This window comes from Salvia splendens, chromosome 1 (assembly GCF_004379255.2).
Source record: "Salvia splendens isolate huo1 chromosome 1, SspV2, whole genome shotgun sequence".
Lineage (NCBI taxonomy): Eukaryota > Viridiplantae > Streptophyta > Magnoliopsida > Lamiales > Lamiaceae > Salvia > Salvia splendens.
This window is the reverse complement of record NC_056032.1, coordinates 39937108-39998055: the sequence shown is the minus strand read 5'-3', so window position 1 is coordinate 39998055 and position 60948 is coordinate 39937108. Positions and strand designations below refer to the sequence as shown.

General features: G+C 39.1%; 6 protein-coding genes and 1 pseudogene across 7 annotated transcripts; 5 read left to right on the top strand and 2 right to left on the bottom strand.

Annotated features, from left to right (window-relative positions):
• Positions 1-5134: 5134 nt before the first annotated feature.
• Positions 5135-14107, top strand: LOC121751264 (G-type lectin S-receptor-like serine/threonine-protein kinase SD2-2). Its single transcript, XM_042145983.1, has 7 exons — positions 5135-8015; positions 8259-8525; positions 9252-9359; positions 9459-9527; positions 12706-13236; positions 13326-13460; positions 13541-14107. Exon 1 carries the CDS (start codon positions 5205-5207, stop codon positions 7749-7751), a length of 2547 nt encoding a protein of 848 aa, XP_042001917.1. The 5' UTR covers positions 5135-5204; the 3' UTR covers positions 7752-8015; positions 8259-8525; positions 9252-9359; positions 9459-9527; positions 12706-13236; positions 13326-13460; positions 13541-14107.
• On the top strand, positions 12949-13923 carry LOC121788619. The gene is made up of 3 exons (XM_042187285.1): positions 12949-13220; positions 13381-13460; positions 13541-13923. Exons 1-3 carry the CDS (start codon positions 12949-12951, stop codon positions 13921-13923), a joined length of 735 nt encoding a protein of 244 aa, XP_042043219.1.
• A 205-nt stretch (positions 14108-14312) lies between the features above and the next one.
• LOC121751256 lies at positions 14313-15814 on the bottom strand. Its single transcript, XM_042145973.1, has 3 exons — positions 15730-15814; positions 15285-15637; positions 14313-15139 (listed from the first exon to the last, which is right to left on the bottom strand). The coding sequence occupies exons 2-3, from the start codon at positions 15465-15467 to the stop codon at positions 14534-14536; spliced, it is 789 nt and encodes a 262-aa protein (XP_042001907.1). The 5' UTR covers positions 15468-15637; positions 15730-15814; the 3' UTR covers positions 14313-14533.
• A 3295-nt stretch (positions 15815-19109) lies between these two features.
• LOC121788524 (AT-rich interactive domain-containing protein 1-like) lies at positions 19110-27787 on the top strand. Its single transcript, XM_042187205.1, has 3 exons — positions 19110-19116; positions 24775-25757; positions 26716-27787. The coding sequence occupies exons 1-3, from the start codon at positions 19110-19112 to the stop codon at positions 27517-27519; spliced, it is 1794 nt and encodes a 597-aa protein (XP_042043139.1). The 3' UTR covers positions 27520-27787.
• Positions 27788-31608: 3821 nt separating this feature from the next.
• Positions 31609-33502, top strand: LOC121800114 (annotated as a pseudogene).
• Positions 33503-34382: 880 nt separating this feature from the next.
• On the bottom strand, positions 34383-46071 carry LOC121751240 (ATP-dependent helicase BRM-like). 2 transcript variants are annotated; one of them, XM_042145956.1, is made up of 15 exons: positions 45781-46071; positions 45383-45669; positions 43247-44551; positions 41769-43097; positions 41042-41154; positions 40689-40776; positions 40487-40573; positions 39631-39723; positions 39474-39557; positions 39188-39391; positions 38376-38612; positions 36758-38311; positions 36150-36674; positions 35579-35821; positions 34383-35143 (listed from the first exon to the last, which is right to left on the bottom strand). In XM_042145956.1, exons 2-15 carry the CDS (start codon positions 45545-45547, stop codon positions 34508-34510), a joined length of 6663 nt encoding a protein of 2220 aa, XP_042001890.1. In that variant the 5' UTR covers positions 45548-45669; positions 45781-46071; the 3' UTR covers positions 34383-34507. The 2 variants fall into 2 exon arrangements, with proteins under 2 accessions (XP_042001890.1, XP_042001896.1); XM_042145962.1 differs by having other exon boundaries at positions 41769-43094; positions 45383-46071.
• Positions 46072-55906: 9835 nt separating this feature from the next.
• LOC121800106 lies at positions 55907-57336 on the top strand. Its single transcript, XM_042199672.1, has 3 exons — positions 55907-56419; positions 56770-56898; positions 56985-57336. The coding sequence occupies exons 1-3, from the start codon at positions 56111-56113 to the stop codon at positions 57141-57143; spliced, it is 597 nt and encodes a 198-aa protein (XP_042055606.1). The 5' UTR covers positions 55907-56110; the 3' UTR covers positions 57144-57336.
• Positions 57337-60948: the final 3612 nt, after the last annotated feature.

The following is a 60948-nucleotide window of genomic DNA, read 5'->3' as shown; positions in this document are numbered from 1 at the left end:
TATAGTTAATGAACAAAAATACCCTTGGCACAAAATATTGTAGAAATGGTAAAATGGTATAGTTATAAATTAAGAGTTCTATCAATGTCGAACTAATTTTAAAGACCGAACTAGAGATTAAATTAGGGTCATTAGATCTAATTTTTTGATAAGATGTGTTGATGTATAAATTACTTCGTCTTCATTGTCATCACCCCAACCCCTCTTCAGCATATTTACTTATAATAAACAAATACAAATTTAAGTAAATAAATCATATATTAATTACATCACCGTCTAAATACCATAATTACAAAATCCATCTATATACAAATATTCTACATCAACACACATAACCATAAACATTAAATATAATTAACAGTTTCATATCCATATGCATATGCCTCTATGTTCAATTTATTATTTTGTGACAAATCAAGTCTGGTATCTGTCCGGGATTTCCATTTTATACGACCCGTAGGTCCCATTGCCTTTGTACATATTATGTATATATATGACCTGAAGGTCCATTGCCATTGTATAATATGTCCCGGATGTCTCATTGTCATTGTATACATATATATGACCCGAAGGTTCATTGCCATTGTATATGACCCGTAGGTCCATTGCCATTGATATCAGACCCAGAGCAAGACTGTCGCAAATCCTCTTTAATCAAATGATTCGTATAAATCCAATAACATATGTAAAACATATTCATTGCCACAATCATATATTTATATCATATTCCAATAAATAATTTCAATATAATGTATAAAACATATCTATTGCACTAGTTAAAAATGAAGCACACTCAAACATGAAGCACACTAATGCTCTTCAATATGAAGAGTTGTTTAGATATTGAGTATTGGTATACTTATAAGTGATTTATAACTATGTACAAAGTGATGTGTTTATATAATTATGGAGTATTGAATATAGATAAGCACATTGATGCTCTTCAATATGAAGAGCTGTTTAGATATTGAGTATTGGTATACTTATAAGTGCTTTAGAGCATCCACTACGCTGTTCCCTCACCGTTCCTTAACCGTTCCTTAAACTACTATTTGCGGACCCCACTGTACTTTTTAACTCCATTCTTTAACTAAGGAACGGAACCTGCAACCCTCCGTTCCTTATCCGTTTCTTAACCGTTCCTTAAATTACTATTCATTCAATTTCATTTTTTATTTTTATTTCCAACCCAATTCAATTAAAACAAACACACTTCATTAAAAACACACACAACATAAAAAATTACAACTTAAAATTCTAAAACGATGATGAATTAGGAGTATTTATAGAGTAAAAAAATAAAAATAATAAAAAACGGATATAAAACGGTAATATTACCGTTTACACATTTTTAATTTTTTTTTTATAAATTTGAATTAAAAAAAAGATTTATTGCTTCATAAATGACGACGCCCACTCGCGGGCCGGCGAGTGGGCGTCACGCACGACGCAGGGGCGCGCCACGTCGCCGAAGCGCGTGGCGACGCAGGCCGTGCCGCGTCTCGCGACGACGGCACACGGCACGGCATGGGCAAGGCCTGGGCACGGAACGCATGTCCGCAACGCGTCGCGCGCCCGTTTCGTTCCTGCGGCACGAAACGCGGAACGCAGGCGGCGCTCGTTGTGGATGCTCTTATAAGTATGCACAAAGTGACGTGTTTATATAATTATGGAGTATTGAATATTGATATAAGTGCTTAACTATGCACAATGCTACCAAAGCTATGGCAACTGCGAAAACATTGTATTCTCAGAACTTTAATGATAGTATTCTATTATGTAATTATGATATTATGAAAACATAAATCTGAAAGCCCAAGCATTCATCTTAGTCAAGTATTCTCTGAACTTTTTTGAAAGGCCATAAGCAGATAAATAATTTAATAAACATCATTGCGTTGAGCAAAGGTCAAAATTGTTGGGGAGGTTCGGAATCCAAGATCTCTGCATGAACAATAGTCAAGATATTCTATTATTTGGGTACCCTAAATTACTATATTAACCTCACAAATCCACGAAACAAGGGTATAGAAAAACAAGGGTACATGTGTAACTGTACCCGCTTTCACCTCTATTTTTGTTATTTTTTCCATGAGCGGCTGCTTTTCAAATAGTGGGATGTCATAGAATTTTTTTTAAAAAAATCACATATGAAAATATAGTAAACTAAAATTAAAATCACACTATTTTCTCGTGGAAATAAAAAAGCTCAAAATATAAAAAATAAAATTTAAATAAAAAATGCTCTGTTTCCATAACTTTTTTCTCTTCTTTTATATTACTATTTGGTATCTACATTAATAAAAAAAATATTAAAAACTGGAGTACAATATTATTCTAGTTTATGGTTAATTATTATTTTATTTTTATATGCACCAAAATATGCCATTTTTATTTATTTTTTATTATTATACTTTATTTTATTTTTCTTAAAGTAATCCAAATAAAAAAATCCTTATATAAAGGATATAATTATCCTATAGTATTTAGTTAATCATTTTTATTTTCAATTTATTTTCCATAGTTATACAATCTAATAGCATTAATTATTAAAAATGTTATAAAATCCAATTACATTAATAAAAAAATCTATTTATGCTTTTAAAATTAAATATATTTAATCAGTTCTAACATTAAAATGATTATCTAAGATGAGTACAATGTGATATCGAAGCAATAAACTACTCCCTCCGTCCCCGATTAATTGTCACTCTTTTCCACAATGTGATATCGAAGCAATAAACTACTCCCTCCGTCCCCGATTAATTGTCACTCATTCTGCCTAGGGGTGGGAAATTATACCGAAATACCGAAATACCGGACTTACCGTACCGGAAAAATACCGAAAATACCGATTTTTCGGTATACCGCAGTTTCCGGTACGGTATGATACCGTACCGTAGTGTTTCGGTACGGTAACGGTATCAATTTTGCTATACCGCGGTATACCGCGGTATACCGAATCCACGGTATACCGGTATACCGATAGATTATTATATATATATATATATTAATATTAAATATGTTGTAATATATATATATATATATTACATTTATATATATATATATATATATATATATATTATATTTAAAAAAAATTAATACATTGATTAATACAATAAAATTAAACATTCAAATGATAATTTATTCAAACAATTCACAATTATTTTTTATCAACTCATCCTATTAAATATAATAAACACAATTACACATAACACCGAAAGAAGATTGGAAATACGATATCGGGATTCGAGAATATGTTTCAACAAAGCACATTTGAAAGAATTTGTATTAACTCACACCATTTAGTATATGATTCTTTGTGTAATGTCATATTCCAAATATACAAAGTAATTAAAAATTGTTTTATTCTTCGTCCCATTTCATAAAATTTCAATTAAAAATATGTGCAGCTGAAAATGAATCAAATCGTTTAATTAGTGTTTAATTCATTGTATGTTATCGTATTTTATATACTACTACTTAAATTGAAGGATGAATAAACTATTGGAACAATCTATATAACCACACACAATTAAATTATATGAATAGTTTATGTACATTCCATGTATAGGAGTAGTATAAAAATATTTAATACTTGTATATTTTAATTTGTAATCATATTTTGCAATTATTTTCGATCATCTCACACGCAAATTATTGGTTTTCTCAAATATATACAATATATATGCAAAAATAATCTAGACAAATAAAAGTGTAAGAATAACTTCAGTTTTGTTAGTTGAAACTATAAATTAAAATAACAATATGAAAGATTATATACGTATAGATTAAACTAAGTATATTAATAATTATATAGTGTAGCTCTTGTTTTATTTTTTCATTGCATAGTAATTTTATGAATATTATACCCAGGTTATACATTATTAAATTATAAAAAGAATTAATAATAATAATGGTATACCGTTACCGTTACCATACCGTTATTACGGTATACCGTACCGTGTTTCGGTATACCGTTATTACGGTATACCGAAACACGGTACGGTATACCGCAATAACGGTATGGTAACGGTATAAAAAATTATCATACCGAATTGTCGGTATACCGGAATTCCGGTATACCGAAAATTCGGTATGGTATCGGTATGAAATTTTGTCATACCGTAATTTCCGGTATGGTATGCGGTATGGCACGGTCGGTACGGTATACCGTACCGACCCACCCCTATTTCTGCCTAATGATCCCCTCAAAGAAGTAATAAAGTAAGTGTGATTAAATGTTTTATTTTTAGCCAAAAAGAGAAATGACTTAAGTAACTTGGGACAACCTAAAATGGAATACGATTCAAATAATTTGGGACGGAGGGTAAAAAACAAAGTAATTGATCTAAATAGAGTTGATTTTTTGAATAATGCAACTAAAGGGCAAAAATAGGTAATTACATATTTCATACAAAATGTCTTACCTTTGTTTCGATTTAGTACAAAAAGTATTAAGTTTACATATTTCATACAAAAAGTTACATTAATATTTTAAATTAATACATTCCGTTAAATATTTTAAACACCGTTAGTTAGTTTATAATTTGTCCAATTTATCATCATAATAATAGAACACAATATAAAATAAGTCCATATTTCATCTTTACAAAATGGCTAATTTGAGCTTTGAATAGTCAATAAGTCAATGTTTAATTTTTTCAAAAAAGATTCAATATCTTTTTAGTTGTATTCTCCATTGTTACATGAGAAAGCTTCGACAATAAAATGTAATTCGCAAATTTGATGGTGAAGAGTGGTCATTTTTTTTCTACATGTTTTTCATTTTTGCAAGTAATAAAAATAACTGTGTTTGAAATAATTAATGGAAAGTTTTAATTATAAGCTTTTTGCACAAATTTGAAACATTGATGAAACTTTTTGTGTGTATGATATAATTGGAAGTAACTGTGTTAGTAGGGACTTAAAAGAATGTGAGTATTATTTTGTAACACTACAAGTAAACTTTTTGTATGAAATATGTAAACTTAATAATTTTTGTACTAAATTGAAACATAAGTGAAATATTTTGCATCAAACAAGTAATTACCTGTTTGATGCGAACGACGCCGTTTTAGTTCGCTGACAGCTGAGGATTCTTACACCTACCCGCGATTTGAAGAACAAAAAATGCGTCTCAAACTTGAAGCCTAATTCTTTTAGTTTTACTTCAGACTGATTGAAAAATATCTCCAGATAAAATGTATCTACAAGTCAAATTTATTCTAGTTTTTCTCTTATCATCCTATATTATTGCTTCAGAACTCGAATCAGTGAGAATTCACGTCGGCCTGGATGCAAATTCAGCTCAAACATTCAAGAAAGTTCAAAATTCCACCCATTCTGGCAAAAAGTTGGAATCTTTGCAGGTGATTCTGAGTGGGAACGCCACAATTTCAAGCGAAAACAAGACATTCAAAGTGGGTTTTTTCTCCTTGAATGACGAATTTTGGTATTTCGGGATTTGGTATGCTTCAATCCCGATTCCCGCGTATATCTGGGTTGCAAACCGCGAAAATCCCATCAAGAACTTACCGTTAGCAGCTGCGGAGATCACTGGCGACGGTAAGTTGGCCGTAGTAGACCAAGATTCAAGGAACATCGTGTGGGAATCGAACAATGTCGAAGAAGGAAGTGATTTGAGGCTGTTAGAGCAAGGGGATTTGCTGCTGTTGAGCAGCGACGGCCGGATTGTGTGGCGGAGCTTCGATTTTCCGACGGACACGTGGCTTCCCGGTATGAATTTGACGGCGGAGCGGCAGCTGACTGCTTGGAGGAGCTCAGTTGATCCTGCTCCGGGCAGGTATTCTCTGCGGCTGAATCCACCTTATTATGGTGAACTTGCACTTGTTTATAGTAGTAATAATAATGATATTAGTGTTGGTATGAACAATCCTTTTACGTATTGGACTACTGGAAATTGGAGTGGAAATGCATTTGCTGGTGTGCCTCAAATGACGATTCCATACATATATAAGTTTAACTTCGTAGACCCTTTTACTCCAATGGCGACATTCGGGTACACGGAGGTGCCCTTGGAGAGTGGGCTTCCGTTGACGAGGTTCGTCCTTGATCATATGGGGCAGCTGAAGCAGTTTACATGGTCCCAACAGAGTCAAGTGTGGAACACGTTTTGGTCTCAGCCTGATAATATCTGTAGAGTTTATGCATTGTGTGGGAATTTGGGGCAGTGTAATGGAAACCCTTTGAGTCCTTGTCAATGCTTTAATGGTTTTAGGCCGTTGAGTAGTGTTTCTTGGGGTAAGGATGATTTTGCGGGGGGTTGTTTGCGGGAAGATGATGCTAGTTGTAGTGGGAATGATGAGTTTAAGGAGGTTGGAGGTGTGACCTATGACAGGACAATGGTTGTGTCGTTCAGTGGGAGAAGGAGTGAGTGTGAGAGTGCGTGCTTGAAGAATTGTTCTTGCGTAGGTTTGTATCATAATTCAGATAGTAACTCGTGCAAGAATTTGTATGGTTCGCTTCTGAACTTGCGTAATTATACTTCTGATAATACAATGAAGGATAACGTGTATGTGAGGGTGGAGTTCAGAGGCGGTGGGAAGAAGAGCAAGGAGACGGCTCTTTTGATTGGAATTATATGTGGGATTCTTGTGATTTTGAGTGTGGGAACCGCACACTTGTACTTGAGAAGGAGAAAGACTATGAGAAGGAAGGGAGAAGATGACAGTGGGTTTCAAGTTTCGAATCTAAGGGTGTTCTCCTATAAAGAGCTTCATGCTGCAACTAGGGGTTTCTCGGTGAAGCTAGGTCATGGAGGGTTCGGAGCAGTTTTTCAAGGTGTGCTGTCGAATACTGCTGCCGTGGCTGTGAAGAGGTTAGAAAGGCCTGGTGGCGGTGAGAAGGAATTCAGAGCAGAAGTGTGCACTATAGGGAACATTCAGCATGTTAATTTGGTGAGGCTAAGAGGATTTTGTTCTGAAAACTCTCATCGTCTCTTGGTTTACGACTATATGCCAAACGGACCACTTAGCATGTACCTGAAACACACTAGTCAGAGTCTGAGTTGGGATGTAAGGTTTAGGATTGCTGTTGGGACAGCAAGAGGTATTGCTTATTTACATGAAGGGTGTCGAAACTGCATCATACATTGTGATATAAAGCCTGAGAACATCCTATTAGATGAAAATTTCTCAGCTAAGGTGTCGGATTTTGGGTTGGCTAAGTTGATTGGCAGAGACTTTAGCAGGGTTCTGGCAACCATGCGAGGTACATGGGGGTATGTTGCACCAGAGTGGATCTCTGGTGTTGCAATCACATCGAAAGCTGATGTGTATAGCTATGGAATGACATTATTAGAGTTGATAGGTGGCAGGCGCAACGTGGAGGGGCCACCAGGCGGAGAGAATGAGAAAGAGAAGTGGTTTTTCCCTCCCTGGGCGGCACGCCAGATTATTGAAGGAAATGTTGCAGCAGTCGTTGATAAGAGGCTTTCCCATGTGTATAGCGAGGCAGAGGCAATGCGTCTTGGCTTAGTTGCCGTTTGGTGCATACAGGATGATGAATCTACTAGACCTTCGATGGGGATGGTAGTGAAAATGCTGGAAGGTGTGGTGGAGGTGACCGTTCCACCGCCTCCAAAGCTGCTGCAAGCATTAGTATCCGGTGAGTCCTTTCAAGGCGTCCTGCCTGATTCCAGAAGAAGGGTTCCACAGCAGGATGCTGGCAGTTTTGATGCTAACACCTCGATCTCCATGGACTCGAAAGATTCCAAATCGTCCCAATAATTTCTCCTTTTTGTGTTAGCATAGGTTGAGAATCAACCTACTGATAACAATTTGAAGATGTGCTTATCAAGGTTCATTGCTTCACTAGGGCTTATCCATTTATGCTTGAAAGACTCGATTGTTCTTTCAATGGTGAAGCAGGGCCGACCCTTTACCACTGGTGTCACATAGGATGAACTACAATCTTCAAGAAGCTGGTGAGACATGCTGTGAACATGACGATGACAACGATAACTACCGGCAGATGGAGAGATGTTAGACTAGGTGATCTGCTGCAGCTTTGTTGATGTTTATATATATTACTCCTTTCTGCTATTTAGCTTCTGCTAAAGATGCTTTTATGTTCGTTCTTTTACAGTTAAAAAAATAATTAAGGCTTGTAAGAATTTCTTGATCAATGGGTAGTAAGATAATAAAAACCATATAAATTCGCAACACAGGGAAACACGTGCAAGAAATTCAAGCAGATATTTTAAAAGATTGACTCTTTTACAAATTTCTTAACAGTATTTTGACAAGAAATATCATACCGGAGTAAAAATATCAAAGATATTTGGGTTACGGAAAATGCTGGAGGAGTAGCATTGAACAGGAATGGCTCACCCTCTTCAATATCAACATCGTCATGAAAATGGACTGCAAGCTTGGTTTCAATAGAAATCAAGAGACCGTTGTCTGATTTTCTGAAACTCTCTCTTCTGCCGTCGTGCTTTGCTTGGAGATCAGGTACTTCATTCGAGGATCCTGTGCTGGCATCAGATCCCTTTCCATTTGGTAAGAACACTTCATCTCTGTTTATCAAGAATTGATTCTTTGCTTGAAATTTAGCTGAAGCTAAGTAAAGAACTTAAATTTGTGTATAAGCATGAATATGGATGGGAAGGCATGCTATTCATTGGAGTTAATGTAGCAATAAGGGATTACCAATAAAACACACTATCCCTCATCAAAAACTAATATTATTTGGCAAAACTTGTGTACATTTAGATATATATGCATCCACCCAACAATTAGGGTTCATAAATCACAGTGAGGATTAAGCTAGGTGATGCACCGGAGTGTGCCTCACTCTTTTTATGGGTTATTGCTTATTACCAACTTATGGCCTGTGTTTTGGTTCACTTTCAATGATGTCAAGACTTTTCAAAATTTGCATCAACATTTTCCCAATGCGTATAAATCCATTTTAGAAGTAAACACAAATTTTCATGCTGGACTCCGAATCCGATGAGCAAAGATGGAAAATTCGATCTGGTGAAACTTTCTTTTGGGAAGGTGTTGAAACTTGAAAGCTTTTTTCCTTTTTTTCCATTTCCATGAAGGTCGGGACATTTGTGCAACACACGCGAATTTTTTGGGTCACAGGTTGATAATAATCCCATATTTGAACTTGTCTTGCAAATCAATCAAAATCTATTTTGTTTCTTTTTTACCGCATCTGTGTGTCGTGGGCTGCTAAGTTCTCTGTCCATGTGACCATCTTCGAACCCCTCCTCGTAGGGTTGTTTTGCATAACAGGTTTCCCATCCTTTTCACCAACAGCAAGCCGATTAAGAAAGCAGTAGGCGATTTGTCCATGTTACTCAACTTCACTCAGTCAGTCATCAGGTTTTTTTGTTAAAACTGGCGATTTTGTCAAGGTTTTCTGCTAATCTATGCGACTTCAGTTGAACAAATTCTTACGACGAATTGGCTTTATTCTTGCAGGAGTTGCCATTGGAGGAGGAGGGCAAGATCTGGTTGCTTTCATTAATCTCACTTGTTACGACGTTATAGGTCCACACTTCTCTCTCTCATTGTAGCATTGATGCAGAAAATTTGGATGGGGATGATATTTGAGACTTATCTACAAATCCTAATTCTACAAATCCTTATAGGTCCATATTTGTGCTTTCATCTTGTGTTGCATGATCTCTATTTGATTTCGTGTCGGATATCATGCTAATAAGAAACACATCATTCACATTGAAGAGAATTGGAGATTAGATGATGATTGTGTGAATTACTTTTATACTTTAGAAAGAAATAAGAATTGTGAGGGTGAAATTTGCTCGAAAGTCGAAAAGGGACACGTAGTTTTTCTAAGTCGAGAGTCTTGTGTGCGAACGTTCCGCGGGTCAAGATTCTTTCATGCACCCGTCGGATATATATTTACATTAGGAATATTTAGTTTTGGTGTTTGAGTTTGTTCATATATGGCATTACGGTAGCTGCAGATTCAGGCAAATCTATAAAATTGGAAAGTAATTTAGTTGAATGCGAGCTTTAGAAAATGTAAGTTGTTAGTACAACTAGTTGTACACTACACTGCACAGCACAGCGCAATTCTTTAATTTGCTTAATGTTGTTTAAATGTGAAGAGATATTTTAGATGAATAAGCAGTTTAATATTCAGAGAATGATAATAGCAATGGACGCATGTGCCAATTTATGATAATATACCTAAAATTCAAATTAAAGTCATAAAAGGAGGTTGTGGGCTCGGCCCCACTTTTTCTGTCTGCTCTCTGGCAAGACCACAACACCCACAGCTGTGCTATTCCGCAAGGGCGAGCACAATTCAATTTAAAATTCAATTAAACAAAAATATTTCTATAATATTAAAATTCATTAAAAAAATCTAAATAATATTAAAAATGACAAATAAAATAAAAACGACATAATTAAAATCCTAAAAATTAAAAATTACATAATTAAAATACTAAAAATGAAAAAAATCACTACTCGTTGCCGAATTTCGCCCACATGTGTTTGATTAGGTCTTCTTGTAGCTCAATGTGGGTTCGGGTATCGCGCATTGTGTGTCTTGTCTCGATCCTCTGGCCCACCGTCGTATGCACACCTTGGCGTGGGGGAGACCTCGCGGTTGAGCTTCCGGCTTCATCCTCGTCGTAGAAGCTAGCCGACCTCGGTCATTCGTCGGCTATGATCATGTTGTGTAAGATAATACACGTGTACATGATGTCGGCGATATTATTCACGCACCAGAGCCGAGGCCAGCCGGGGCCTTCACAATGTTGAATCGGGCTTGAACGACCCCAAAGGCTCTTTCGACGTCTTTCCGCGCGTACTCTTGACGCTGCGCAAAAAGAACCCGTCTCGGGTCGTGCGGGTTGCTGAGCGTCTTCACGAAAGTCGACACCTTGGATAGATACCATCGGCGAGATAGTAACCCATGTGGTATGTATTTCCGTTGATGGTGAAGTCGATCGTCGGTGCTACACCATTCATCACATCATTGAAGAGTGGTGAAGAATAGAGCACGTTCAAGTCGTTGTTGGATCCGGCAACGCCGAAATATGCATGTCAAATCCATAGGCGGTAGTCGGCGACCGCCTCAAGGATAAGTGTTGGGCCGCCGCCTTTGTGACCGCTTAGGTGTTGCCCCCTCCAAGCAGTCGGGCACGGACATCACGTCACGTCAAGCAGTCGGGCCGCCCCAATCGCGTGCCGTCACGTCATCTGCTTGCTGGCACGGACGTGCTCTATGCATCGAGCAGCGCCGTGCCAGCAGCGCGAGCGCAGCAGCGGACGACCTCCTCCGTGCCGCTGGCACGGACGGACGGACGGCGTCCGTCCACCGTTGTAGATGCTCTAAGACTCTTTGCGGTCCACTAGGTCAGTTCAACGACCCGTTGAGATTATGCGGCGCAACAAATTGACATACTTTCTCTTCAAGACTTACCATGTTGGGCTTAGAATCATACCATATGGAGAAAAACGTCCATGCACGTATAAATACTCTCTCTATTCTGCGGTAGTGGAGTGGTTTCTTTTCTGCACTCAATTTAAGAAAAATTTGTATTAAATGAGCCAAGTAAAGGAAGAATAAGTAGGAAATGCAAAATGGTAGAGAGATAAAAAGAATAAAGTAAGAGAAGAAAAATGTGTTAACTTTTACTAGAAAATGAAATAACTTAACTATTATGAAACGTACCAAAATGACAAAATGACTCAAATACCGCGGAATAGAGGGAGTACTTCATAAAAAATGATCTTTTTCCTACTCTCCACATCTGACTTGAGACTTTGAGAATTTTATCATCCACCATCTTTCTGCATTCATACTTGGAGTTTGGAGCTTGGATCAAAGAAAAGATTGGAGCATACAAGATCCTTCCTTTGGATTTTATATTTGTTGTTTTTATGTTTTCTATGTTTTCCCTTTAAACTAATTATGAGTTTAGTTTGTTTGTCTTTGAATAGCTAAATTAGGATTGTAAGGATGCGTTAGTAACTCTTTTAGTTTATATAATTCCAGTTTTTTATATCCGTTTGTGACTTTTGTTCATGTTTACTTTATTCTAAATTGTTCAATAATGTTTCATGTTTGAGTGACATTCTATGATGATTCCTTGGCATGCGAAGTAACCGAAAGAGGATTTGCATGCTAGATGCGTTTAGTTAACACTACAATTAATCCTTTATAAAAAGGTATTATTAATTGAGAATGAGGGCATTTTGAGTGTCTAATCGAGTTTTTTGGAATTATTAATATAAGCCTGACAACCTTAGTACGGAGTATATAATTTACGTTGTGCTATATGGACAATACTCGTGTTATTCATTCTAGTTGAATTTAAATTGTGCTAGAATTTAATATCTTTATTTTGCTCATCCATGGAACAACTCTATATGACCAAGCAAAGTATATCTTAAGGGCTTGATTGATTGCCTAGAAAAGCTTGGATACAGAAAGTTATCTATGCTTTTATAGTTGTTTGATTGGGATGGTTGTCTACCCACAAGACCCGGGATTTTTGGATTTTGGATTTTTATCTTCCTTAGCTAGATAAGCCAACCCCACCTCCACCTCAATCTTGAGAATCAGTCTTTCTAATCCAAGCACACTTTTTGATTTCTTTTGATTTGATCAAACGACAATGTTGCTGTTTTTTATTGTATCATTTTTAGCTATTGAACTCAATAATTGTCTCTTTTGCACCATTCTCAGGTTGCACACAGACGTAAAGAACTATCGAACTTCATGCTAGTGCTTGAAGAGATAATTAAGATCCATCAATTCAATATGTTAGTTGTTCGGATGTTACTCTTCATTTTCATATCCAAGAAGAGCAAAAAAGCCAAAAGGTTTTGGAGGAATAGGTTTTCATTGCTTGAGCGCATTCCGGCCAATGTTTGCCACATCAACAGATTAGTTGGTCTAACTGATTGGTCGTGCATAGATATTCTACGCATGGATAGAAACACATTCGGTCGACTATGTCGTTTATTGAAGGACCACTGCGGTCTTGTGGCTAAAAAGTTTGTCACCGTTGAAGAACAAGTAGCGATGTTCTTAGCTGTATTGTCTCACCATCAGAAAACTCGGGTGGTTGGTTTCAGCTTCACTCGGTCATCACAGACCGTTTCTCGCTACATGCACGTTGTTTTATATGCTGTACTAAAGCTCCATGAGGTTTTGCTGGTGAAACCTGAACCCGTTGATGAAAATTGCACCGACGCACGGTGGAAGTGGTTTAAGGTTTGCTCCAAATTAGTTGTTTTAATCTAATATGCTTATCTTCATCTGTACTAATTTGCATAAATTGTTGTTTTGCTGTAATTCAAAAGGGTTGTCTTGGAGCATTGGACGGAACATACATCAACGTTCGTGTTCCGGCAACAGATCTTCCACGATATCTGCAGAGGACTCGAGAATTTTGAGAGATGCACTTAGTTGGCCACATGGTCTCAAAGTACCAAAAGGTTTGTAATTTTCTTCGATTCTATGTAACTTCATTCCACTCTACTTTTCTATGTCGAGATTGAACGTTGATCTTCTGCAGGTCAATACTATTTGTGCGACAATGGGTACGCGAATAGTGATGGCTTTATGACGCCTTACAAAGGAGTGAGATACCATTTGAAAGAATGGGGCCCCGCTTGTGAAGCCCCTCAGACACCCGCGGAATTGTTCAACATGCGCCATACCAAAGCGAGGAACATCATTGGGCGAGCCTTTGCTGTGATGAAAATGCGTTGGGGAATTCTACGCAGTGCAAGCTTTTATCCGATAGATGTGCAAACAAGCCTTATCATTGCTTGTTTTTTGCTCCACAATTTCATATGTGGGCAAATGGAGGTGGATCCTCTTGAGGTGCAGATTGATAGTCAAAGAGATGATGGGAGTCAATCTGATGCTGATGATGATGGAGTGGCTTTCATATAGAGCATTGAACCTACCACCGCATGGTCTAAGAAGAGAGACGACTTAGCAGCTGAAATGTGGCTTGATTTCAATACGTAGTTTGTTGGTAACACTGTACTTGTTTGGAGCTTGTATTATTTTGGATTATCATAAGTTGTGACTTTTTTTTTATCTAAATGTGAAACTTAATCCCATTTTCTCACTATATATACACCATGAATTTAAATTGGTCATTTAATTAGTTATTTGCTGAAAGAAATAGGTATATTATTAAACAGTTATAATAATTTAATGTTGGTTACAGTGTCTAATAATAGAAGTCAATGTGGTGTTTTTACTACACTGCTACAAAGGATCCATTCCCTGATACAATTAATCAGAAAAACTTGAATGATATTGAGGGTCAAATATGCTATGGAAAATAATCAAGCATGGGTCATATTAAATTAAACTAAGCATCTTTACAAAAATTACAAAGTCATTTAGTTCGATCCATACAAAATAATCTAGCATGAAGTTGGATACTTGGGACAATACAGAGTCATAATACCAAAAGAAGCTACTAAACAATCCAACAATTGCAGAAAGATGCCACCAAAACGGATGCAAAACCGGCAACCAAACATCTCCATCAAATAAAGCCATCACTTTCCAGCATGAACACCACAAATTCCGGGCGGTCCTCCTCCGGCATACTCCGGAAGAGATCCAACAGCTCCGACTCTTTCACAAGTTTGGCAGATATGTAAAACTTCTGCCTCAATGTTAGCCCGGAGATGTGCCCTAGTAGCTTGTACACCTCCTCCCTCTTATCACTTTGTTCAAACTCGTACCCAATCCTTTTGGATAAGGTCTCTAGCCGTTCACTAGTATTTCCAGTTATCCTATTCATGATATCAAGGACACGCTCAAGTTGGTCTACAGATTTGCGTTTTTTACCTCCGTTTTTAACTGTTTTTTTTTGTGCAGGCTTCTCCCCATGAGTATGACTTCCCTCTCCTTGCTCTAGGATGACATGTTCAGCTACTACTTCATCAGGAAATAGCTCGTCCAAGCTCACATGGTAATCGCCCTCCACATAACCATTGGTGTGCTCTTGTGAAGCCTTCATCTTAGCAACAGCTTCCCCTGCATCTTTTGCACGCACACAAACAACACAATTTTTCCCGAAGATCTCTTTCCATGAATCCCAATGAGGCCAAGATTTGTTGCGCATGTATCTCGCGTTGCTGTCCTTCTAATTAATACGAGTCCACATAAATCAGGCAAATACATAGTGAGTACACATAAGGAAATATAATAGGGCTAGGAAGGTCACTCCAAGTTCTGCATTGAACTCTGCTATTGTTATAAAATAAAGCATGAATCAATGTCGTTAGTACCTGCACAATCTGAGCCCATTGCTCGTCGTCACACTCTATTTTGTAGTCATCGTGTAGATTGAAGCCTACCCCGCTACGGTCGAGCATGGTACAAAGTGAGGAATAGTTCTTCTTCCAAGTGCTGAACTTCGAGTAAACATGGGGATGAGCCTTTATGTCGGTTTTTGGAAATTCCTTTTTCATTGATTCCTCCAGTCGTTGTAAATACCCCGCTCTAAAACCATTATCAGATTTCCACCCAATTGCAACCAATTCCTTAAGTGCAGCTAAAAACGTAGCCTCCTCTCGGTCTGACCAAGAACGCCTAGACCTATCTCCTTTTACTGCTTTACTGTGACCAAACTAACTGCTACCTGCACAATAAGCAGTTGATTCCTTCACAATCCTTCCTTCATAAGATGCACCAATAAAAACAGCTGAAGTAACTAATTTCTAGTGCACTTACCCTGACCACTTGGATCCCATTCGTAAGCATTGCTGCGTAGCTGCGAGTCTGCCATATGACCAAACTCTGTAGCCCCTAACCTGCGTTTTTCATGCCATGACAGTTATAACCAAAACCATATGAAGTTTCTTCATGAGGGAACAACAAACATAGCAAATTTAAACAATGCTCGTATATATAATACACTACAATACATTGTAAGAAATTCCCGATTGAAAAAAAGTTCACCTAAATCATTCATCCATGTTCTACAAAAACAAAACAGAAAAAAAAGAAATATTTACAAAGAATAGCCAATTAACAAACACATGGTGAGCAAAAAATAGATTGTTGCGCAGATTTTACAAACTCAAAACACGTGATAATAGGAAAAAAGAGTCCTTGTATATGACTAAGGTTTGAGATTTTAGAGAGTGTCATTCCGAGTAAGAAAGTGTAATGAAACCATGCCTGATTTTGCTCGAAATTTCTTCGATCATCTCCTGGTTTGTTGCCCAAGAAGAAAGCCAGCGAAAGCCCTCTCTCAATTGATGGATGTTTTCAGATTAAAAAGACATTGCTAAAATGAGAGGGAGAAAATTTTGGGAAATTTTGATTTCCCGCTATATGCTATTTTGAGGGTACTTTCTGGGAAAATGTATTGGTAAACCAAGTCAGCTACCATGCCAATCAAACACCCGTTTGTTAAACGTAGGATTCCAATTAAGGTAATCAAACACTAGATTGGGATTACTAACTCTATCCAAATAATCTAGAAAAACTTATACAATCATGTCTTATATTTTCCTTTCCATACAATCAATCAAGCCCTAACCCTATAACTACCTAATGTGAGCCCCACACCAATCATATAACAAGGTATAATAATACCTTCCTATTTTCCAACTCATATATCTAATATTTCAAAAAAAATCATAAAACTAATGCTTTGTCATCTCCTTTTACAACTAACAACCCTAATAAACAATCTCTCAATGAATCCATCCACACCCCCAACCAGTCCCCAAATCTCCTTCTTACCCCTACCCCCAAAATCAATGAATGAGAGTAAATAGAGCAAAGATGCTACCCCTCAAACCTTAACCCTAAAACTCTCAATATCTCTCACCCCACACCCCCCCCCCCTACCCCACCCTAGTATAAAGGTGAAGTGTTTGTGAAGCATAAGTCCAAAATTTGGAAGGCAAAGAAAAGAAAGAGAAAAAGGAGGGGGGTCAAGAATAGAAGAGTCATCCCCAAATCCCAAATACCTCGATTGAAAATTGGTTTACTGGTACGTCTCTCTGTTCCCAATGACCCCTCCATACATTTATTTCTCCATTTAATTTTTAGGGGTTTTGCTACACAACCCCCTGTTTCTGTACTAATATTCAAAACCTACCCATTCCTTTCTCTCTTTCACTGTTCTAGACAGAAAAAAAAGAGCGTGACAAAAAAAACAACTTTTCTTTTTCACAGGACCGCAAAAACAAAAATCCAAATTTCCGCACACCTTTGGTATTTTCGCTTCGTCCCGCCCAAAACCCATCTCAAAATCGGAGGTCCGGAAATTCTCTTCTTCTTTTTTTTTTTGCTTGATTTTATTTTCATTTTTTTTTGTTATTCGAAGTTTAACACACACACACACACATGCACGGTGCACCGTCGCTTTGTCTTTCTGGTTTCGATTTATTTGCGGTATTTAGTGTACGTGTTTATGTATCAGTGCGAAATGGATTTGATTTGTTTTAGGGTCTGAAAAATATAGAAAAAAATAAAAACAATGGCAGGATGGTTGGAGAGTGAGAATTGTAAAAAATCATGGATTAAATATGCCCGGTCAATGGATTTTGACCAAATAATAAATGTGACGAGACATTTAATTTTGTGAAATTAAATGACATAGCGTCGATCTACATTTTACGTAGGTAAATGTAGTATATTCACTTTCTCAAATCCGATTTCCGGTGAGTGAGAAATAGTGGATTAAAGTTGGGCATAATTAGCTTTTAATTAAAGCTTGGAGATGGAGCTTAGGGAATAATTAACTAGTGTTAATTATCCCACATTGGAGGATTAACACATCTTTAATGTGTATAAATTAAGTGACTTTATGTTACTTAATAATTATAGTGGACCAAGATGGGTGAAAGAGCCCACACGCGCGCACACGCGCGCGCCGCCGCCGCCCGCCCGCCCGAGCCCGAGCCCGTGCTCGTGCTCGTGGTCGCGGGCCGCGGGCCTCGGGCCTCGGGCCCGATCCCGATCCCGATCTCGATCTCGATCTCGATCTCGATCTCGGACTTGGACTTGGACTTGGACTTGGATCTTGGCAATTGGTCTTTGGGTGGTCTTTGGGCTTGGTGCTTGGCCCAAACTATTCTTTTTGGACCACCGCCGAGTCAGCAATCCAAGTGGCTTGACACGTCGTCAAGCGAGGCACAGTCACGGTTGCCACGTGAGAAATCCACACGCTCCACACACGGATGGCACACTCCTGCCACACGTCTGTAACCGACGTCGGTTACGAATTGCCATGATGACAGCCATCATGGCTGTTGACCCCCTGCAGTGGACTGAGCCTATAAATAGGCCAGCCATTCCATGCATCACTACACAATTCAAAAAAGCATTCTGCATCATAAGCTCTCTCCCTCTCCCTGCATAGTTTTTTCTGTCGAAGCTCTGCCCTCTCCTCCATCCAGTTCGCCGGAGCTCTGTTGATTGCGGTGCTGCATCAATAGAGACGTAGCCGTTTTACCTTTGGGGACGACACGCCAAACCGAAGAGCACTACCGGGGCGTATCTCGTCTTGCGGGAAGAGGCCTCCTCGACTCGGCTAATCACACTGGTTTAGTAGTTTCGATTATACGTTGTATTTTTAAGTTCAGTTCTTCCTTTCCTTTCTTTTGGGTTGTATTACGCCCGGTAGTTATCTTTGTAATCCGAGAAACCAACAATCGCAAGACGAGATAACTTGCCTTTGAAGGAATTTGGACTTCTAAACTGAACTAAAACTTTCGAAATATTAAACACCTTTGCTGGAGATGTCTACCGACTCCAACACCGCCGCTGCCACCACCGCCGCCGCCATTCCCTCCACCATGGCGACCACTGGACCGGTCAACACTTCATCGATTCCCTCGATGATGCCAACTTCTGGCTTCCCAGCCGCTTCATCCACCGTCCCTTGGGTTTGGGACAACCCCTTCGGGGCGTCCACTGGTTCCACCTTTGGTGGTTCGGTTGGTTCCACTTTTAGTGGTTCCTTCGGATCCTTTAATGGATCGAGTGTTGGTGCCTTCGGGCTCAATACTAGTGTTGGATCTTTCGGGATCAACACGAATGCTGGGGCCTTCGGGTCTCATGCGGGTGCTAGTCCCTTCGGGGCTGGTACGACCATGGCGGGCTCTATGCCCAACATGAATGGTGGGGGCTCTATGCCCAACCAAGTTGTTGGCTCCTTCGGGGGCAACGGAATTGGTTCCTTCCAAGGACCAACTGCGGCACCTTTGGCACCAAGAATGATGCCACCTGCCGAGAAGCCACCAAAGTTTGGAGGATCTGACTTCAAGCGGTGGTACCAGAAGATGTTGTTCTACTTGACAACATTGGGCGTCGCCAACTTCCTCACGGAGAACGAGCCGCCCGCACCAAGCGACCAAGAGACTAGGCTCGAAGTCATGGCAGATTATGAAGCTTGGAGGAAAGGAGATTATCTTTGTAAAAATTTCATTCTAAGTGCTTTAGATGATAGTTTGTACAATGTATACTCCAATGTAACCACATCTAAACAAATGTGGGAAAACCTAGAAAAGAAGTATAGCATAGATAATGCTGCTGGGACGGAACAAGTTGTAGCATCCAAGTTTATGGACTACAAAATGGTCGACTCTCGACCCGTCATGGAGCAAGTCCAAGAGCTCCAAATGATCATCCACTCATTAGTGGCTGAAGGGATGACCTTGCCCGATAAATTCCTAAGGTGCACGATCATTGACAAGCTCCCTCCAAGTTGGAAGGACTTCAAGAGTTATCTCAAGCACAAGCGAAAGCAGATGACCCTTGAAGACTTGATCGTGAAGTTGCGCATTGAGGCCGACGTGCGCAAAAGTGATCAGAAGGCTAAAGGCTTCACCCCAAATGAAGCCAAAGCCAACCTGTTGGAGCGGGGCGGTCCCTCCAACAAACGCCCTCGCCCAAACCGTCCAAACGACAAAGGGAAGGGAAAGCAGCCTTCAAAGAAGTTTGAAGGCGACTGCTACAAATGTGGCAAACCGGGCCACTTTGCCAAAGACTGCCGCAGCAAGAAGAAGAAGCCGGCAGCCCACGTCGTTGAGAAGGAGTTCAAGGACTGGGATGAGAACGACCTCATTGCAGTGGTCACTGAAGAGGTTAACCTTGTTGATAACAAGGGAGGCTGGTACATCGACACCGGCGCTACTGCTCATGTTTGCTCCGACAGGAGCAAGTTTGCCTCCTACACTGCTGTTGAAGGGAGGAAGATCAACATGGGGAATCAAGCATCGTCAGAAGTCCTCGGCGTTGGCAACGTGATTCTCATGATGACGTCTGGCCTAACTATCACTTTGAAGGATGTGCTGCATGTCCCGGACATCCGCAAGAACCTAGTGTCAGGATCAATACTAGTTAATAAAGGGTTTAAACTTGTATTTGAGTCCGATAGGTTTGTCTTGTATAAGTTTGGAAAATCCATCGGAAAAGGTTATGTAACCGATGGGCTTTTCAAGCTTAGTGTAGCAACTCGAAGTGTTGCGAAGCCATTGGCCAATAAGAATAAAGCATCTACTTCCTCTTATTTGATTGAGTCTTCAAATTTGTGGCATTGTAGATTGGGACATGTAAATTCAAAAGCCATTAAAAGATTAGTAAATTTAGATTTACTAAAGGCTAATGAATTGGATATCCAAGATAAATGTGAAATTTGTCTTGAAGCAAAAATGACTAAGTTGCCGTTTCACTCGGTTGAACGAAGCACAAAACCCCTTGAATTAATTCACACGGATGTATGTGATTTAAAGATGTTGCAAACTAGAGGTGGTAAAAAGTACTTTATCACTTTCATAGATGATTGCACAAGATATTGCTACATTTATCTTTTAAGAAGCAAAGATGAAGCAATAGAGGCGTTCAAAAATTATAAGAACGAAGTTGAGAATCAACTTGGTTGTAAAATCAAAATGATTCGAAGCGATAGAGGAGGCGAATATGTAGCCCCGTTTGAGGAGTTATGCAACGCAAGTGGTATAATTCATCAAACAACTGCTCCATATTCACCACAATCTAATGGTGTTGCAGAACGCAAGAATCGAACTCTAAAAGAGATGATGAATGCACTGCTACTCAGTTCAGGATTACCACATAACATGTGGGGGGAAGCTGTTTTGACAGCAAACTATATCTTGAATAAAATCCCTCTCAAAGGAAAAGATGTTACTCCTTATGAGTTGTGGAAGGGAAGGAAGCCATCCTACAAATACCTCAAAGTGTGGGGGTGTTTGGCAAAGGTGATGGTTCCTCCGCCCAAAGAAGTTACAATCGGACCTAAGACGGTTGATTGCATCTTCATTGGATATGCACTTAACAGTAGTGCATATCGATTTGTTGTTCACAAGTCTGAAATATCGACTATCACAGTAGGAACAACAATTGAGTCGAGGAATGCTGTATTTCTCGAAAATACCTTTCCTTGCAAAGATAAGGAAAAAGTATCAACCAATTCTGAGACAAGAATTGAAGAAGCCACTAGTTCTAAACAAGTGGAAGAAGAAGCCACTAGTTCTAAATCAACAGATGCGGAACCTGAATCGCGCAAGCGTGCAAGGCCCGATCCAAAAGATACAGTACTAAGACGTGGTAATAGAGTCAGAACACCAAAAACTTTTGGTCCTGACTACATTGCTTTCATGTTGGATGAAGAACCAACATCGATAAAAGTAGCCTTTGCTGGCCCAGACGGGCTGCATTGGAGAGAAGCTGTTCAAAGCGAAATTGATTCAATTTTGCTAAACCACACATGGGTGTTGGTTGATTTGCCCGAAGGTGCTAAACCTTTAGGATGCAAATGGGTTCTTAAAAGAAAGTTTAAGGCCGATGGAACAGTTGATAAGTATAAAGCCCGATTAGTAGTAAAGGGTTTTAAACAAAAAGAAGGACATGACTTCTTCGATACCTATTCACCTGTAACAAGGATTACATCTATCCGGGTGCTTCTCGCTATTGCTGCATTGCACAATCTCGAGATTCATCAAATGGATGTAAAGACCGCGTTTCTGAATGGTGAACTAGAAGACGAAATCTACATGGAACAACCCGAAGGGTTTGTAGTACCTGGACAAGAGAAAAAGGTATGCAAGCTCGTGAAATCCCTATATGGATTGAAACAAGCGCCATTGCAATGGCACTTGAAGTTTGATAATGTGATGTTATCAAATGGGTTTAAAATCAACGAGTGCGACAAATGTGTCTACATCAAGAGCACTAATAACGGTCATGTTATAGTGTGTCTCTACGTTGATGATATGTTAATCTTGGGTAGCAACACTCAAGTAATTAACGATACAAAGGCCATGTTAAAGAGAAACTTTGACATGAAAGACATGGGTCTAGCCGATGTAATTCTTGGAATGAAGATTCTAAGAACGAATGATGGAATCATCTTAACACAATCACATTATGTTGAGAAGATATTGAATAAATTCAAAGCCTATGATGGCGCGCCGGTTAAGACTCCAATTGAACTCGACGTTCACTTGAGCAAAAACAAAGGCGAGCCCGTTGCACAAGAAGAGTATGCACGGGTCATCGGGTGCATTATGTACTTGACTAATTGCACTCGACCTGACATTGCTTGTGCCGTGAACAAGTTAAGTCGTTACACGAGCAATCCAAGCAAAGAGCATTGGAGAGCTCTTGTGAGGGTTTTGAGATATTTAAAACACACTCAAAATCTTGGGCTACACTTCTCGAGATACCCCCCGGTGCTTGAAGGGTACTGTGATGCCAATTGGATATCCGATAATAGAGACTCACTTTCAACAAGTGGATATGTCTTTACTATTGGGGGTGGTGCTGTATCGTGGAAATCCACAAAACAGACATGTATAGCCCGATCAACAATGGAATCGGAGTTCATTGCCTTGGATAAGGCTGGTGAGGAAGCCGAGTGGCTTAAGAACTTCCTTGAAGACATTCCATGTTGGTCTAAGCCAGTGCCACCAGTGCTGATTCACTGCGATAGCCAAGCGGCTATTGGAAGGGCAAACAATGGTTTCTATAACGGTAAGTCTCGACATATACGTCGACGACATAACACCGTGAGACATTTGATCACAACAGGGGTGATTACAATTGACTATGTGAAGTCAATAGATAATCTAGCGGATCCGCTAACCAAAGGGTTAAACCGTGATCAAATGAATAAGTTGCTAGAGGGAATGGGTTTGAAATCCACAAACTAAAGAATTGTCATAGTGGTAACCCAACCATGATGACTGGAGATCCCAAGAACTTGGTTCAAAGGGACAACTAAGCTATGAGAGTTAATGGAAAAACACTCAAACTATATCTATTCCCTAGAGAGCAATAGAGTGTTGGAGAACTTGCCTCGTGGTAAAGGCTAAGTCTATGACTTTTAATGGTTCTTAAGGATCTCAAAGAGATGGAATTCTCAAAGAGACCAAGTATGGCAAGGTACTTGACTAAGAATCACCTACGTAAGTGCGAAGTGTGGTCGCTTCATAAAAAACGCACTTATGAATCCAAAGTGGTGTCCAAGACCGCAATGGACACAAAACGTGAGAACGGATGAGGTTGAGGTGTTTAAGTGTTAACACCATTGTCTCGGTGCACGCCGTGGGGGATTAGTTCAAAGCATCGCGCTACTAAGCCGCCTGTGTATCCAATGGTGTCGACTATGGAGGGTTCAAAGTCAACAACTACCTATCCTTATGCTTATATACCTCGCGAGGGTTGAGCTTGTGTCTGCATGCATATGCATTCGGCTATTTCCACTCATGTGGGGGATTGTAAAAAATCATGGATTAAATATGCCCGGTCAATGGATTTTGACCAAATAATAAATGTGACGAGACATTTAATTTTGTGAAATTAAATGACATAGCGTCGATCTACATTTTACGTAGGTAAATGTAGTATATTCACTTTCTCAAATCCGATTTCCGGTGAGTGAGAAATAGTGGATTAAAGTTGGGCATAATTAGCTTTTAATTAAAGCTTGGAGATGGAGCTTAGGGAATAATTAACTAGTGTTAATTATCCCACATTGGAGGATTAACACATCTTTAATGTGTATAAATTAAGTGACTTTATGTTACTTAATAATTATAGTGGACCAAGATGGGTGAAAGAGCCCACACGCGCGCACACGCGCGCGCCGCCGCCGCCCGCCCGCCCGAGCCCGAGCCCGTGCTCGTGCTCGTGGCCGCGGGCCTCGGGCCTCGGGCCCGAGCCCGATCCCGATCCCGATCTCGATCTCGATCTCGATCTCGATCTCGGACTTGGACTTGGACTTGGACTTGGATCTTGGCAATTGGTCTTTGGGTGGTCTTTGGGCTTGGTGCTTGGCCCAAACTATTCTTTTTGGACCACCGCCGAGTCAGCAATCCAAGTGGCTTGACACGTCGTCAAGCGAGGCACAGTCACGGTTGCCACGTGAGAAATCCACACGCTCCACACACGGATGGCACACTCCTGCCACACGTCTGTAACCGACGTCGGTTACGAATTGCCATGATGACAGCCATCATGGCTGTTGACCCCCTGCAGTGGACTGAGCCTATAAATAGGCCAGCCATTCCATGCATCACTACACAATTCAAAAAAGCATTCTGCATCATAAGCTCTCTCCCTCTCCCTGCATAGTTTTTTCTGTCGAAGCTCTGCCCTCTCCTCCATCCAGTTCGCCGGAGCTCTGTTGATTGCGGTGCTGCATCAATAGAGACGTAGCCGTTTTACCTTTGGGGACGACACGCCAAACCGAAGAGCACTACCGGGGCGTATCTCGTCTTGCGGGAAGAGGCCTCCTCGACTCGGCTAATCACACTGGTTTAGTAGTTTCGATTATACGTTGTATTTTTAAGTTCAGTTCTTCCTTTCCTTTCTTTTGGGTTGTATTACGCCCGGTAGTTATCTTTGTAATCCGAGAAACCAACAAGAATGGTGCTCGAACAGAAGACAATGGCGGCGCCGAGGTTAAATGGTCGTTCACGGAATTTCTCAAAGCTTTTTTGGAACATGTTTACGGCAATTCTTGCCTGAGGCCGCTGCCGTCGGTTGTTGGTGAGGGGCAGGTTGTTGATTTGCTTAAGCTTAAGATTGTTGTGAGGAAGAGAGGTGGATATTGCAGAGTGTCGGAAAACGGGCTGTGGAGCTCGGTAGCAGCTGATTGTGGGCTTGATTTGAGGTTTTCAGCTGCTTTGAAGTTGGTATATGTGAAATATTTGGATGCGTTGGATAGATGGTTGAGGAAGATTGAGAAATATAGAGAGGACGGAGCAAGTGAGGAAAGGTGTTTCGATTTTACTCGGTTTTTTATGGGGTTGGAGTCGGGTCCGAAGGTTTTCGTATCGAGTAAAATTGAGAGAGATGATGGGTTTGCGGAGTTGAAGAAGACTGAATTTGAAGTTGTTGATGGAAATCAAGTGTTTGTGGAGTTAAATATAGATGTTGAGGGTTCTAATGAGAAGGGGAGCAGTGAAAATGGCGTTAGTGATGATGTGAATATTAGTAAGGAGAAATCTGTTGACAATGGCGGTGATGGTGATGATCTAAGAGTGGATCAGGACTCCGTTAGTAAGAAAAGGAAACGAGAGTGCTACACAGGCTTGCTGAATTGGATACAGAATGTTGGAAAAGATCCTAATGGGCCTGCTGTTGAGCCATTACCTGAAATGCACAAGTGGAACTGTTATGGGAGGGAGCTGCCGTGGATGCAAATTCTCACTATTCGTGAGGCGATGCTTTTGAGAAAGAATGTAGATGCAGGGTCTCAACGAACTGTCTGGCAGGTCTGCATTTTATTACTCATATGCTTGATTCCAGCTGATGAATATGAATATATATTAGTATGTAATACCCCAATATAACTGCATCATGACCAGTTTTAGGATGCATGAGAGTATGTTGTAATCTAACATCTATGGTTGATAAATCCAATCAAATAAGCAGTTAAATGCCTTTATCTTTTGTGGGCTGTGTTCTTATATCCAGTGGGATCAGTATATTAACATGCTCATTGTATAATATTTTAGCCGCTATCTAGGGCTATAAAACTCCGCCCCCAAACTTTTTGACTTATGGTAGTCAACTTTTTTATGGTATCGAGATATTCATTTATTGTTCATGTGCGCGATGCACAATAGGGTATCTTCATGTGCTGAGCACATCACCACTATTTCAGTATGTCTTCTGTCAAGGATCTTTATGTTCTGAAAAGTTGTTAATTGCGCGTGTTTTCTTATACAAAGACTAATATGTTGATTTCGCAGAAATCATTTAAGCGAGAAATATGCTCAAGCTGACATTCCATTCTATTCTATCTTATTTTTTAGTAAATGCAGCAAGTACTTTTAGTTATGTCTTCTCTGATTTGCTTATGTCTCTGAAAATGGCAACATGGTAAGTTTACTCCAAAAGCCAGCTTCCAGTGATTGAACTTCATCTGTTTATTTGTGTTCTATGTTTAGATTTGCAATCCCCATGTGTTGTCAACAGTGACTTGCATGCATTATAGAGCCACACATTCTTTAAACGCGCTTGTTGAGTTAAATAATAGATCTCATGAAATTCTGAGTGATAAATATAATTGAATTGACAAAACAAAAATTCATGAAAGCATCCATGTTAGCTTGCATTGGCATATATTTATCCATTACATGGTATGTCATATATAATCTCTACTTTTAGAACAACTTGGCTTGGAACATATATGTTTCTTAATTCAAACAATTTCTTCATACTCTTTAGAAGAAGCAAAAGATACACCCGAGCATGTATGATGATGAAGGGTTAAGATGCAGTCTGAGGCTACTCTCCTCCAAGGATCGGAAGTCGAGAGACAGGGGTGGAGCTGAATCATCTTCCTCAGATTTTCAGACCGACGAGGATAATGCTGACAAACAGTCTGATGCTGACTCCCCAATCTATTTGAGCAACTGCAGGAAGAAACGAATCCCCATAGGCTCAAATCATCAAGCAGATTTGCCTGAGTTCCAAGGTGAGGATTATGAAAGTGAAGCTAAATGGTTAGGTACCAAAATCTGGCCTTTGGATAAAGCAGAACAAAAGAAGAAAAGCCTAATCGAAAGGGACCGTATTGGAAAGGGAAGGCAAGAATGTTGCGGATGTCAGTTTGTTGGATCTTTTGAATGTGTGAGGTTCCATATTAGGGAAAAGAGGCTGAAAGTGAAGCTTGAACTTGGCTCCGCTTTCTATCTGTGGAAGCTCGATATGATTGGAGAGGACATCGCATTCTCATGGACAAAAGAAGACCAGAACAAGTTCCACCATACAGTGCAGTCCAACCGTCTCTCATTGGAAAAATACTTTTGGAACGAACTGTTCAAGCAATTCCCAAAGAAGGGAAGGGAAGCATTGGTGAGCTACTACTTCAACGTGTTCCTTCTCCAACGTAGAGCCATCCAGAACAGAACCAGCCCGATCAACATTGACAGTGATGACGAGGAGTCAGAATATGGGCCGGTTACTACTAGGTTTGGTGCTGGTTCGATTTTTTGTTCCCCAAAGAAACCACATACGAGTAGCAGATAGGTTGTTGATTCGAGGTGTGTAAATCGCAGTTTTTTTGGTTCGATAAAGCTCATTTTGGTTTTGCAGTCAGACACGCCCGGTTTCAGGTGTACAGATGGCTGAATATGATAGATGAAGCACAGTCAGAAGCAGTGGAAACATACATTTAGTTACAAGGTTACTGCAATACTTTGCAAGGGCTAATTTCTCTTTTTGGTATGTCCAAAAATTTATCATCTTTCAAATTCATTATGATTATGAATATCAAGAACTAGCTTTTTTTTGTTAAGTGCCTATTTGCTTCTTCGTCATATTAGCGTTCTTTTTTTATGTTTTGGGTAGCAAGTCTATTTACATAATTTGGCATGTTTGATTTAGATTATTGCATTTTCTTGGTACGAATTCGATATTTGATTAACAAAATAACAACCGACAGCTTCCTAATCCACAAATCAGCAATATTAACAGTTGACATGGAGCCATTTTATAGTGAAACCAATAAAAGTAGGAGTAATTTTTTTAGCTCTTATAAATTTAGTTCATTAATGGATGTTTAATTCTTATATGGAATCTAAATGGTAATATATTTTATGCAAGTCAGCCAAATGATACAACTCTAAAATCTTAATCGGTCATTATACATCTAGCCCCTATTCATTAGTTAATATTAATAGAATTTCCTCGGTCCCATTAAAATTGAGTTATTATCTCACATACTTTATTCTCTTTCTTATTTATTCTCTAATTTTTTTTTTCATATCCAAAAGAAACACTTCAACTCTAGTAGAATGGAAGGAGTAAAGAAATACATACATATAAATGGTTCAAAAAATATACTACTCCTAATAAGTCGGATGATCATTGACTCTTTCAAAAATTTAAAGTTTAAAACCCACCTCTCATTCGTGCCGGTAGTTGCATGTAGTATTTATTATGTATTAGAAGAAGATTAGAGATTTTTTTTTTTAGTTTTTAATATCTTGTCGTATGTTATTTATTACGTTGGAGTGAGTCTGCCAAACTCTATCCATACCAGAAAATTTCAAATTTTCATATTTTATCTCAAAAATGCAATTATAGTGGTCTTTATATTATAATGCATATTTAATTAGTTTATTTCCGAGAAGTCGCAAGCCACGAACTTCTTCGATTTACATTTGCAGAGTGACTTTATTTTGGTGAGCCGGAGGTAGGGATGTTAATCGGGCCGGCTCATTGGGTTTCGGGCCAATCCTACTCGGGTTGCAGGTCAATCGGGTGCGGGCTAATCGGGTTGTGATTTCTTTCGGGTTATGAAAGTTCAACACTAACCCTAAAAACTCGGGTTTCGGGCTAGCCCAACGAGTTAATCGAGTCCAATGATGATTAAAAATAGTTATATTCATACAATGTAAAACATTTAATTATGATGTATTGAAATATATGCTTAAACTCAATCATAAATATGATCAAATAGTAATATTTGAGATATTTCATGGAATTTTAATGCATGGTTTAGAAATTTAAATATTTTTTTAGTGAATGTGAAGTTTTTAATTTATTTATCTATTATTATATTAATAAAAATTCAATATACAGTTTATATATTTAATATAAAATTGAAAGTTATTTTTTTAGTTATCTATATTATAAAATTAATCAATAAAGTGTCGAACTAGAAGTAAAAAAATAGAATAATAGAAATTTTATCGGGTTTTCGGGGCTGACCCTAATGGGTTGCGGGTTAATCTAGTGCGAGCTAATCGGGTTTTATTTTATCAGGCTAGAAATTTTCAGTCCTAACCCTATATATTTAGCGGTTATTCGGGCCAGCCCATGGGTTACGGGTTACACTGACATAGAGGGAAGACTGTTTGAAATAATAAATAGGTTATCAAATTAAACAGAGCCGAAAAATATAGGATTTGGATCCCCACAGCAAAGGGATGTTCCATATAGCCTAATATTTTATAATAAATAAAAATAATATTTTAATTTTATAATTCATGAATTAAATATTATGTTGTATGGAACAACCGCCCCTGCTGTGGAGAGCAGCACAACAGGGGATCCAAATCCGTATTTTATAAAATACGGATTTGGATCCCCTGTTGTGCTGCTCTCCACAGTAGGGGATGTTGTTCCATACAACCTAATATTTTATAATAAATAAAAAATAATTTTAATTTTATAATTTATGAATTAAATATTTTGCTGTATGGAACAACAGTCCATGCTGTGGAGAGCAGCACAACAGGGGATCCAAATCCATAAATAATATTTTAAGTTTATAATTCATGAATTAAATATTATGTTGTATGGAACAGTAACACCTGATGTGGAGAGCAGTATAGCAGGGGATCCAAACTCAAAAATACGGATTTGGATCACTTGCTGTGCTGCTCTCCACAGGGATATTGTTCCATATTTTAAATTAAATGCGTCTATATTTTATACTATTGGTTTTTGTCTTATCTATTTAGCAATGTTATAATATGGTTCGGATTAAACTGCGGCAATTATTTAAATCCATGACATAATGATTCAAGGCTCTATTATTAATTAATTTATTTATTTATTTAATTTTTTTTATTATGTTCATTGGATTAATACACACACATCATACTAGTATATAATAATACAACTGGTTCAGTTTTCTTAGTATAAAATCTGATCCATTGTTTCAATACTTATATAGCCATCTTGTCTCTCTCTCTCTAACTTATACGTATAATGCGAATATATATTTGAATTGGTAGATAGGAATATTTAAAGAATATTTACTCGCTCCATCTGGTGTTTGAATTGTTATATAATACTATCAACAAAAATTTAGTGATAACAATAAAATGTCAATCTTAAATTAACTGAAATTACTAATATAGCCTCCAGATTCAATATACTATAAAAAGTTAAATGAGAGTTTAGGAATTTCACCCTATAAAGTGGTACTCCCCCGTCCTACTTTAGGAGTCCCGGTTGAGTTCGGCACTAGTTTTAAGAAATGTAAAGGAAAGTTGGTGAAAAAAGATAGTGGAATGTAGGTCCTACTTTTTTATATTAGTTTTATAATAAAATGTGAGTAGAAAAAAGTTAGTAGAATGTGGGGCCTAATACCATTTATGGAATATTCTAACCGAGACTCCTAAAGTGGGACACCCAAAAATGCTAAACCGAGACTCCTAAAGTGGGACGGAGGGAGTAGTATATAGCATATCAAACATATGTTATTAAAGACTATAGATAATATACCATCAATTCAAACACTATAAATAGAATTAGAAAACCAAGAAAATCATTGTTACAAAATGATTATGCTCTTATCTAAATGAAATATAAACTCCAATTCAAACACACCCTTTATATTCTAGAATCTAGATAGAAAGAATAATTTCGTGACTTTAGGGTGTCCACAATAGGAGAGCCCGTGGCCCTGCTCAAGCCACAAAAACTTGGCCTAGGCCACGAAACTTGGCCGAGCCACCAAAAAACTTATCCACCCTAATAATGGACAAGCCCAAGCCACAAACTAATTAATTTTTTTCATTTTTTTGTATATTTTAATTTAACTAGAATAAAAATTATCGGACTATAATAATTATAAAAAATGCATAATTTAATTTTAAAAAAATTAAAAATTGCCGTATCTTCAGGGTTGGGGAGGTGGAAAGTTGTCGTATCCCGAATCTTCATAACCGGGGGAATTATCATCTCCACCTTGCATTTTGAGATTATAAAAATTGTAGAGAATGGTGTAAAATGTATGTGAGGAAAAAATGAGTCGAATGAGGCATATATAAAATATTTTCGAAAATATTTTTTTAAAAAATCGAAATAGGGGGAGCTGCGGCTCTCGGCAGCCGAGAGCCGCCACAATAGGGAGACGCGGCAGAGCCCCCGTCGTGGCTCTCCCATGGGCACCCCCCGCCGCGGCCTTTCGTGGCTCTAGCAATAGGGAGCCCCAGGGGGTGGCGGCCGAGCCGCCGTCGTGGCTCTCCCGTGGGCGCCCCCCGCCGTGGCCTTTCGTGGCTCTAGCAATAGGGAGCCGCGGCCGAGCCACCCCTGCCCAGGAGCTGCGGCTCCCCTATTGTGGTCACTCTTAGGTGAGGAATCTTGGTAATGGAAACCAACGTACGTATTGATGGATAATCAGATATGGTGTGCGAAATAGGGGTATTCAATAGTAACACACACACACACAGAGACAACTTTTTATCTCCAGTCTATGCATTCAACATCTTTCTCATAGAGTTGAAAAAGTAGCTCATTCGAGCATCTCTCTCTTCAACCTTTTCTTGTAACCATGTCTTCCCCAAGCAAGAGACGAGAGATAGACTTAATGAAATTGTAAATCTTGTCCCTTTTTTTCTTCTTGAAACTGTAAATCTTCATTTCTTGTAGTTCGCTTATCTTTGTTTTGTAGAAAGCTTTGATATTTTTTTACTCCTATTTGTTTTTGGTTTCTTGAAATAGGATGATGAGTGATCACAAGGTGGAGATGATGAATGATGGGATGCAGGAGTTCTATGTGTATTTCCATGGACCCACTCACAGTAATTAAATCTAATCATCCCTTTCTTACTGCAAATTAGTCGAGAATGTGTGTGACTGTGTGTGTTTTGAAGCTTTTGATAGCTGTGTTTGCATCTAGAAGAAATTCTATCAACTGCTCTTGATGAGGAAATTGGAGAAGGACTGGATTTTTTGCTTCTCTATTCCACATCATTACTGTAAAATTGAAGTTATAAAACTACATTCTACTTCTACATTTTGATGCTTTCTGTACACGTCTGTAAAAGATTAATTCAGTTTTGGTATTTAAAAAACTTGTATTTTGTTTATACTGAATATGGAGATGTAGCGTATGCAGAAGATATCTATCTATCTATCCTACTCTGTTTCTGTGTAATTCACTTTTCCCTTAGTTTACATTCTCTCTTGATTTTCCAATGTAACACGATAGGTCCGTATCATGGCGGTGTGTGGAAGATAAGAGTCGAGCTTCCTGATGCCTATCCCTACAAGTCTCCTTCCATAGGATTTATTAACAAGATATATCACCCCAATGTGGATGAAATGTGAGTTTCAATTGCGAAATGTTCTCTCTTATGTCGTGTTAGCAAACATTAGCAACCATATATCCATGTTTTCAAATTTCAGGTCAGGTTCAGTTTGTCTAGATGTTATTAACCACACCTGGAGCCCCATGTTTGGTAATAGACCAGTCTTCTTTTTGGTTAAGCAATGTCTGATTAGAGTCTCAAATTCTTGATTGGTTGATGCTAACTAACCTCCTTTAACAACGATTTTTTGTAGACCTGGTTAATGTGTTTGAGGTTTTTTTACCACAACTACTTTTGTATCCAAATCCATCAGACCCCTTGAACGGGGAGGCTGCTGCTTTGATGATGCGCGACAGAACTACATATGAACAAAGAGTTAAAGGTACACAGACTTCTTCTTCCTGAAAACTTACCTTAAGCTCTCCTCTATACATATGTTTTGGTAGCTTATGCTCTAGGATCGGATTGAAGTAAAAATAAACAGTTGACTGGAGAAGTATGTCATGAATCTGATTTCATATGTTTGATACAAAGCACATGATCTTGTTCTTACGTGATACAAGTGAAAAGGTTTATCTTATGACACTGTTTATAAATAGGAGGAGTACTAATTTAATCCCATAAACATTACTTCCCCTATGGGCAATCCTCAGGGTTATACTGTAACGCGATTATGACACACTTTACTGTTCGTATTCTAGAATACTGTCTGAAATACAACAAGGAGGAAGATGCGGGGGGCTGTCCCGGAAGAGAAATCGAGCGATGAGGAACTGACTGAAGATGAATACAGTCAAGCGACGATGGTGTTTTGGGGCCTGTGGATCCTTAGTCTTCTCTTTGTCTGTAGCTGTAAGCATGCATGTCGTTTCTGTATATCATGTTGCTTTTCTCTCTCACAATTATAATTTAATTACATATATCAATAACTATTCATTGGAATGGATTCAAAATGACTTAAATGTGGCTTCTTGAATCTGCTTCTTGTACATAGATTGTTCTACCAATTTACCTCAGAACGAGTCTTCTCTAAGTAGTTTTCAGCATTTTTTGTGTCGCTAAGTACTGAAATATTCACATCTTTTGTGTGGTTAAATTGAAGAAACAATATAACTACTTTTCGTTTCGTAGCAACATAATCATATTTAATACTTCCTCTGTCCCCAAAGGTGATGTTCGGTTTCTTAGATAAATTAATACTACAAGATATAATATAGGATAGAGATATGAGATTATTTTAGTCATAGGGGGTTAACTATGACTAATTATCTCATGATTATCCATCTAGGATTGAGTTATCTCATGAACCAAACACTCTACATATTTAATCCGGGATACAATCATGCAAACCGAACACCCACTCAGAGTATGAACTTTGGGTTCGACACAGACTTTAATAAATAAGGGGAAAAATAAGAGAGAGACAGAGAAAGGGTTGTGAAAATCATGTTAATGGAGAGTGAGGTCCACATTATTATAACGGTATAAGTGTAAATAAAATGATCTGTAGGGAGGTAATATGTTTGAATTTTTCAAAATTAGAAAGTTCATATTCTTTAGGGACGGCCGAAAAATGAAATAGTTCATATTCATTGGGGACGGAGGGAGTGCATTTTGATAGTTATAAATTCCACTCATCTATTTTGCTAAAAAATGCAAAGGGGTGCTTTATTGCAATAATGCACAAAATGTCGCAGAAACCAAAATGAGATCAAAATTTGTAAAAAAGGAACCCAATTTTCCAATTCTGCAACTTAATAAAACATCTATGCAAAAGGACAACAGATAATATAAATATAGAAACTACTAAGCTTGCCATAATAATGGTAGAGGCCATGAATATGAAGAAACTATCAGAATTGAAGATATCATCACATTACAGATCATATTTGCATTTTCATCATATCATTTCATTTGAGCAGAAAAAGAATCCGAGCAATAATTGGAACTGCTACATAATTCAATTCTCATAAATGGCTAGGCCGCCGCCTTCCAGCGTCAGTTCTCATTCTCTTTACAGGATTCGCCCAGCCGACGGAGCTGCCGCTGCTGTTCCCTTGTTGAGGGGAAAGGGGCCCCCAGCCATGTTGGCTCGAGCCAATATCTTTAGCGCCTGAGATTGACCCTGGACTCTTCATCCCACGCCCAATGCCTGTAGGTGACAATGGACCTGCTGAACCGTTTCCAGACTTCGTACCCGACTTCTCCCTGTCTTTCCTCTTCTTTTTGCAGATAACGAGATCTCCTGGGTGAGTGAAAGGGCGAGCATCATCTGGTTGGCCAAGATCCCGACTGCTGTTGCTTCCAAGCCTCGAATCCTTGTGAGGCATCAAGTTCCTGGCTTTAGAGCTCTCGACAGAGTGAATGGGTGTGCGGGTCTGTGTCTTAGGGAAAGGAGTAATTTCGGAATCCACGTCTTTGACTAATTTCTGGCACTTCCCCTGAGCAGAAGGAAACTGTCGTGAAGATGGACAGGTGGCTGGTGTAGAAACAGGAGCAGTGAAAGACATGGAACTTCTGGCTTCTCGAAAATCAGTATCTGAGAATGCTACCCCAATTATATCGAAAAAGAGATCATGGACTTTCTTCGCCTCCGACCTCACCTGTTGCATTGTATCGTACAGTCCACATATCTAGTTTGTTAAAAATGCATAAATGGCGACAGATTTTATTCAAACTATTAAGGCAGTTTAATTACTCCTAGAAGCCTTTTAATTCACATCACAGATTTCATGCGATGCAAATAATGATTCTGAAAAGAAACAACAAGGCGTACAAAATATCACCTAGAATTTATCTAAGGCTTAATCCTATGCAGTTATACCAAAAAATGCAAGATTCAGAGATCACTTGGACAACCAGTACAGGGGGACAAAAAAAAAGCAAAGCGATCTTGACACCGGCATGTTCACAAAAGCTCCCTATGGACCTATTAATGCTACTTTGTAACTATCAAGGTTGCTGCTGAGTCGAGTATGAACATGGACATTTCACGAAGAATATACAGACAGGGAAGGATTGGGAGAAGAACATCATACCTCATATGAAAAACCGAAATACTGCATGCTAGACTTCAACATAAGCTGCACGTCAGACACAAATCCCATGACTCCACTGTACTCAGATTTGTCAACACGGTTGTGAATCTTTCTCAAATCCAAAAGGCAATCACCATCTCCACTGGCATAATCATTTCTTTTCCACAGTTCAGTTAGCTGTGGTATTATTTGATGACCTTCATAATCTATTCTTCTCTGGAGCTTGCTTATAACAGTCTTGCACTGTAACAAATTATGTTAGAATAGATCTTAATTCAGAAACAGAAAGCTGGAAGGCAAAACAACATCAAAACTGAGTGTGTGTGTGTGTGTGCGGAGGGGGAGAGAGAGGGATGTTGGATTAAAACTCGAATTAAAAAACAGCCTAAGCATTTGGTTTAACTTTACACAATAAACAAAGTGAAATCAAATTTTACATTTCCCCACTCCATTTTGCCTGGATCAGAGTCATTGCTAATACACATATAAGCAAGTATTTCTTTCTATTCAGTAAACGAGTAACATAATCAAATTGACTGATACAAAAATACAAAGAGTAACAGACGCATACCTTTCTCAGAACGACCTCGGACATCTTAGGGCCACTAGTTTTAGGCCCCTTCACAACTTTAGTGTCCAAGTTTTCTGTAAGATGTTCAGAGGAATCATATGCAACAGCAGACCCATAGTTCACTCTCCCAGATCTAAGAGTACTTTGCACATTAGCTGTATTTCTCCGTGATGGTAGATTTCTTTTGTTCTTGATAGATGAATCAATTTTCTCTGATTTCATCGAACTAGTATCTCCAAGAACTTTATGGGAACGGTCATCACTTGCTTGAGTCTTGTATTTATTATCCATGTGTACTGGTAACATAGTAGGATCACCACGACGAAAAGATGACCTGTCACTGGGCTTCTCTTCAGCCCTAACATGCCGTGGGCGAAGCCGAATACTCCGTTTTCGTTTTATCTTGGGTTGCAAGACCTGTTCATCTTCACCTTCATCACGATCTTGGATCCAGCTACCAGAATGCTGCTGGTTCATAGGAGAATCTCCAGATACAGCAATCTCACCTTCTTCTAATTCATCTGCCTGGAAAATAAAAAAGCATGTAAGATAACAATGTTGAGAATCAGTAGCATTATACCAAATCATAAAGCAATTGTCATACATACCAATTTCTTTGATCGGGAGCCGGGCCTGCCATCTAATGCAGACAGTGATCCAAACTTTTGAGAGGACACGGAAGGTGAGACCATGCGCATTAACTTCCTACTATGCGAAGAGGACCCAGAAGAGCCAGCTTCTTCAAGTATGCTATTGTTTCTGACGTTATCCAAAGCTCTTTGGTATTCATATCCGTCACCAGAAACAGGAGCATCTTCTTCTGATTGATCTTTATTAACTCCAGGTGCTTCAGTGGATTCATCATCTTCAAACTCCCCAATGTCTCCATCATCTTCTTCTTGAACAGAATATCCATTTCTATCATTGGAGCTTGTGTCAGAAAATTCTCCATTTTCATCATCTAATTCAGTATAAACAGGAGTCTTTCCCTTAGGCCGCCCTCTCCTCCTCTCAGAAATCTCAGAAGCCACTTCACCAGGAGGTTGCATTCCACCATATACAGCATTCTTTGATGGCTTCTTTGATAACTTAGCAATGGTAGTATTTACTTCTTGTGTATTAGCACGAAGCCAATCAGGGACCTGATCATATCGAGTCATGTCCTCTGCCCAGTCAAGTTCTTCATCCATTTGATCAAAAAGCTCCACTTCTTCTTCACTCCTAGCAATCATACGGTTTACCTCATGAAGAGAAGGAACGTCGTGTACTGTTTCTTGGTATCTTTCTTCATCATGCAAAAGTGTTTCTAAAGTTAGCCGCCTCTCTTCATGTGTAGTCCTCTGGTCAAACCGCCCAGCATTTATAACTTCATCGGCCATGTCAATCTTATACTGTTGAATATTATTCCGAATCAAGCTCTCAATTGAACCCACATACCGGTCCTTTCCAGCAAGGTCATCATCGGAGTCAACTACTCCTCCACTTCTGAATTCATCCTCTTTCTGATGGCTGGATATTTTGCCGACCACAGCTTCCATGTAGATGACTTTCACCTCCCTCGTCTGCCCAATACGGTGGGCACGAGCAACAGCCTGTTCCTCATTTTTTGGGTTTGGATCCGGATCATATATGATCACTGTGTCAGCAGACTGAAGATTGAGACCCCGTCCAGCAGCACGAATGCTAAGTAAGAAGATAAAACAATCGGTGTCTGGTCGATTAAACTCAACGATAGCACTTTCACGGTCTTCCAAGCTAGTCGTCCCATCAATTCTTCTGAAAACAAGCCTTCGCCACTGCAAATATTCCTCCATTATATCAAGAAGTTTGGTCATGGTACTAAAGAGCAGTACCCTGTGTCCCGTTCTCTGAAGCTTCATCAAAACTCTATCCAGAACCCACAATTTTCCACAAGACCTCACAAGAAAATCCTTTGAGAAGTCACTGAAATATGGGTAGTTTAGCAATGGATGGTTACAAGCTTTCCTTAGCTCCATGCATCTATTGTTTAGAGTTTTGTAAGTTTTAGCCTGATAATTTTGGTTCTTTTGACACTTGCGATGTTCATCTTCAGGGTCAACCCTGAGAGTGCCGGTTGATTTGATCCAATCATAAATTGCACCCTGCATTGCAGACATTCGACATTTCAAAACAATCGAGACCTGCATTTTAAAATTTAGTTAGAATCAATATATGCAACAATACAACATTATAATTGTAACATACCTTTGGAGGAAGTGATCCTTCTACATCTTCAACACGCCGCCGAAGCATAAATGGTTCCAATATTTGATGTAGTCTATGGATAATTATCACCTTCTTCTCTGTCTCGAGCCAGTCATCTTCATGTGCAGGCCCTTCCTTTTGGAATGGTTGAGAGAACCAATCATGAAATGCTTTTCTATTATCAAAAACTTCTGGGAGCAGTAGGTTTAAAAGAGACCAAAGCTCTTTAAGATCGTTCTGATAAAACACAAGAAAGAGCAATTCAAGGTGAGAAGATGTAAGAAACATGTTTCAGTTTAGTTGTGAATCTTGTGGTGAAGAAGTACAAGTTACGGCTGCTGTGAATTATGAGCATTCAATAACAATAAAAGTTGACTAGTACTCACATCATACTTGTGTACATGCTTATATGCAGCAGATAGATGCTACAGTTCAACGAGACTCAGTTCAACGAGACTTATTGTCAAGATAACAGAATTGAATCACACCCTTCTATCCCATGCTAACACTTCATTTTCTCAAGACATTTATTTTCCAGAAAAAAACCTTCCTACAAAAGTCCTAATTGGACAATATCAACTCTAGTCTTAACTACTACTTTTACGGTCAATAGTTTTCCAACTTTCAACCCTTCATTCATCTTTTCTTAAACTCAATATCCAGTCAAAAAAATACTTTCCAGATGAAGTACAACCAGAAAAAGAGTCCATGGCACAGTGAAATTGAATGTATTATTTGACATTATACAAAACTCAAGGAAATAACTTCATTGTAGTCCAGAAAAGATAAGCACAAGCATAACAAAATCACACCTGCAATGGTGTCCCTGTAAGAAGCAAACGCCTTTGGCAGCGATACCTATCAAGGTCACGAGCTAATACTGACTCTCTGTCCTTCATCCGTTGTGCTTCATCAATTACGATATATTTCCAATCAATTTTTGAAAGTTTTGAACGATCATACATGATGAACTCATAGGTTGTCACAAGGACATTAAACTTCATGGCTAGCACTTCCTACACGATCAAACCAACAGAATTGATAACATAGAAGAATATCTATGAAGCAAAGAGTTAAGCTATGAGGTTCTTTTCTTACTTGAGAAAACAATTTCGCCCTTTGGTCTTTCCCACCAACATAATATATACAGGAAACGCTAGGAAGCCAAGTATGCAATTCACTCTAAGACAAAAACCAGAGATGTTAAAGTTAGATGCTTATAAGAATTCAAATAGGTACCACAATGAACCCTTACCTTCCAGTTGACAAGCACGGCATTGGGGACAATAATAAGATGAGGGCCATAATTTCCTTTGAACTCCATCAAATGAGCAATCAAGGCCATCACCTGCATAAACATAAATTTGCTTAGGTTAGGTCTCGAATCATGAAATTCCACAAACACAAATAAGTATGGCTGTTTGTCAAAGGGACATAAGTAATTTTGAAGGGCAATAAATGAACTGGTCCATTAATGTGCTTCATATATCTTGATTCGGGGGGAAAAGAATTATAATCAATTAGAATCCTGAGCCAAAATTCAACCTTTTAATAAACACCAAGAATGGGACATATTTCGAGCTTGAAAAGTATCCAAGATAAGCTTGAGCCCCGAACTATCCAATTTGTTATTTCTCAGACTTGATGTTTGTGAGCCTCTTACAGTGCTCGAGTTCAAGTTCCATTAGTTAATTTAGTTTATATGCTTTTGAGCCTATCCATAGGTTCAAACTTACAAAACTCATTTGGGTTTGTTTCCAGTTTGTATGCTTAATAAATTCATATCCATCAGATTATATAATTACAAACTGGAGCTGTGGAGCATGGACTCAACTATCTTCTATTATGCTTAGTGAGCCAAGCTCAAGCAAAGCTCATTATAGTTGATAAATGAGTCATTTACAAACCCAAAACAACTTGACTATAAAAGCTAGAAAATCGAGCTTGAACCAAGCTTGAGTCTACTGTAGTCCTACTCATCAGCTCAACAGCCTCAACTCAGCTCATTCCCAGGTTATAAGCTCCAGAAAATTATATAATATCTTGTGTGGAAGACATTAGGCATGAGGAGACCCAAACTTTTTAACCAATGTTAATCAGAACTACCTCACCTGCACAGTTTTGCCAAGACCCATCTCATCTGCCAAAATTCCATTTAATTTATTGTTGTATAATGATAGCATCCACTGCAGACCAACCTGAATAATTGAGTAGATCCAGGTCAATAAATACCGGTAATGTGCAGAGAAACTTACATGTAGAGCTGACCAATTGAGGGGTCAAGCACACAGTTCAAACAAAACAAAAACTAACAAGTTGATAGTCTCGTAGAGTTCCAGCTCGTAGCATTGAAGGCTGTCTTATGACCCTTTCATTCACGGCATGTGCCAGATTGTAGTACCTGGTAGAAACCATGAAAAGGGGGGAAATGTAAGATGATTTTATGCTAAAAGCTATCTTAAGTACAACAGGAAGATGTGTTAGGTCATAAACTACAGAAAGATACAGACAGAATCTACATGGTATGTCCAGTATGTATAATAGAAACATTAAGCATATGGTAATAATTCAAGGGAAAACCAATAAAATTAAAGCATTTGATCCAAAATTGTTCCCTAACGGCATCCATATATTATGAGAAATGAAATAAAAATAAGTTAGCCTACTTGTTAACAGATTGACTATCTCTTGGTGCATTCATCTCTGAAAACCGGTTCCTTATCGAGACTTCGTCTCTCGCACAAGCAGCGGCAGCTCTAACTTCTTCTTCCGAGAGACCCTTTTATCCAGAAAAGACATAAATGAGAATAATGAAGTATATCTGAAGCCACAAACTAGCAGATAACAAACATAAATACAGGATAAAATACATAAATTACAGGAGGCTAGTGGTTAAAAGAAGGTATTTAGAAATATAGGCCAACAAGACACTCAATCCTATTGTCCTTGATCTTTTGTATAGAAATCATCAGCTTGTGCAATTAAACTTTTACATAAAGAGCAGAACTAGCAAACGTCGTAAAGGCCATTATGGATCATGCAGTGGGAAAATGCGTTGTCAAAATAGTAAGGTGTACTCTATACAAGATTGATATATTTTTGGTTGCATCTTCCCACTTTTCCAAAGATAATTCATAAAGAAGGGTGAGAATTTCATTCTCTTCATCTTTTGTATGTACAGATGATGTGAACTGCAATAATTTAAGCATCAACCATCTTGACATCTTCTTTGAAAAAAAAATCATAGATGAAGCTTAGATTATGATGTTTTATACATAGCAAACACGGAATAATTCCTTTTCAATTGATGTTATCCAAGTGAAGATTATACTACATTAGTCCAAAAATATGTTTAGTACTGAAGAGCAGGGGAGATAAGAGTAGAGAGCATGCCTGGGCACGTGCAGCAGCAGCGGCTGCATGAGCTGCCTCCTCAACCTCCTGCTGATTTTTAGTGGCTGTTATTTTACTGCCCAATTTGTGAAGATACTCCTCAGTTTGACTTAAGAATGATGAGAGAACAGCGTATCTTTCTGCGGCCTCCCCAGGTACATTAGTTTGTTGTTCCAGAAGCATCTCTCTATATCTTTCCACATCATTATTTTTCAAGGCTTCCATCCTTTTATTACGGTCATCATCCTTCAGTTTGGAGAACTCCCTCAACATCTTTTCATGATACTTATGTACTCCCCTATTCCGGGCAGTTCGAGCATCACGGAAAGCCCAATGTGCCTCAAGAAGCTTTTTGCGCCAATGGAAAATGGATTTTAGTTGCTTCTCCCTAGTTGCCTTCTGATTGGCCTGTGATTGCCTGTTAAGATCCTGACGCTGACGTTCACAAAGTCGAACAAATTTCCGATATGGTCTATCAGGCATAGCCATTATTTCCTGTTGTTGTTGCTCAATCTCATCCCTCAAGCGTGCCTGGCACTCAGCAAGCTGAAGTTTTTTAGACTCAATTTGTAGCCGAGTAACAAGATCTGGTTTAATTCTCTTCCTCTCTAAGTTAACACCAAGTATTTTATCAATTTTCCCAATTCTTTCTGCCCTTTTCCTTTTGTGAATCTCTCTTCCTTCATCAGCAAAAAGATCTTTGATATCATAACCTAAAGTCAAGTTACTATTGTTGTTCATCATAGAGGATCCAAGGGTCTCATGTTTTCTAGTGAAAATGGGGAAATCAAATAGCGGCCCATGATATTTTCGTGTTGAACCAGCATCCTTAGGTTGGGGTGTATTACTTGCTTGAATGGGTTTCTTAACCTGCACTGGATCTGAAGCACTTGACTGTGTTGCAATTCCTTTACCCCTGTCTGCAGCAACATCATTTCTGACAGGAGTTTTCTGATTGCCCGGTTCAGACTCCTGTTCGCATTTCCCAGAACTACCAATATATTGCGGCTCTTCTTTTCCAGGAGGACCCACAAACCTCTGCTCCTTTGCTGCAGAAACAGAGTTCTGCATGCTCGCAGCTGCAGTAGCAGCCCTATCATCTCCTGAACCTTCAGTTTTCATATTAACTACTCCAGCTACTGATTTTGCATCCTGAGCCCCTTTCTCGCTGAACTCCATATGTTTGGTCAGCACCTCTACAGTTTCTCCAGATAATTTGTCCTTTCCAGCATTTGCAGGAGGCGAAAGCACCTGTTGCATCTGTAAATCAAGTGGTGGAGGAGCAATAGCTTGGAGCAGTTCACGTGGCAAAGTTACATCGCCTTTCTGCTAAGAAAGCAGAGAGAGAACTTGATGTGTCAGTGTAACTGCGTTAGTGTTCACGAAAGAATCAGAGAGATATTGACCAGATAATCATATACAGAGTTTTAAAAACAATTCAGAGCAAACTATATGAAAATCATATACAGATTTCTAACCTTCAGGCGCCTAAATGCAAGTATCTGTGCTTTAAGAACATGCAGCTGCTGCTTGGTAAAACCAGTGTGCAATTGTCTCAACTGCGAACTGGGTCCACCCTGAGATGTTGATGGATTACCCACATCACCTTCATTAGATGGAGTTGCCGATTGAGGAGACCGATTAGGCTGTCTGGCATTTTGCGCCTGAGAAGATTCTGCTACCGAAGTTTTTGCAAGAAAACTATCAACCCCTTCATTCGGATTCCCGGGTGACTGTGAAGGCTGCATAGAAGGCATTCGATGACCAAGAGAGGATGGCTGCCTATGGGGCAAATGCTGCACAGAGAACTGATGGGCAGAAATGGTGCTAGAATTGTTAGGTGGAGCTGCATTGGAATTCACACCAAGAGTACTTGGTGAAACTGCCTGCCTAGCTTTAGATGACCCAGATTGTCCTGACACATCACTTGAGGAATTACCATGGGGAGAACTTTCATTTCCAACTGGCGGTGAGGTAACATGCTGTTTGTTAAAAGATACAGAAGGCACACCAGTACTATTTTCATTAGCTTTTTGCTGAGCAGCCATCCTGGACTGCAATAGTGGGATAAGCTGTGCAACCACATTTGCATTTGCAGGGTGTGACAGATCAATATTACGCTCAAGAGCCAGTGCCTGCATTGACTGCATCTGTGCAGCCATAGCCATCTGATTGTTTGTCATGCTCATGATATTTTGCTGAGATTGTGGAGCTTGCATAGGTGCAGGTTGGATTCCCTGACCACCTAATGGAGGATAGTTCGGTTTGGTATCACTTCTCTGATCGAGCATAGGGCGATGACTGTTATCTGCATGTTTGTCACTCTGAGCAACCTGCTCAGAGGGTTTCTTGGAGGAGGAACCCTGAGACTGATTTGCTCCTTGCATGGACATCAGCTCTTGCATTTTCATGTTTGCCATACTCATTTCTTGATCTTTGCCAAGAGAACCAAACATCGCTGGTCTCACCTGCTGCTGTGATTGCATCCCCAATGTAGATTTATGTTGGGCTGACTGAAACGCATATTGCATATAAGCTTGTTGCATCGGATTCAACATTTGTAGCTCAACACCTTGACTTCTATTATGACTTTGATCCGGATTATTTGGGGAACCATGCTGCTGGCCCAAATCAATGAACTTCCTGGGCTGTTGAGGCAGCTGCATGGAGCCAGATGCTGCAGAAAAATTGCCCGCCCCCAGGGGTCCATGTATCGTGCCAGCTTGGTATGCTAGAAGGGCGTCATTCCCTTCAGGTCTCTTCATAAACTGTTGAGACATTGACTGCAACGACATTCAAAGTTGGTCATATACATTTATAATTTATGAAAAGCTATACAACAGAAACAAGTAAAGACAACATGATGAATTAGCTCAACACATACTTACACAGAGATATAGGCAAATAAAAACCTGATTAAGTTAAAACTCTAGATCATATAAAAAGGCAATCTTGCAGCTTGAGAACATTGCAAGGAATGCCCATAAAAAGAACCAGTGCCCAAGAAGCTGAAAAGTTTAGCTTGACAAGACACTATAGAAGCATAAATTGCCAAACCAACAACGAATGCATTAACGCTCAAGACGAATAACTTTTAGTTCAAGCCATTCTAACTGAAAAGAAGTGGTAGAATTTTATCAATTGGATGGGCACAAAAAATGTGATTGGGTAGATAAATTATGTACTCAAGTCAAAATATAACTTCAGCAAATAACTTTTAAATTTCTCAGGTGTGCAATAAATCGTTTGCATCTACTTTACGAAAACTTTTAGCCAATAAATATGTTTCATTTGCTTTCTTGGATAAGTGTCACCTAGTCTACGTTAATAAAATGTTATGAATACATCCAAACAGAAGAGAAATGAATAAAGACAAACTATAGGAAAAAACCCTCTTCTAAACACAATAAACGAACCAATCAATTCTTGGTATCAGATAGAAAAGTCGTGACTAGCAGCAAAAGATATGTCGGTAAACAGGGGGCTGACACATAAATAAGTCGGTTAAAACTCGTCGTCAATGGGAACTGAAAATTACTTCACGCATTTAAAAATTAAAACAAATTCCATTGTAGGAGGGGAAGGATGGAAGAAAGAAGGACACGGGTTTTCACCTGTCTCTGCTGTTGATGTTGCTGCTGCTGCCTCTGTTGTTGCTGCTGATCAAATGCGGACCCGGCAGAGGACGATGGGGACAGAGAAGCAGAGGCCGATGCGGCATTAGTCCGGCCATGGCCACCGCTGCCTCCGCCCTGTTGGGGCCCACCACCGGATTGCATGCGAGAAATTCACACAAAAGCCCACTGAAGATGGCGCACCTCTATAGCAAAGAAAACGTTTCACCCAACCCCCACCCTTCGAATGACTGAAAAATCAAACAACGTTGTCTCAAAGCCACTGCCTGTAGAGACAACAGATTCCGCAGAACACACCCTTTAGCTCAGCAATTTCAGCAAACACCTTAGATCTTCTCTAAAGAGAAACCAAGAAAATCACAAAAAAAATCAATTACTCGCAGTGAAGAGGTGAAATGTCCTTTGCGGCAATTGAACCTTTGCTACGAAGATAAAACGCTGTCGTGCTGCAATTCCGATCCCAAAAATTCAAATTACAACGCCTACGACACATGTCCCGCATTGAATGGCACGCATCCTCACATATATTCTTCCGCCTAAAATCACATAAACCATTTTCTCATCCAGAAAACTTTGGGATATTTGGCGCGATATCGAAGCCCCCCGGATCGATCTGATGGCCGGCGAATTTCCGAATTTGCCGGAAATCTTTTTCTCGCACTTGAATTTCCTCACTTTCCAATTTTACTTTGGGTTTTTGGGTGGCCAAGCCCTAAGGGCATTTTTTATAGAAATGTTGTTTGGAGCTTCACGGGCTGAACGGAGGGGGGGGGGGGGTATTATTGTAATTGTCTATGTTGATTATGTAATCAAGACTTTGATTATGTAATCAAGACTCTGATTATGTGATTGTAAACATTTTCTATTTCTGTATTTCAAGCTAAATGTAGAAAAATATCTATATTATGCAGTTTGTTGCTCTTATAAAGTAAGTCACATTCTATAATTGAAGTTAAAGATAATTTAATCAAATCTGTTGTTCGACAGTTTTTTCCGTCAAACATACTTGTGACGCCCCGACTTTTTCTATTTCTTTTAAGTTAATTTTTAGATGACCGTCAAACTTTTAGTCGAATATTATTTATTTATTTTGAGAGTTTATGGAATTATTTTTTTAGAGCTCGTGTTTTCCTTAAGCCTTACTTGATTAGAGAGTAGAGAATTTTAAGTAGCAATGGAAGTGGAATTTTGTGAATGCTCGAAAATTATTGGAGATTCGTGTTGCATAAGAAATCGAGGAATGTTACACGATTTTTGAGGAGAAAATAAAATTTAAATTTATGTTTAGCCGAAGAATAAAATTTTAGAGCCTACAATGTATTTTTTAATGCACCTAGCCCAATTTTCTTTCTATGAAACTACTTTTGGAGAATCCAATATGAGACCAACCATAGATATGCTCAAATCTACTCAAATCTTCCATTCAAATCTCTTCCTTGAGAATTAGGAGGCATTCAGTAACAATTTCACCTGTGTATATCTATATATATACACCCCCACACGTCTCCCACCTTTTCAGAAACCTTGAAAAAAATATAAAGAAAGAACCGAGTTGGAGAAGAGAGTTTTCTGTCGCCTAATAAGGTAATCACCGATCAATTCCTAGCATTGAATTCCTTGCATTCATTTAGGATAATTCTGAATCATCGTTCTCTGTACAAAGTGTCAATTTTTTAAGTTAGCCCTTTTGTATCCTCCGAGAAACAAATTGAAAATCGATTAAGAGAATTAGAATTAGAATTAGAATTAGAATTAGAATGTTTTGGGGGAGGAGACTTACCGCCAGAGAGAAAGAGAGAAGGGTAGAGACGGAGGAGGGACAGCTGCCGCTCGGCCGGAGACATAGGGGACACTTGGAGCTTCCGCGACGACATCGGGCTGTGGCGGTTGGATCGAGACCGACGGCGACGGTGGCAACTGGTGCAGGATCGAAAGGGAGAGTAGGCGTAAGAGAGTTTAGAGGGAGAGAAGGAGAGTCTCTGATTTAGGAAGAAGATTTGAGTTCCTGTTTAGGGATTTTAATTTGGGATTGAGATAGATAGATAGATAGATAGATAGAGAGTACCGAGAGGAATGAATGAAACTTATTTTAATTTTGGTGCTGCAAGTTTTGGGGCCAAGTTTTAGCCAACGAAATGTTGAAAGGGACTAAAGTTTTTATTTATGTTTTGGACCTTATAGGAATAATTAGAGGAATTAAGTTTGGGCCAGCCTTTCCAATTTTGAGTTTGGGTCGGAAGAGTGGCTTATTTTTAGTGATTGGTTGGAAATTCTTATTTATGTTTTTTTCCGAGTTGATGCCGATCCGAGTTTTTATATGAGAATCCAGAAATTTCTCTAAGAGCATCTCCAATTAGAATAGCCCAGCCATAGTCTAGCCACAAACTCCTCCTGCCACATCAGCAGCACTAAAAACTCCTCCTGCCACATCATCAGGACAAGCAATAGACCAGTCATAGCCTAGCCACAATAAACAAAATTATAAAAACAAATAATTAACAATCACACAAAATACGGAATTAAATTTACGACATAGATATGGAAAAACTTAATAATAATATTGAAATTTAAAAAGTACATTAATTAAAAAAAATACATTAATCTAAAAAAAACTCCTCCGCCACACACGAGCCCCCCCGCCTCCGCCTCACTCCTCGCTATCGTCGCTATCCGGGACCCCCAAATCTGCGGCATCTGAGCCCGCGTCTGAGCCCCCCACTTGTGCCACTACGGGATTCAAATCGGCCTGCATACTCACGAGCATTGAGTGAAGAAAACTCTTCTCCTCGGGGTCAGTTGCCGCCCTCCATTCAGCTAAGATCTTGTACATTTGAGCTCGCGTTTGTTGATGCGCGAAGAAGAGGAGCTCGGCTGTCGACCCGCCAACAGGGTGGATGCCGACTGGACCTCCTGGGACCCCTGGCGAGCCCGTTGCGCCCGCCTTTGACCAACCGGGCGAGTGCGGCGAGTAAACGCGGGAGGGGATAGGAAATCCTGAACATCCTCGGGGAGGTCGTGGGATCCGCCGCTGCTGCCGCTGCTGTAATCACCGGTATAGTTCAGTCGCTGCTTCTTCGGCCAGCCAGCATCGACACCTGCCCGAAACTTCTCGGAGTCCATCAGCACCTCTTAACAGTTCCAGTAGGTGAACTCCTTATAAAGCCCGGGCACGGGGAAGGCTTTCTCCGCAATCCTCCTGCAATCGTCCTGAGTTTGGCCACTGGTCTGCATGCGGATGGCATTGGTGTACAAGCCCGAAGATCGGGAGACCCCAGCCCTGATTCGGTCCCACCCCTTCCGACACTTTTCCCCACTGCGTGGCCTTCCCTCCAGGTAAAATGCCTTGTAGGCTGCTGCTATTTTAGCCCACAAGTTGGCGATCCTCTGATTGTTTGAGGTGAGAGGATCATCGCAAACACTCACCCACGCCTTGGACAGCGCGACGTTCTCCGCGTCCGTCCACTTCCTCTGTGCCGGGCTATCGTCATCAGCCGGCTGCGACGACTCGCCGACCACCCTCTTGCCCTTCCCCTTCTTCTTCTTTGGCGCACCCCGACCCCGCCCTACTCCCCCCGTTTGAACGGGAGTGTCCGCATCCCCGAGATCTATCCCCAACTCCTCTAAGAAGAAAGTATCACACCCAGTGAGCTGCGTCTCCGATGGGGTCGAAGTGTGCGAAGAAGCAGTCACAAAATCAAAACTGAGGCGATAGACGTTGTCCCCCCCGGCGTCCCTTGCATCCCCGGGTACCCCGCCATCATCTGCATCCCGGGTTGCATCCCCGGTACCCCTTGCCCGCCCGGCATCCCCTGCCATCCCGACATACCACCCCCGGATGCCATCCCGGGCATCATATGCTGCCAAGGGTACATGTTGTAGTACCTGGCCATCGGACCCGCTCGTCCCTGGAGTAGGCTCGTTGTTGTGCTCCATTTCGCGTTGTTGCTCTTGTACATAAATTAAGATAGAGAGAATACTCGTTAAAACAAGTGGTGCAAATGAAAATGACGTACAAATTGCGTATATATAGTGTTTCGAAAATTAAATAAAAAAAATCCGCTGGTCGATCGCTCGTTGATCGGGAGCCTGCAATGGCAGCCAGTCGATCGGCGAGGGCATCGGCCAGCGCCGTTTTTCTCACCGATTTGGCTCTCGCCGGCTGCAATGGTTCGGCGAGCGGACCGGCGAGCGCCAGGGATCGGCTAGCCGGTCCGCTCACCGCCATTGTGGATGCTCTAAGAAGAGACCAAGGATAAAATGAGCACTCACATAGGAAGCATACATTCTTTTAATTAGATGTTTTCTCGAGTTTTAATGAGCTTATTATTTTTATTTTAAAAGGATTTTCTTTCGCAAGCGAGTTAACGACGGAGTGAGAATTTTTAAGTTAAGAAATTTAAGCAAACGAGGTGGGCTTTCTATCCTACATTATTGTGTAGGCTTACTCTTAAATTTACGCAATATCTTTCAAGTATGAGTTATGTGATTAAATTCCAAATATATTGTGTCATGCCATATTTTGTTTCGTGGATGTGCCTATCTGATCTCCCTAGTGGGGGGTGAGTCCCTACTAGAAGTTATGAGTTTAATCGAATTCGGGTTTGTCTAGGGAGTGAGTCCCTATTCAAACTGGTGTACACAGAGGGGATCGTGGCCGGTCCAATGATCGAGAATGTGGCCACGTTCTCGTTTCACATATGAGGTTCAGATATGGTACGAGGAGAGAGAAAAATGGGTTGCACGGCCATACTTTTGAGCGAGAAAATGTTTTGGTGACTTGGTCTTTTGTAAACCCCGAGTTCACTTTTAAATGCTGACACAAAATTTTATGAAATTTTTTTTGGCATGTTTTCACTGGGTGCATCAAGTACTCAGCCTTGCATTCCTTTTTAAAAAAATGTGGAGGTTGAGCGTGATGGGTGCGGTGGGTGTTGAGCAAGACCGTTGAAGAAATTTAAGTGTTTAGAATGTGTCATGTCTTCACACGTGGCATATTCTTTCTCTCTAATGCTTCCGCTGAGTAGTTGTCCTTCTTTTGAGTTCTTGTATCGCTGAGATAATATTCATTTTTGAGTTGTTGGTTGTGGAGATACTCTGATTTTATTCGAGCTATGGTCGATTTGTGTTGTTTTCCCCTTTCTTCCCCGCTTCTTTAATCATCCCCTAGTCGCGATCAACCGTGTTTTCTATCCTTAAAAAATGTGGGCGTGACAATACTATTTTGTGATATTGACATTAAATATACCTATTTTTATCTGATTTATGAATTGGACATAAATTTTAAAATTTATGACAACACATTCATGTTCAATTTGTTTTGATTTTTTACATTGAAGTTTTTTAACTTTCTTTTCAATTTGACAAGAAAAAAAATACTCCTCCGTATGACACTATTGATTTTGACATGCTAAAAGTTGGCCTAAATAGTACTCCTATGTATCTCATACACTATTTGACCGGTTGGAAGGTAAGCAAGTAGCAGCACTGGTAGTGTTGCTCCACACAAACTATCGTTTGAAAACCTATCATTTCACTGATTGGATGATGAGCAAGTAGCAATAAAAGGTGGAGGCGAATTATTGTTTAAAACTCTAGGCAGATGGCAATGTGGTTAAACGCTCCAATGCTATTGTCTAGCAGCAATAACGATCTTGTTACACTCTCAGATGTTGAGAGACTGAGGTTGTTGTTTTGGCGTAGGTCGACACCATGGAGAAATGGTGCATCGTTAGCATCGAGTTGTTTGTTGTGGAATGACAACACGGATAGGGTTCAAGCGACAAGTTTTGTGGGCATTCTAACCGAGCAGTAGGTCTTTGACGGTACAAACAACGACACTGGACAGTCTTCTGTGACTTGTGAGGCAATGTGAATTTGGTGTGCCTCGTGTGTATTTTTCGACGAGTTAGATAGGTTTTCAACCTTGGATTTTGTATGCTGCAGCAACACGACTACCGGATGTCATTTGGCAAGCAAGACAGTGCAATGCATTAAAATCATAGCCCTAAAATAGACTAACCAAAAATTAATTAAAACCAAAAATGAGGTCTTCGTTGAGTTTGGAACGATACCATTTTCGTACATGGGACGAGGAGTCCACGTAGGCAATTTCCGGCCTCCGCATCATCTTAAATTTCTAGGTTTTAATTGTGTTAAAATAAAATAGTCAAAGTTGTAGTATTGTTATGCTATTTTAATAAATTTATGTGCATTTCATTAATTATGTAAAAGTTTTATCATACTAATAGAATTTCATGTATAATATGATGATGTTGTCAACCACTGCAATTATTAAATATCCCCATTTAAAATCTTTTGGGGGAAAATGTACTATTTGTAATTAAATTATAAGTATTTTGCTTGGTAACAAATGATTACACGAAATCTGAATGTATCTAAAGATTCGATTTTGAGTCTTGTAATTGATAAATATGGAACATAGTACGGATTTGATACAATTGTGAAGTTATTAATATACATTTATGTGTACGAAAAATCACTGATAATAGGTATATAATTAATACTCCGTACATGTTCTTCCAAATTGTGTAGAGATTTATTTTCTATCAGTTATTAATTACAGTTTCAATTATATAACGATCCTGGACTTTTATTTCTTATCTCATAGTCTTATGATTCTACAACTAAAAGTGAATTTATCAAAATTGATTGTTTTTAATAAAAAAAATCTTACTATATATCGCAATTAAAAGTGATTGTTATTATTAGTCAATAAAAGTTACTCAGATGCAAGACTATGGCCTGGGTATCCACGAATCTTTTTTTTTTATCAGCTTGGTACACGAAGTCGCTACCAGTACACTTATCATCTCACTCTCATTACTTTGTCCAATATCTGTAGTTAATAATAATAATAATAATAATAACATCAAAAAATGATAAATAATTAAATCTCTTACATAAATGATATTCGAGCAATTTAAAACATGAAGCTTTAGGCAATAAAATAGCATTTCGTAATATTTAGTACCCGAAGCTAACAAAGACAATGATTTAAACCAAAATAAGAAAATGGTCACATCACGAATAAAACTCTTAACACCTCCAAATTTAACAACTCTATCATTTCTTTTGCAATTTTTTTTTTAGTAATTCTTAATGTTTTAAGACTCGTAGTTAACAATAAAATATTTTTGACCGAAATTGCAAAATGCTCGTATGTTTAAAATCAAAATGGACCTTAATTTAATGTTTACATGTTTAACTAGTATAGTGTTTAATTTACTAATTGAGTCAAAATAGTTTTGGTCGTCAAATTTAACAATATCGTAATTTTTAAGACAAAAAATGGAACAATTCATAATTTAAGGATCCGAAGCTATCAAACTTAATATTCTAACCCAGAATCATGAAACGGTAATATGTTTAAAATTAAAAACATTACTCTAAATTAAAACAAATTTGTTGTATTCGTGAAGTACGCCTAGAGTTTGGCTTAGTCTCAATATCATTATAATCTACATCTCTTTTGTTTTTTCACTTATTTATTTGAATATTGAAAAATGTTACAATAAAACTCAATGTACCAAAAATGTTGTTTTTCGTTGCGGCCAATTGTTTTGATAATGTACAGTGCATATTAATGCTTTTTTTGCACGTGTAGAAATTATCTTATGCACGATTGTTGTTTGATTTATTTATTGGGATGGGGGTAATGGGCTTTTCCTAAGTCGATTGACAGAATTGTAAGTGGTTTGGTTCAGCCCAACAAAATAGAAAAGCCCAATTTGTGCAGTTTGATTCAATTGGAGAAGTCCTAATGTGACATCCCTAACCCAAAATATGTGATTAGAGTACAGTTTCTTTTTAAATTTTATTATTGCTATTTTCATAATAAACATATTAATTGGTCTTATAGAGGTAATAGTTAATTAATGGTGAGAAGCCAATGTACATGGTACGTAAGCTCAATGTATGTTATGTAGTAGTATATCATTTTTTTAGCTTTAAAGAAAATAAAGCTAAATCAAAGGTATGCATATAAATATGTATAGTATATTTACATGGATGAAAAATGTTATTACCAAATAGTGGGCAATTGTGAAGTAAATTATAATAATAATAATAATAATAATAATAGTAGTATATATTTACATTGTCAATTAAAGATAATATATTTAGTATATTTATCCATAGTAGATGTATAGATACGTGTACATTTTTAAGGTGTACAACACATAATAATTGAGGAGTCATGTACTAGCTTTCAATATTAACTTTTTTTCCATTTCTTTTATAAATGATTTCAAGAGTCATGTACTAGCTTTCAATATTAACTTTTTTTTCCATTTCTTTTATAAATGATTTCAATTATATATGTACACTTGGAAAAACCGACGTAAGAAGGAATAGGATATGCATAGTTGGTTGTATTGGGGTATGAGAATTTATTATTTCCGAATAGAGGTAAGGAGTATGGAGCTATATGAAAGAAAAGAAAACGAGGCGGTGAGAGTGCTTAGATGTCTGATTCATATAAAAATATAGGAATTGTGTTGGAATGGATGGAATGAATGAAAAGAAAATTCACGTTACCATAGTAACGAGTATGAATTGTAGAGCGAGAAGCAGAATTAGAAGTCTGATGGAATTATTTCTTTTGATCAGGGATGTATAAATCACACTTTTATTTTATATGGGTTATGCGATTATTTTGCTATATGTATAATTGAAGTGATTTATTGGAGTATATAGTGGATTATATGGTGTGGACTAAGTTGGTGAGGTGTTATTTGATATTGATGGTATAATATGATATAGATATGTTATTCATAGAGTTATATGTTTTACATATGGTATTGAAAGTACATGAATCATATAATTATAGAGGATCTGTGACGGTCTTGCACTGGATCTGAAATTATAGAGGGACCTACGGGTCAAATACAGAGGGACCTTCGGGTCAAATATAGAGGGACCTATGAGTCCAATTACAGAGAGACCTTCGGGTCATAGAGAAATCCCGGACAGATACCAGGCTTAATTTGTCACAGAATAATAAATTAAACAGAGAGACATATGCATATGGACATGAAACTGTTTATGATATTTAATGTTTATGGTCATACGTGATGATTTATAATATTTGTGAATAAGCCTAATAAATGATGGATTTTGCAATGATAGTATTTTGGATGATGTAGTTAATATGTGATTTCTTTACTTTAATTTGAAATTATTTATTATAAGTATATACGTCGACGGGTTGGGGTGTGACACCTGAAAACAATTAAAGCATGACTAAACTAACCCTCCTTTGGCTTATAATGACCAAACCGCTCCTCACTCCCAAATCGCCCAATTGGCGAAAGTGCACTTGTAATAGCTTCTCGGATTTTCGCTCCCCTTCACCTGCTTATGCCCGTATTTCCTCCAGCTATAGCCATCATCGGACTTCCGATTCTGCGACGATGATTGATTCTGATTGTAGTGTTTGTATTTTGTTTGCGCAGTGTTGCAACTCTGATCGTTTCTTTGGATCGCAACCATTTCCGACGAGTAGCTCGGCGTTTGATCGATTTCCGATTTCGCGCTTGGTTTGTGTGGGGTGGGGGAAGTAACCTATACAAAATTTGTGCTCGGAAGGGGGCGAAGGTGCCTTCAATTGGAGAATTCAGAGGGTAAAAATGGACATATACAACCTTTTCAGCATAATCGCAAAAAGCCCTCCCCTAATACATGCTCAAGACCGTGATTGCGTCGACAGGATTTCACCGACAGTAGTATGTGTGGGGTGGAAACCTGCCTCATGTTTACGGGGTCGATGGATTTGTGTAGGAGCTACCTAACGCATGTTTACGGGGTCGATGGATTTGTGTAGGAGCTACCAACACCGTAAATGGGGAGTGTACAGTACTGTTTCAAAGCTATTCAGCACTACCATCCGCCCCCTAAGTAGTATCTATTTTACGCATAACTATTTTTTGTGTAACTCAATTTGTATTTACAAAATTCTACTATATGACAGTAGTATCTATTTTACGCATAACTATTTTTTGTGTAACTCAATTTGTATTTACAAAATTCTACTATATGACAGTAAAATTAGAGACTCGAATACACATCACGTTAAAAGAAAAGGATTTACCTATTAGAAAGACAAAAATCTCTTTATTTTCCAAAATAGACTCGATTAGGTTGTCACAAACTTCAATCTATTTTTTAACAATAAATAATGCTGAAATATATGTTATCCATCATTTCTCACGTCAATTTGTGTAGGAAAATAATTCTATCCGTTCATTTATTCCTTCTTATCAAACTACACATATAATTTATAGTACTAATATATACGAAGATACAAACAGATAGTAATTTTGTAAAAAAATAAATCAAACCAAATCAAATCAAATCAAATCAAATCAAATAATAGATGAAAAATGTAATTAAGTTAATATAAACAAATAAATATATCAATATTATACTTTCCATCTCAAAATTGAAGATGAATGTCATTGTCATCAACTCATCATTATACACACGAATAATGGATAGAGCCTCCAAAAAATTGCAGTGAAACACCTATACAAGTTGATAGTTTTGCACAAGAGAAAACCTATTAATTTTAAAATCTGAATTCATCAATCATGATCTTTGCCTTGCTCCAAGTGCGCACGTTAGACTCCGTGCGCACCCTCAAGCAATAAACTCCCTAACCAAATTCAACTCCAATTCCAAACCCACAGAATGAGAAACCCAACCGCCAAATTCCACCACCACCGCCACCTTCTCCTCCTCTTCCTCCTCCTAATCGCCGCTGGAAAATTCCAATTCTACAAATTTTCCGACGCAGCTCAGCGGAAGATCCACATTACGGACGATCTGGACGACGTCGTCGACGACGAAGAGGACGACGACTGGAGAGAATGGGGCACGGTGAAGGCCCGACCCGACTTCGACCCGCCGCCCACCGACTTCACCAAGATGCAGGAGGAAAGTATTAAGGGCCCTGTTTTTGGATTCGTTAAACTCCGACCCGGAAATCGTCGGACTTCGGTAATGAGCTTTACTTCAATTCTCCATCTCTTTTAAATTCCAATATTGTGGTGTTTAGTTTTACCTGGTTCCTCTCCTCTTTGATTAAATTTCACCATTCTAGTTCCTAATTTGTGAGAATGTGAGTTGATAATGAGAAGAAAGAATGTGAGCACGTGAGGGATGAAGAATTCTTCTCCTAAAAATCTTAATTTATTAGGACCTTGGGGAGTTAAGGTGTTCTTTTTTAGTACTCCATTTAGATTATTTATTAGTAATACTGATTCATGAAATTGTATTTTGGATCCAGATTAGTACTATTTTATTTCTAAATTTTGGCTTATGCATCACGTATTCTTCACATCTGAAAGGAGATGGTATCAGAAATCGCCATGAAATGGACCAAGGTGGCAAGAACCGGATCAACTGAAGCCAGATTCAGCACCGTTGATCTCAGCACACTAATGTTCACCATGCCGAAAGGTCTAGATGTTTTGGAGGTTTGTTCCTACATATCTTGCAAACCTAAGATCTATGTCTTGAAATTCTTACAGAAACTGTTCATGTTTATTGACCATCTTATTAGTTAAAGGAATACTTGTTGAGCCAACCAGAGGCTTATGAGATCAAGATAGGCGATCAGCTCTTCAGAAGACCAGGGGATCCTACATTTGATGAAGTTTTTCGCAAGCTCCAGATGGAGAAGGCTGAAAGCTCTGATTCCACGGCCAACGACGAGCTTTAACAACAGAATTACTACTCTCTTACTAGATGACTGAATATTCTTGTTATTCCACTGTGACCATATATGACTCATTTCATCTTCACTTTCTTGTAAAATGTTTACATGTTCAATTTTACAACACTTTCCTCTATTTCTGTCAAAACTGCAGATATCTTAATGTGGGTAATAAACTGTTTCTATTCAGTGATGCATACATTTCGAAGTTTTTTTAGTATAACATGATATCTACACTTAGCAGTGTCATCGGGTATTACAGGGAGATGTAATCATACAATGAAGTGTTTCGAGAATTCTGTTCAATTTACTTCACAGTTCCTCTGGTTTGAAGAGGTTAATGTGTTTGAATAACGAATTAGGAGACTAACCCCAAAGAAGATCAGATCACTTGAGCTTATTGCTGAAGTCTGACAGCTGAAGAAGTCGAATCCTGGAGATTCTTGCAGCCTCATCTCGCTCATTTTGAGTGTTATAACCCTAATCCCCTGCTTCAATTACTTGAATTAGGAATCGAATAATGTTGTGGAAATCAAATAATCTCGCTCTTTAGAGTGTTATCAATCACCTAAATATTGGTTCCATTTGTTCAACTCCGGCTCTTTGATAACATTCTTCGGAGTTGCATATCGAGCTTTTCAACATAGATAGCTCATATTTTTTGCAAGTTTTATTCCAGTAGCGGTAGATAAACATCATGATCCTGAACTTTCACGAGAGCGTTATGCATGAGGATATTAGTCGACTAGCAGTGTTACTTCACATTTATGTTTGTCTATGGAAAATACTCACCCAGTTCTCAACCCATAGATTCCTAGTAACTCTAGCAAGCTCTAGAAGCAGAGCATCTGCAAAACGGCCATGCAAAAGAATGTAGCCGAAATCAGTAAGAATCAGGCGACTTTCCCTCACTACCAATTCTCTCACCAGTTATGCAATTAGAAAACGTAGCCTCATTCATCACAAGAATGTTGTGAATTTATGCATGGTGTTGAAACTGGTTTTGGGGAATTCATATCACTGTTTTTCATCAATAATCACAAGATTTACACGCCTCTTTATAGGCTTTCAAGGATACAAAAAAGGTAAGATTGATTTCCCTAACCCTAATCTTATATACATGGTAAATATCAATTTCTAATTAATCGTGATCACAGGAAATCAGCTACGGGAAATCTTCCCTTCCACGGTGCGATCTTTCCTTCCAACACTCCCCCCAAGTTAAGTAATGGGATCACCGATACTTAACTTGTCCAATACATCTCGAAATGAGTGAGAACTCACTGCCTTTGTCAAGATATCCGCCAGTTGATCTTCTGACTTGACATAGGACAACTCAACTATTTTTGCATCAATTGTATCCTTTATGAAGTGTCGATCAACCTCCACATGTTTGGTTTGATCATGCTGAACTGGATTCTCCGAGATACTAATGGCCGCCTTATTATCACACAACAATCGGCACGGCTGTGTGGACTTGAGATCAAGCTCTGTCATGAGTCTTCTGAGCCATAATATTTCTGTCAATCCACTCTTGATTCCTCGAAATTCTGCCTCGGCACTTGATAGCGCAACTACCTTCTGTTTCTTACTTCTCCATCTCACCAGATTTCCTCCTACAAGAGTAAAATACCCCGCTGTAGACTTCCTATCATTAGGATTTCCTGCCCAATCTGCATCAGTGTAACCATGTATTTCTAAGTGTCCATGCTTCTTAAATAGCACCCCATGTCCTGTTGTACTCTTCAAGTATCGTACAATTCTCAATACCGCCTCCTAATGTTCTTCTTGCGGTGCATGCATGAATTGACTTACTACTCCAACGGCGTAGGCAAGATCTGGCCTGGTGTGAGATAAGTAGATAAGTTTCCCGACCAGCCGTTGGTATCTTCCTCGATCAACAAGTTTGGCTCCTTCCCGGATCTGTAGCCCATGATTCTGGACCATTGGCGTGTCTGATGGCTTGCAATCCATCATCCATGTTTCTGCTAGAATATCGAGTATATACTTCCTTTGATTGATAAAGATCCCCTGTTTTGACCTGAGTACCTCTATCCCCAAGAAGTACTTTAAGAGGCCAAGATCCTTCATCTCAAATTCCTTGGACAGATTTTTCCTCAACTAATCTATTTCTTCTTCATCATCGCCAGTAATAATCATATCATCAACATAAATAATAAGACATGTGATCTTACCATTTCTTTTCTTGAGAAACAGGGTGTGGTCTGAGTTGCTTTGACGATAGTCATACTTCTTCATCACTTCGGTGAATCTCCCGAACCATGCTCTAGGAGACTGCTTGAGGCCATATAGTGTCTTCTTGAGCTTGCAGACATCTCCATTCTGAAAATCTCCAGTAAACCCAGGTGGGGGAACCATATAGACGGGTTTGGTCAGCTCTCCATGTAGGAAAGCATTGGTCACGTCAAACTGATGTAGAGGCCAGTCTCGATTAGCCGCCACTAAAAATAACACTCTCACTGTATTGATCTTGGCAACAGGAGAAAAGGTCTCCGCATAATCGACACCATAAGTTTGCGTATATCCCTTCGCAACTAGTCTCGCCTTGTATCGGTCAATGGATCCATCGGGCCTTCTTTTAATTGTAAACACCCATCTACACCCCACTGTAGTTGCTCATTCGGGTAGCTTACTAACTTCCCAAGTCTTGTTTTTCAACACAGCGTCCATCTCTACAAGCATAGCATCTCTCCAATGCTTAACTTTCCATGCCTCTTCTGATGTATAAGGAATTTCTTCTTCTTCGTAGAGGGCAGCTTCGAATGCCCTAGCCATTTTAGCTAGGTTTCCTTTCACAAAGTTTGCCACCACATATTGACTTTTTCTGCCTGTCTTCTCTGGGGAGAACCTCTTCGGAGGGATTCCACGATTACTTCGTGGTGGGAGTATATAGCGACCTGTATTCTCATCTAGAGTCGTACTCTCATCCGTAATTTCTGCATTAGTAGAGTCAGTAGTAGTAGTAGTATCTTCTTGAGGTGAATCGGGAATTACCTCAGGTGCCTGGGATACCGGTTGAGGAGAGGTACTCGAGCGCGGTTGAGAGTACTCCGTAGTGTTTGAGACATGCTCGGCGACAGTGCTAACCTTTTCTGTTGAGTCCTCGTTGGAGGGATTTGGCCCAGGCACAAACCAACTTAGGTAGTCAAAGTGTTGTATGACTCACTCTCCCCCTGACTACTAAGGTTGGTTTGGTAATAAAACTCGGTTTCCAAAAAGTTACAATTCATTGTGGTTACTACCCTTTTTGTGGTTGGGTCATAGCATCTATACCCTTTCTGGTTAATCCCGTACCCCACAAATACACATTTGGTAGCACAAGGTGACAGTTTAGTTCTTTCATGCTTTGGGATATAGACGTATACAGTACATCCAAAAACTTTGGGTTGAAGGTTAAGATGTTCGGGTGTTTTGGTGAGTTTGCAGAGGGTATCGAGAGGTGTTTTTTTGTTTAGGATTTTAGTAGGGAGTCGGTTTATGAGGTAAATAGAGGTGGCAACAGCTTCGGGCCAAAAGTGAGTTGGGACTTTTGATTCTAACATAAAGGCTCGGGTAATTTCAAGGATGATTCTATTTTTTCGTTCTGCTACCCCATTTTGTTCTGGTGTGTAGGGGCAGGAGGTTTGATGTATCAGGCCCTTTTGGGTAAAGAAGTTTGTCATTTTCTGGTTCACAAATTCCCTCCCATTGTCGGATCGAAGGGTTTTTATCGTGGTCTGGAATTGGGTTTGGATAAGATTAAAGAAAAGGATAAACTTGTCAATTACCTCAGACTTGTGTTTCAAAAAAT

Bases quoted from the DNA above. Each gene is read 5' to 3' on its own strand.
- LOC121751264 (XM_042145983.1), top strand. From the start codon at position 5,205: ATGTATCTACAAGTCAAATTTATTCTAGTTTTTCTCTTATCATCCTAT.
- LOC121788619 (XM_042187285.1), top strand. From the start codon at position 12,949: ATGGATAGAAACACATTCGGTCGACTATGTCGTTTATTGAAGGACCAC. The intron at 13,221-13,380 runs GTGGAAGTGGTT...TTCCGGCAACAG, and splicing joins GAAAATTGCACCGACGCACG to ATCTTCCACGATATCTGCAG. The intron at 13,461-13,540 runs GTTTGTAATTTT...GATCTTCTGCAG, and splicing joins TGGTCTCAAAGTACCAAAAG to GTCAATACTATTTGTGCGAC.
- LOC121751256 (XM_042145973.1), bottom strand. From the start codon at position 15,467: ATGAAAAAGGAATTTCCAAAAACCGACATAAAGGCTCATCCCCATGTT. The intron at 15,140-15,284 runs GTACTAACGACA...CGTATTAATTAG, and splicing joins AATGGGCTCAGATTGTGCAG to AAGGACAGCAACGCGAGATA.
- LOC121788524 (XM_042187205.1), top strand. The intron at 25,758-26,715 runs GTCTGCATTTTA...CATACTCTTTAG, and splicing joins CTCAACGAACTGTCTGGCAG to AAGAAGCAAAAGATACACCC.
- LOC121751240 (XM_042145956.1), bottom strand. From the start codon at position 45,547: ATGCAATCCGGTGGTGGGCCCCAACAGGGCGGAGGCAGCGGTGGCCAT. The intron at 39,558-39,630 runs GTAAGGGTTCAT...TTTTTGTCTTAG, and splicing joins CCGTGCTTGTCAACTGGAAG to AGTGAATTGCATACTTGGCT. The intron at 38,312-38,375 runs GTATGTTACAAT...TTTAAAATGCAG, and splicing joins AAGGATCACTTCCTCCAAAG to GTCTCGATTGTTTTGAAATG.
- LOC121800106 (XM_042199672.1), top strand. From the start codon at position 56,111: ATGAGAAACCCAACCGCCAAATTCCACCACCACCGCCACCTTCTCCTC. The intron at 56,420-56,769 runs GTAATGAGCTTT...CACATCTGAAAG, and splicing joins CCGGAAATCGTCGGACTTCG to GAGATGGTATCAGAAATCGC. The intron at 56,899-56,984 runs GTTTGTTCCTAC...CCATCTTATTAG, and splicing joins AAGGTCTAGATGTTTTGGAG to TTAAAGGAATACTTGTTGAG.